At 47.8% G+C, this 69,230-nt stretch overlaps 1 protein-coding gene and 1 pseudogene across 2 annotated transcripts; one reads left to right on the top strand and one right to left on the bottom strand.

Annotated features, from left to right (window-relative positions):
• Positions 1-23,967: 23,967 nt before the first annotated feature.
• Positions 23,968-31,802, bottom strand: LOC103652895 (polyubiquitin). Of its 2 annotated transcripts, XM_020552478.3 has the most exons (3): positions 31,330-31,802; positions 28,835-28,883; positions 23,968-24,784 (listed from the first exon to the last, which is right to left on the bottom strand). In XM_020552478.3, the coding sequence occupies exon 3, from the start codon at positions 24,781-24,783 to the stop codon at positions 24,118-24,120; it is 666 nt and encodes a 221-aa protein (XP_020408067.1). In that variant the 5' UTR covers position 24,784; positions 28,835-28,883; positions 31,330-31,802; the 3' UTR covers positions 23,968-24,117. The 2 variants fall into 2 exon arrangements, with proteins under 2 accessions (XP_020408067.1, XP_008678105.1); XM_008679883.4 differs by lacking the exon at positions 28,835-28,883.
• Positions 25,444-26,364, top strand: LOC118476884 (callose synthase 11-like; annotated as a pseudogene).
• Positions 31,803-69,230: the final 37,428 nt, after the last annotated feature.

The raw sequence follows: 69,230 nt of genomic DNA, 5'->3' as shown, positions 1-69,230 counted from the left end.
TTTTATATATGGAGCTCGTGGCAATGGCAGCCCTGCAACACGACAATGGAGCTCGTAGTGCGCTCAGGCTCGCGCTTCTCTGCAACAATGCACTATTCCCCATGAGGGCTCCCGTCACTATTGCGTTCGCCGTCCGTTGCTAGAACCTTGAGCAATTGGAGGCTCGTTAATTTGTGTTCCATCGCAACGCACGGGCACATACCTAGCATTAGTATATAAATTGTGATGTCAGACTTATGGAAAATAAATAAATAATGATGTATCTGCCTTTGATGGAGTAATGCCCATATGTTGCAACCAGGTACTTAACCTTGAATACCTTGCTCTAGATGCCTATTTCAAACCATATATGGCTTTATCTAATTTGTGCGGATGATTAGGTGCATATTTGTCTTTATATCCATGTGGTTGTCTCATATAAACTTCATCTTTCAGAACACCATGAAAAAATGCATTCTGCACGTCTAGTTGTCTCAAGTGTCAACCTTTGGGACAACAATTGCTAGCGCAAGTCGAATAGTAGCAACTTTCACAAGATGACTAAAAGTCTCATCATAATCTATCCCATGCATTTGTTTGAACCCTTTCGCCACTAGTTGAGCTTTGTATTTATCAATACACATCTACTTTCCTTTTAGCTTTGTACACCCATATGCAGTTAATTATATTATTCCCTTTCTTTGGAAGTACCAGATGTCAGGTCATGTTATCTTTCAATGCTTGAAATTGAATATTCATAGTTTGTAGCCTTTTTTCATCTCCAATTACTTCATGCAGATGTTTTTGCTTCCCTATAGCTAAGAACAAACAATATCTATTGGTTCCATCAGTATAAGCCTTGGGTTTAGAAATACCAAATTGTAGCCTAGTCTTGGCTCGTGACATATGAGCTTGATATTGTTGTGTAGCAGGTGCAAAAGATCTATCTGAGAAGCCACCTCAATGATGCACACGATTTCGAATGTCCCCTCATTGGCTATCACATTATCGGTTAAGTTCGAGTGAGCATGCATTGGGTATTGTTCTGTATGGTCCCAGGTAGCATAAGATAAGATATTAAAGGTGCGACATGATATCCTTAGAGATCATTTCATCATGAGACTATTGTCCCGAGGTGGATTCTCCTTTGAATTGTTTGGTGCACTTCGTGTTATCCCACTAGAAGCAATATATATTTGCACTAGTGATTCTTGTTCTCTTCCTTCTATTTCATGCAGTTTAGTGTCACTTTTAATAAGATTAGTAGAAGTAGTCAAGCTAGGATTACTAGGTTCATTCCTTATACAAGATAAACTAGGTTGGAGATTTTGTGGAGGAGGGGAGTTTCCTTTCTAAGCCTAGCATCCTATCTGTCTGTCTCTACATGGCCTCCGCTTGTCGTGTTACTTTTCATGCTGCTCAACATCATGTCCCAGTTGATCGACTATCATCATTTGCTACTCAGTGGCTATCCTCTACTACTATATGGCAAGATATTATTGTGGTACCATATGCTCAAGGAGAGAATCTAGACGATTATCTATGGTGCTCGTCACTAGTGGTGGAGGAAGTACACAAGATCCACTAGCCTTAGAGTTGTGCTATCTTGATGGAGGTGTTGGAGGTGATAGTGGTGGCACTATATTATCCTCGCTGGAGCTATCATTTGTGGCATATTTATGATCAAATAGCTACTGAAGCTATAGCTAATCGATCTCTCGGATCACTTCATCTTACTCCTACTCTAGCCAAAATATCTCATAGACATATCTATTTCTCGGTGACTCAGATCATGGGCACCTAGATAGGCATCCACTTTCAATTGTGTCCTATAGACTTCATACCATTGGGTGGAGTTGTCAAGTGGCATAGCCATTATTGATGGTTAATCAACCATGAGAAGAGTTAAGATAGGTAGTGAGCATATGAAAGTTGATGGTGAGCCTTGATACCATTCAAGATAGTGTCCTCAATCTCAAAAATCATGAAGTCCACAATATCAAACTTCATATGGAAGATGAGGGAACCAACAAGCCACTATTGTATGTTGGTGAGAGTCTCCCCATATCTCATCCTCGGTAGAAGTGTCCTCCTCATAACTCATGAAGGATCCATGCAATTAGTGTTAAGTCTAGTAGAGCACAATGGGACCCCTCACCAAAATAACAGTCTTAACAAAGGTTCAACATGTGTAATAGGAGGCACATCACCACCATGATGGCAACTAGGTGGGTTAGCTATCCCAAAGAAAAGATTATGTTTATGCATCTCTATTGCTAGAAATCCAAATAGTTCATAGATATCTCTAGCATAAAGTTTATAATCTAAGTCCTCAAAACAAAATTTGGACCCCTCGTGGTTAGGGTCAAGTAGACCTAAACTAAAAAGGCCTTGTTTGTTTGTCCAAGATTCCACTCAGGAATCGTTCCAGCTGATCAAAGCTTATATAAATTACACAAGCAATCCGGCTAGGAATAGTTCTAGGCCACGGTTCCTAGGGAACCGAATGGACCCTAAGCAGATGAGCAAGTCCTAAAATATATTGCAAGTGCTTCTCTATCTCTAGGTCAAGATGGCGCGGGGGAGCGCGAAGTCTGCCACCCCCGACTCTAGGAAGCCTCCGCTGGGCGCGAAGTCTGCCGCCTCGGCCCCAGCAAGCCACTCCCTGCCGTGCCCACACAGGAGCAAAGGCCTCCATCCCCACCGCGTACTGCTGAGATGGAAGTGGTTGGGGCCGAGTTCTCCATGGATATTTCCATGGAGGACTATCTTATGCGGGGTCGCGATTTTCGACGGCCATACAGGGCGGGGACCTGTCGGTGAGTTTTTTAACGGGGTTTGGGTGTCTGACGTGACTATGGTGCAGGGTCGGAGACTGGGCAACTGGTTGTTGTCCCGGCGCCAGCGGCGGTTGGGTCGGTGGCCGTGGCAACTAGGGCGAAGGGGTCTTCGCAGGACCCATGGTCCAGGTTTTGCGCCAGCGGTGAAATTGTTTCGGCTGTCGCCGCTAAGGACGTGACTGGCTCAGTTGCGTAGCAGCTGAAGCATGTGAGTAATCTTTGAGCTCGGCAGTTTGCTCTTCTTATATGACTTCTAATTTGACAGTTTTTTATGCCAGGAGACCACCTTCGCTGAGCATATTGCGTTGGGAGCCTTGACCTCGGAGCTCGCTGCCGAAAGGCGATGACTCGAGGGGAGGATTGAGTGCCTCCGGACGCAGCACACTGAGGCTGCGCGAGACAAATCAGCCACGGAAAACAAAAGCCACAACTTGATGGAGAAGTTGTCGGCTGTGGAGGCCGAAAAAGAGGACCTCGGTCACCGACTGGCGGCGGAAAAGGAGGATGCGGACAGGGCCTGCGCGGAGGCCCAGGCTGCTCGTGTCGTGACCAACCTCGCTCTCCAACGTGCTGCTGAGGCAGAGTCGAGCCACAGGAGCCTACGTGGCTATCTGGACAAAGCGGAGGCCTCTACCCGCACAGGGGTCGACCGAGCACACACGTTGCTCGTGGACACGTACCGGCAGCTTGGTGCGCGTACCGCCCCCTTTGATGCGTCCGTTGAGGAGGTGGGCCTCCACATTCTCGGATGGTTGCAGGAGGAACTGGAGCTACTTCCGGCGATCGTGACGGGTCTCATGTCCTTCGCCTCGCTCATCACCTGTGATGGGGCCAGGAATGCCTTGTCCCGTGTGAGGGATGCAGGCACTTTGAAGTCTTGGACCGATCCGACGAAGACTTCGATCGCAGAATTTTCCAGGTCGAAGACGAGGTGCTAAAACGGTCTACTGGGGCGCTTTACGATAGGATGTGGGGCCCTCACGACCGTGATACCGTTCAGGAAAGGTCTGACCGGGCGATAGAGCAGGTGCGGATTGTTTTTTTGAATATGTATTTATATTTGGTGTCGTTTCTGTAGATGGCGAACGATGAAGGGGTCAATGACTTCGGAGGCCTAGAGAGCACGGTGCCCCTGGCGGAAGATGCGTGGGCGGGGATTGGGGAGCAACCGGCGTCGCCGACTGGTGCTGGCGAGGACCCTGTGGCATCCATCGCGCCGTCTGGTGAAGACACTTTGGCGGCAGCCGCGCGGGCTGCCGAAGACCCTGCAGCATCGGCTGCCCCTTCGTAGGTGGCGGGATAGAGTTAGGGGTGTTGGATGTAGGACTTTATTTTTGTGATACTGAAAGTCGGTTGCTGCGTAGGTTCTGACTTCTGGGCCTGCGCAAGCAACCCCTACTGATGATAGTAATTTTGTGGCGGCTGCAAGTGCGATGCCTGTTAATGAAAATTTGTCTGGTACGAAAACTGGGTCTTGGTCATCTGATGGGGGTGAGTTTGGGAGCCCGTTTTCGTGGATGGAGGAGTATTCGGTTGAGGATTTGGATTATTTTGCTGCGTTGCATGTGGCCACGGCGGAGTCCGTGCCGTGGATGGAAGCGCGTGGAGCGTCCGAGTCCCCGGCTGAGGCGAGGACCGGGGAGTCCCGCCGGCGAAGGGTGGTGGCGAAGCATAATGTTGGTGGTACGTCGCGAAGTAATAGGCGTCGTCGGATGGGATGGAACGAACCCGCCCTTGGCTATATCGGGATGGCCAATGAGATTTGTTGTCTTCGTCGATCGGGACATGCATTGGGGAGGGGGATCTGCGGAGTCTATTTGAGGGTGAGGAGTTGAGGATGATGCTGTTTAATTTTCGTGAAGCAGGCCTTATCCCGAAGGCTGAGACAATGTAGCGTTTATGCTGCCCTCGCTCTTGTATTGCGGTAGTGAGTGAAAACGCTGCCCTCCCCCAGCTCGCGATAAAGAGGGAGGGCAGCAGAATGCGGTAGGTATTTGTTTGTGCAAAGTGGCTGGTGGCCTTTTGTTGTGTGTATGTAAACTATGATATTGTTTGTTGTGAAATGAGAAGGGGACTTTGCTTGCTGCGGCGATATGTGGGTGCCGAAGACACGTGCTTGGTTGAATCCGTAGGTGTTCTGATCGACTCAGACAGCGGCGATTGTAACGTGCCCTTCGCCATTAGGGTGATTCTTGGCTTTCGGCGCACGTGTAGTGTATATCCGGCTGCACCCTTGGGCGGCTTTTTGCGCGGATGCCTGTTAGTGAAGGCTTCGAATCATGCGCTTGTTGCGCTTGTCCGGCTGCACCCGTAGGCGACTTTTGCACGGATGTCTTTTAGTAAAGACTTCGTGTTGCGCACTTGTTGTGCTTGTCCGGCTGCACCCTTAGGCGGCTTTTGCACGGATGTCTTTTTAGTAAATACTTCGGGTTGTGCACTTGTTGTGCTTGTCCGGCTGCACCCTTAGGCGGCTTTTGCACGGATTTGTCGCACGCGAGGGTAGTCTACGCTACCTTTCGTGGTGACCTCGTATATGTCGAATGTCGAAGGTCATTGTAGCGGTCTTTTTCGACACTTTTTGGTAATGATGCATGGAGTTTTTTGCGGGGTTTTTTTGTTGGTATATTACATGGCACCGCCTCGTTAAAAACCTCACCCCTCGGGAGGAAAAGGGTGCGGGCACGAATACATAGTTTGGAGAATTACAAAGGCGCTTGGGCCTTGGATCTTAAATAAAAAACTTGCAAAGACTATCGATGTTCCATGAGTGTTTTAGGTCTTCGCCGGATGATGTTGCTAGCCTGTAAGCACTGGGGGACGCCTTTGTCTTGACTATGTATGGTCCCTTCCCCTTCGGCTCGAGTTTGCCCTGGGACTCTGTCTGGGTGGTTCTTACGAGTACGAGGTCCTCTTCGCTGAATTCTCTTGGGACGACTGTGTTGTCGCGCCATGCTTTGGTGTGGACCTGGTACTTGTTGAGGGCCTGCAGAGCGAGAACGCGGTCTTCGTCGATGAGATCCTTGGAGGTTGGCTCGTCGACTTCGGGGACGACTAGCTTGTTTGTTCGGGGGGAACCGTGCTTTAATTCTTGCGGCGTCATTACTTCGGATCCATACATCAAGTGGAAGGGTGTGAACCCGGTTGCTCGACACTCTGTCATATTCAGGGCCCGTACGACTTCAGGTAATTGGTCGGCCCATTTGCCCTTTTTGTCGTCAAGGAGCCTTTTCTTGATGGCGTTGAAGATCTTGTCGTTGTCGCGTTCGATGACACCGTTGGATTGTGGGTGGTACACAAAGGCGAAGACAGGCTTGGTGTCGATGGAACTGCAGAATTCCCTGAAGTCTTGGCTGTCAAACTGTTTGCCGTTGTCGACGGTGAGTTCGGACGGGACTCCGAAGCGACAAACAATGTTTTGCCAGAAGAATTTTTGGGCGGTCTTTGATGTTATCATGGAGACTGCCCTGGCCTCAATCCACTTTGTGAAATATTCAACGGCGACGAAGGTGAACTTGAGGTTCCCTTGAGCTGTGGGCAGTGGTCCGACGATGTCCAGCCCCAATCGTTGAAGTGACCATGTGTGTGCGATGAGCTTGTTGAATTGTGAAGGGTTGCCTGAGCGAGGAGAGAACTTCTGGCATGCTTTGCATGACCTGGTGACTCGGTTGGCCGTGCAGATTATCGCGAGCCAGTAAAATCCCTGACGGATCACCTTGGCTGTGAGGGCTCTTGGTCCGAAGTGTGAACCGCAAGTTCCACTGTGGACTTCGCGGAGGATTTCTATGCCTTCGGTTTCGGTTATGCATTTGAGCATAGGCTAGTTGTTTCCCTTTTTGTACATCTGACCCTCGACTATTGCGAAGTCTCTGCTCCTGGGCTTCAGTCGTTTGGCCTCATTGCTGTCGGATGGATGATAGTGGCCTTGCATGTATAGTGTTATTGGGGCTCGCCAGTCTTCGGCCATGATGAGGTTGACAATTCGGTGGCCCTCGGCGTCCTGAGTTATTTGCAAACCTTCAGGGCTGTGGACGACTGGCGTGCCGATGACGTGGTAGAACACGTCGGAAAGCAGGCCGCCGCTTTGGCCAACGTGTCGGCCTCTTCGTTCTTGTTGCGGTCGACATGCTGTAGTGTGAAACCCTTGAACTGTTTCTCGAGGCTGTGGACGACGGTGAGATATTGCATGAGCACGGGCTCCTTTGCTGAGTACTCCTTTTCGATCTGGCCGGCGACGACCTTGGAGTCTGTCCTGATTATGCACGTGATGACACCGAGGGCTCATAACTTGCGAAGTCCCAGGATGACGGCTTCGTACTCTGCTATGTTGTTAGTGCACCTGTCAGACTCTAAAGCAAAGTTGAGGCACGTTGTATATCTGTACTTGACGCCGACAGGTGATGTGATAATTGCTGAGGCGCCTGCCCCCGCATGGCACCATGTGCCGTCGCAGTGGATGGTCCAGACTTTTTCTGAAGACTCCTCTTGTGGTCGCACAGGTCCTGTCTAGTCGACGATGAAGTTGGCCAGGACCTATGATTTAATCGATGTTCTGGGTTCGAAGGTGATGTGGTACCCGGATAACTCAGCTGTCCATTTGATAATTCTGACAGATGCCTTCGGGTTCCTAAACAATTCTCCCAGACCCCTGTCCGAGGTGACCTGTACTTTGAATGCCTCAAAGTAGTGTCAGAGCTTGCGCGGAGCCATGACAACTGCGTATGATATTTTCTCGAGTTCAGTCATGTTGCACTTAGAAGCCGTGAGGACGTTGGAGACATAGTACACTGGGCACTACCGATTTTTGCCCTCGCTGTTCCGCTGGGACTAGTGCTGCGCTGACTGCACATGGTGAGGCCGCGATGTAGAGAAGCAGCGGTAGCGAAGGGTTGGGACTTGTGAGGGTGGCCAGGTCGGACAAGTGTTGTTTGAGCGACTCAAAAGCCGCTGCTTGCTCTGGTCCCCAAGAGAAGTCTTTTGCACCATGCAATGTCTTGAGGAAGGGTAGACTCCGCTCTGTGGATTTAGAGGTGAATCTGTTCAGGGCGGCCAATCTGCCTGTTAGTCGCTGGACGTCCCTGGTGGACTGCGGGGGCGCCATGTTTAAGATTGCCTGTATTTTTGTGGGGTTGGCTTCGATCCCTTGGTGTGATACCAGGTAACCAAGTATTTTCCTCTGGTGAACTCCGAAGACACACTTCTCAGGGTTGAGCCGGAGCCGTGCATCGCGCATGTTGGCGAATGTTTCTGCGAGATCGACCAGGTGATCCTCTTTGTTTTTGCTGGCAACGACAATGTCGTCCATGTAGGTGAAAATGTTGCGGCCGACTTGGCTTTCGAGGACCCTCTTGGTGAGGCGAGAGAAGGTGGATCCGACATTCTTGAGTCCCTCTGGCATTCTTACGAAGCAGTATGTGCCGAAGGGTGTGATGAAGCTTGTGCTTGCCTTGTCCTGCTCTTTCATGTAAATCTGGTGGTACCCAGAGAAGCAATCAAGAAGTGACATGACTTCGTAGCCTGCTGCGCTATCGACTATTTTGTCGATCCGTGGCAAGGGGAAGTTATCCTTGGGACAAGCCTTATTGAGGCTTGTGAAGTCTATGCACATGCGCCACTTGCCGCTCTTCTTTTGCACCATGACCACGTTGGCGAGCCATGTGGTATAAGCGATTGGCTCAATGAATTTGGCTTCTAGCAGGCGGTGCACCTCGGCCTTGGCTGCTTCAGTTTTCTCATCAGACATTTTCCGCAGTCGCTGCTTTTTTGGGCGCACCGAAGAGTCGATGCCCAGGCTATGCTCGATGATGGAGCGGCTGACCCCGACCAGATCGAGGGCCGACCAAGAGAAGACATCATTGTTGGGTGAGAGACAGGAAATGAGCTTTTCCTCGTCTTGCGAGGTGAGGTCTTCGCTTGTTATGACTGTTTGCCTGGGCGTTACCGGGTCGAGGGGTATCGCCTTCGTTCCGTCGTTGCTTTGGAGCTGCGCTTTGACTTTTTCGTCTGCGGTCGAGCGACTGCTTTCGAAGTCTTCGCGCTTTGTCGTGAGGCAGTGTATGTTCTGCTGCCCTGGAACGAAGCCCTTTTCAATGTTGCGCGATGTTTGTTGGTTGCCATAGACAGTGATCACGCCTTGCAGGCCTGGGATTTTCATGCAGAGGTAGAGTCAGTGAATGGCCGCCTCAAACTTGTTGATTGAGCCCCGACCCATTGTGGCATTGTATGGATAGATCATGTCGACAATGTCGAAAGTGACCTGCTCACTTCGCGCATTGGGTGCTGTACCAAATGACAGGGGGAGCTCGATCTTGCCGACGGGGAAGGTGCCCTTGCCGCAGAAGCCGTAAAGAGGATTGTCTGCAGGTTTGAGTAGGTTGTGGCTTATTCCCATGCGATCGAAGGCGTGCAGGAAAATAATGACGACTTGACTGCTGTTGTCGACCAGCACTTTGTGTAAATCCTAGCCTCCTACACTGCAATTGATCACCAAGGCCTCTGCGTGAGGAGCGCTGCGTAAGTCGACGTCTCTGGCGTCGAAGGTGAGCGGTACATGGGACCACTTCGTCTGCACTACTGGGCTAGTGAGGGCGACATGGTTCACACTTCGGTAGTGGTCCTTTTTCTGCCGCTTTGTGTCGAAGTCCACGCTCGATCCCCCAGTGATCATATGGATAACTCCCCAAAATGGTGGTTCGGCGAAGTCCTCCTGTTTGGGTGCTTGTGGGTGGTGGTGGTGTGGTGGATTTTGGTGATGTGGAGGCGGGGTGGTAGGACTTGGACCTCTTGGTGCTGGTAAGCGTGGTTGGGTGGATGCTGGATTTGCTCATTGAGGTAGGGTTGTTGTTGATGGTATGTGTGCGCTACTACCCTCTGGTTGTCGGCCAGTTGTGCTCTAGACATTCTGTCTCTGGTGGCTTTGGTCTCCGAACAATCCCTTGTTGGGTGAGCGCAGTCTTCACCGTGAAACAAACAATAGAATCTGTGTGGCTCTTGTGTCCGTCCGCGGCCTCTTCCCCTTGTGTCGTTGTCGTGACCCTGGGGGTGGTATTCCTGACGATGGGTGGTTTCTCTGGCTGGCTGCTGGTTGGCAATGTTGTGCACCTGATGATGATTGCGGTTGTCCTGGCCGGAGTCTGGCTGCGCTGGCTGGGTCCAGGTTTTGCTAGGCTGCGGAGGGTCCTTGGGCTTCCACTGAGACTCGACCTTGCGTTGATGGAGCTCTTCGGACCTGGCGTACTTCTCAAATAATCGATATAGCTCTTGTAGATTCTTGGGTGGGTCCCTGATGCAATGACTGTACAGGACACCAGCCCGAAGATCGTTGATGGCGTAATAGATTGCGATGTAGTCGTCAACTGATGGCAGTTGCGATTTGAGCGTCAGAAATTTCCTGTAGTACTCGCGAAGGGTTTCCTTCTCTTGCTGCTTGCAGAGAGATAACTCGGCTAGGGCATCTGTGTCAGGTCGGTACCCTTGGAAGTTGAGCAGGAACTTGTCGTGAAGTCGTTTCCAGGATCAATGGACAGTGGCGGTAACCTGGTGTACCAAGTCAAGGTCGGGCCTTCGAGTGTGATGATGAAGGATTTGGCCATTGTGGCGTCGTCCCCTCCGGACGATGCGACGACTACCTAGTAGCTCATGATGTACTGAGCCGGGTCGATACTGCCATTGTATTTGGGGTAGGTGTCGGCCCTGTAGTTGGCGGGCCAGGGCGATGCTTGGAGTTGTAGAGCCAGGGGGCTTCACTCGTCGAGGTAGTTGATCCCCTAGAAAGCTGTGACTAGTGGGATGAAAGGGCTGCGCTGTGGTATGCATGGGTCTCCGGCCTGGACGTACTGCTGGAGAGGTGCTAGCGGTGCGGGCGGGCCACGCTGTAGGTTGTACTGGCCTTCGCCTTGCATGATCTCTTATTCGACCTCCTGGGCTCTCTACTCCTCGTCTTGTATCATCTGGCGCACCTTGTCTTGCATGGTGACTCGTTGACGCTTGGCTTCGAGGATTTCTTTCTGCTCCTGAAGGTAGGGGGTTTTGATGCGCAGAGCTCGTAGCTTTAGCTGGTCTTCGACTGAGATGCCGATGACTTCTTCGTCCTCTACGGTGTGTTCGCCCTCTGGTGGAGCGGAGCCTGGTGGGGGTGCCTGGGGCGCATCTTCGGAACTGCAATTGCGTACGGTGCCGTCGAGGAGGGTGGGGTGGTCTTCACGCTGCCTTTTGCTGTCCGCGAGGGCCTTGCCTTTCTTGTCCGCCAGAAGCGCTGCCTTCGTCGCATCGTCGATGGATGGGGCAGCCTTCGAATTAGCTCACTTTGGGGCCATCATGGGTTGTTTTTCGTAGCACGAACGGTGGGCGCCAAATGTTGGGAACCTTTCCGTCTGGGCAGGTTAATCCTACGGGGAAACAGAAAGAGTGTTTATAAGGTTTAGTATGGAATGCCAAAAGCTTTGCTCATCACTGTTGTAGGCACTGTACTAGGGTATTTATAGACACTCGAGTGGCCGCCTGTCCCTTGTCAAAGACATTTATGCCCTCGAGTACCCGGTTTATCCCTAGAATATTCCCACGAGGGGAGGTTACAGGCAGTCATTACGGTAAAGGCTATTACAGACACGACCCTTAACGCGCTTATCCTCGTGGGGCCCATTACCATGGGCCGAATCCCACATGGGCCTCCCGGGGCGGTGACGACGTGGGAGACCTGTAGACTTAGACAAAGCCTTCGTCTTGCAACCCGAGGGCGAAGGGGATCGTGCAGGTCTCCGTCCGGTCGGCGCCTTCGGCTTGTTCGGACGCGTTCTGTGGATGTGACCATCTGCGCGATGGGGAGGCAAAGTCATAGAGCGAAGGGTAGCGTGTTCGCCTTCGCCCCAACAGTTATCTCCTCGAGTAATTAAGCTCTATAAGATGACTCCTACATAGTAGTAGTAAAAAAGAACTCTAACTATGGTCTCTCTACTATAGAAGCCACTAGGAAATGGAAACATGCCTAAAGTGACAAACTCAACTGGTTGTGGCTCTATGAAGGTCCAATAATCATGGGTTGTCCTAGACCTGCTCTACCCTCAAACTAGTTTCTCCCATGGATAGGTTGTGGTGGCGGTGGTGAAATAGTCCTCTGTTGTGCCTGAGGTTATCCCTATGAAGGGTAAACGGGAACATGGGAGCATGTCAATGGTTGAAGTGGTATAGCAACTATTGGTGGTGCTTAGGTGGGAGGTGCATCTGAATCTATTCATATGGGACCACCACTCCCATGCATATCAGCTTGCTTTATGGTGGCTGTTATAGTGATTGCCTTCTACTAATCACGAATGAGTCATTGTTCTTCTTGTGTTGTTGTTCGCAAAATATAGCCTTGCTCTTATCGAGGCAAGGAGGTCATGATAGCTCCTTATTGTTGTCCTCACCTAAATAAGATAGTTTGAATCTCTTGGTCCTAGTCATACTACCAATATGACTGACTAATTGTAATGACTAAGCTAACAAACCACATAGACCCATTGCACTAACAATTGACACTCTAAACTATCTAATGATACTAAATTCCCCCTATCATACAAAACCACTCGAGGCTTGGCCTTGGTCCATACTTGCGGGATTGGCCCCAAGTTCAACAATCCTTAACACGCTTGATGAGAGTGGCAAAAGGGTATACATAAGCAATATATTCTAGTGAAAAGAAATTCCTATTTGGAGCAAAGCAATATGAGATAATAAAGGAGACATGAGTGAATTTCCTACCTTTAACACAACTAGCAAAATGCAAAAGCAAAGGATGCATGTCATGCAGACTAAATCACCAACTAGAAGTAGTGACAAATGAGAGTGAGCATCAAAAATGAGGAATTAAGATTAATAATAGTCAAACACTAGAAATCACCTCGATAGGGGGACACTATGATCAAATATAGAGAGATGAAGTAAAAATATGAACTTGGTGGAATTAAGGCTCAAAATGAGGTAGGAAATGTGTAGTGAGGTCTGGATAGACACAAACCCTAGCAGAATTAGGAACCTATGAAAAAGTATGAAAGAGTGAAGTTAGGATCTACCTTGAGGAACTTAGTGGAATGTGAGATTTGCATAGTGTAGATGCATAGGAGCTTGGAGGGAAAAACTCTATGTAGTAAAAGGTTTAGGGTTTTTGCACAGAACAAGGATATGGTTGTTGGACAACAGGGAGTTGTAGGGCAGTGTGGGCATGTGGGTATTGGTTGTGCCAGCACAGGACGACGAAGAAGCGATGGTGCACGGTGTGGCATAGATGCATAAACGGGTGGTCAAGTGGCCAATGATGAATGGTAGAGCATAAGTGTGGATGTAATAGTGAGTAGGCACTATGAGCTTAGGCACTGGCAGTGGCATAGAGGTGCTACAAAAGGGTGTGGACAAGCAGCAAAAAGCGAGCGCACAAACTTGGGGACTAGTGCATGGTGGCCAGAGATGAGATATAGGAATGATGGAGTGAGGGTGAGCACATCAGAGAGAAATGGTGGCATATGGTTGAGCAAGTGGGAGATTGAATAGAAAGCATGACAAACCAAAACCACACAATATAGGACAAAACACAATTTATCTAAGCATCTGACATGCGTGGGCAATCACTAGACACCGCATTGGATATGTGAACAATACAAGTTGTTCATGAAACCCTAGGCACCAGACATGTCCGGTGAAAGCACCGATTGTGTTTGGTGCACACTAGATGTGACCATGGTTTCAAAAAGAAACACAATACCAAGCCTTCATAGAATGTGTGCAGTAAGGCATCCGATGCTTTGTCTGGTGCACTAAATATGTAGAGAATTTCATTTTTTTGTCAATAGCTTTGCACCAAACCAAATCCCAATATATTTAAATTGCAAGTAAACATAGGTTAAAGTTGGTATTGGCACCCTCTCTTGAACCCTCAATTTTTTCCTTAGGCTAAATATTTTTTAAGAAAATAGGCAATGAGCGATGGACTTATGGTTATTTCAATAAGGGTTTTGGAGATACATTGAACATTAAATGCATAGAGGCTTCTTTCGGTCAGATTGTGCCTAGAGAAATACAAGGTCTACAAGAAGAATATGAGACCTCCATGGTTGCAAAAACCCTAAGCAAGTTGACATACATCCTCCAACCGATGTTCGTTCAAAGGGAAGGAGTAAAAGAATTAAGAAATCCAAAGAAGTACCTAAGCCACGTAAGCAAAAGAATGTCGATAATGAGACTAAGAAGCCACAAAAATGGATGAATGCCAACAATGAAACTATGGAGCCACATCATTTGATGATTATGTTGTGTTATCTTTATCGTTATTTTTCTCATCCTTTATGGACACTTTTAGTTTTGTGCCAAATCAATTATGTTAGCATTTTTGTGCTGCAATAATTCATGAGTTCATTTTGATACATTCTGCAACAATTCAGTTCCAAAAATGTCACTTCTGACAGGAGCATTTCCAGACACAATCAATTAATAGTTCACAAAGGGACTCATTTTTTACAAATCACACACAAACAATATGTACAAATATAGCCATTCAGTATACAAATCACACACAAACAATCTGTACAAATCTATCCATTCAAGCACATTTTTCTATTGTTCCTACAACAAAACTAAAAGGCACCATTCAGGCTCATTTTTCTATTGTTCCTATGACCAGAGGAAGGACATGTGGCCACTGAAGTTACTTCCTTAGTACTGATGTTCAGCTTGCAACAATTCCCTCAAGTTGATTTTGCTATTGAAATCATTATTCCTGACACACAAAATGCAGAACTGAAGCACAAGCACTACAAAAATGGTGCAAATACAGGCACACAAAAGGGCGAGTAGCCAATCCTCTAGGAAGACATCGTGCCGCTAGTGCTCGCGGTCCTAGGAACCGCCATCAGGTGGAGATCTAGTTGCTATGTCAAAGATGGAGAGGAGCCTGCAGTGAGGATTGAAGGCGGTGATTGTGGGAGGCGGTGGTCGAGGAAGGGCAACAGTGACGCTTGGGAGGCATGGATGAAGGGGAGGCAGTGCTTGGGAGGCGAGGATGAAGGGGAGGCATCCTTTTTGTTGCAGTGGAGGTGGCAACCAAGGGAACACGCCGGGGGCGTTGGCCAGGGAACATGAAGGGTTAGAAGTAGCACCGGTTTTTTCAGAAATAATGCAGGGAGCTTTAGGGGGAAGTGGGGTGTTTTTTTGATAAAGTTTGAGGTGGGAAGGGAAACCGTTGGATGATAGATTGAAGGCCCAAATGTTATATGTGCGCCAAGCCCCCATGTGCACAGGATACTTTGCCTTACAAAGGATATATTCAATTATAAGGGGCAGGTACTAGGACCAAGGTAGGGGTGGGGGAAGCAAGGGATATTACAACAATGCTAGAAACTAAGAAAGCCTAGATTTTGATTAGTGTAGCTCAATGCTTTATATTTTGGAATCTTTAGTGAGTGTCCAGAGAGGAGCTTCTAACTTTAGGATTCTAAATGAGTAGGACATTTGGAGAGTATTTGTCACACCCTAAAATCCCTAAGTTTCAGGATGTGAATAGGAAGAATAAATAATCCAATGATTTTTTGCATAATTTTAAAATTTTGCGAAGCTGTGCATGTGGATTCTAAATCATAGCGATTGACACATAGGGCCCACTTGTCGGAGTTGTCTACTACCTAAAATCTCTGAACTCAGGCATCATGATTTTTGGAAAGTCTAATATGAGGAGGACTCAAAAAGTACAAATATGACAAATATATTAATGTAATAGGAGAGACAAGTTAGAGTCCTGAACAGATAGGACAAAGTCCCAACATACAAGGCAGAGTCATAAGTAGATATGACATGATCGTCCTAATAGATAAAGAAGGCGCCCTTGTAATTATATAGAGTTGGATTTTCATACGACTAAGTTACCAGATTAGATCTATCATGTAACATGCTTGTAATCACCCTTGTAACCGCCCCTCTACTTAGACTATATAACGAGAGGCGGGGAGCCCACGTTAGCGCAGATCATAACATAACAGATCAATATCAACCAAAACACTAGACATAGCGCCTGTTTGGTTCAGCTTATTGCTGAGGAGCTTTATGAGAATCTGGTTGTGGGGAGAAACTGAATGTGGGGAGAATTTAAGTATTATGGAGATTACATATAGATAAATATAAAAGAGTTCATAGGGTTTAGGATGTAGAAAGTGATAGTTTCCTACTATTACAATGACTCGACCGATTCTGTGTTCACGTTGATTTTAAACGGTTTTGACTAAAGTGATACTCATAGAAGCGAGTTGAAAAGCTAAGGGTTTGACAATCTGCAGCAGCTTCTGTTGGCCAGAAGCTGAAAAAGCTGAAACAAACAGGGCCATAGGGTATTATCTCACGATGAGAGCTCAAACCAGTCTAAATCTTGTGTCTCTTGTACATTTTACCTTTGATTCTCGATCTTGTGTCCTACCCCCATAAAATTCACTATAGAGAAATCCCTAATAGAGGGATCAGAAGCCCAACCCTGTGAAGACTGCTTTAGAAGGCAAGTTCTATCCTTGATCACATTATTTTGACCTATATAATATTTACTAGTATGTTCTCACCTATGCATTGCATAGTTAGGTTAACTTGATGGAACCTATTAGGTGATACCTAGTTTTGTTTTCCCTATACCTTGTTTACACATGGTTTTAATTATGTTGGGTATACATGCTAGTGCTTTACTTGGTTTATAGGGGGTGTTATTACCCAGGAATCATGGATAATGTTTTATTGTTGATTCTTTTATATTATTGTGGTGTTTTAATTGTGGTACAATATCACTATATTTAATTAGAACATGGAGCGACAACCCAAGAAAAACAATACAACCAAAATTATGGCTCTAGTCTTGGTTGATTGATTAGGGAAGCTAGTTATGAATTAACCTTACCCAAAAGGGGCAAGAGTGGAGGCATTGCCCATGTTTAGATTAATTCTCAGACTGATTTTCTTTATGGTAGCTTATCAATAGAGGGAAGTCTCTACCACCTCACTCTGAAACTTTAGCGAGTTTTCTCATACTAGTGGATCTTTGTAAAGACCTCATAGCGAAATATTGCCAATACACATCGGAAGTGCTTAAGGGTCTAATCAACCTGATGCAATAAGGGATCATGACTCTCGATCATGAAAGTTCCCTTTGCCCGAGAACATGATATGGATGTCGCCTAGAGGGGGTGAATATGCTAATAAAAATTAACTCAAGACTTAGAACTTTTCTTACTCTACTTGTAGATGTGGATGCAGCAGAATCCAAATTAGTAGAGTAGTCAAAGTCGAATTAAGTTATTTGTCTCCAAAAATGTCCTACACTTCACAAACAACTTAGACCAAAAATAAGAGTAGAAGAAGTGCAAATAGGAATAAAGCATGAGACAAAGAACGAAAACAGAGTCGAGACAAGAGACACAACACATAGCACGCATGACACATTGATGTTTCACGTGGTTCGGCCAAGCCTGAAAGGCTTGCCTAGCCCACGTTGGAGTTAGCCAACTTGGCTTGGAGTCTATTTAAACTCTTCCTCTATTTGCTCAAATCTGTCACCAGGTGGCAGATCGAGGCTTCCACTATGTAGGGGCTGGCTACAATGGTACCGCGACTATTTGCAATCTTCTCAACAGCACTCTTGCAGAGTAACACCATTGCTTGCTCAAGATCTCGCCCACTCTATCTTGCAGCAACACCTCTCTACTCTCCCTTGGCTTATAACTGCGCCAACACACAAACTAGAGAGAAATACACAAGAGAGGGAGATGGGAATGATTTGCAATGAGTCTACAAAGTATTGATGCACTTAGGATCCTTGATGCACTGAATATGGCCACCTATGGGGTCCTTTAATAGCCCCAAAAGAGCCCATAGTTGTTGCCCCTTTCTTGTAGAAAATGCTAGAAAAACTACATTGTTCGTAGGGGCACCGAACCGTCCGGTGCACCACCGGACAGGGTCTACATGCCCCTAGTCCAGGATTTGATTGGCGCCTTCCTTCTACGCTGATAGGCACTGGACAGTCTAGTGCGCCACCGGACCGTCAGGTGTGCTAGCTAGTCATTGGCACCAGCAAGCCATTGGAAAGAGTTGTTGGAGGGGTTGTCCGATGCACCGAACAATTTACTCTTCATTGTCCTGTTCACCGGACAAGTTAGTGTTCATGGTCCGGTGCGCCAGCGAGCAGCACTCTAAATGTTTTTCCTCCATTTCTTCTCCATTTAACTTCAACTTTTGGGAGGACTTACCTATGACTTAGACAAACACATTTAGAGTATAATCCAATTGACTAAGTCATATAAAGTTACCTCTTTCCCATTCTTCTCCCAACTTTTCTGTTTCTCCTCAAACAGAGCCCGGAATGACACTATCTCTACAAAAAGAGTTATAGGGCAAACCAAAGTACTAAACATGTAGTAAAAGGTGTATGCAACATAGTTGAACATCCAAACCTTGCATACTTAACTTTTTCATCGTTTTATCCATTTTGTCCCATTTGAGGTTGATGTTGGACTCCAAACCATCAAGTTAACTTGATTTGATCTAGATTGTCGTCTATGAGCTCCAACACCCTACAAAGGTCACATAGAACATATACAAACAAAGGAACAACCCAAACTAAAGGTCAAAGTGAGCTTAGCTCTTTTGGGTTGCTTCAGGTTCTGACTTTGGCACTACTCCTCCTTCTAGTGACCTTGTTCATTTCTTGAGCTTGATCTTGAGCCTTGTGACTTACACCACATAAGCATAAGTATTACCTCATTGGTTGTAAGTCACTTCCTTAAGTCATGATCCTCGATGCACCATAGCTCTTCTCAACTCGATCAACCATGACTTTGCAAGTCTTCTTCTTCACCCCTCGCTTTGGGTACCTTAGCCTCCTTGACCTTCTCTCGTGCACTCGATACCTCAAAGCTCTCCTTGCCTCCATCCTTGGAGTGACCAGTTGTCTTTGAGTTATGCACACCAAGACTCACATAAGCAATTATCCTTCAACTTTACTTGTGATGTTCACAGTCCATTGTGAATTCAACTTATGTGGACCATATTTGGTTGATACACCAAACACATTTGGTGCTACTTCAAACTATCCAACTCGTTTGTTTTAATTGATTTTCAAGTTCAATTCTCTTAAACTTTTTGTAAGCTCTCTTGGGCTTACCTAACACTAGTGTTCGTAAGTGTGCACCACCACACCTTACTAGACTCTCCTAGATTCAAGTTACGTATCTCATGTGTCCCTTACAGTACAAGTAAAAGAAAATAAAGGTCTTATCCTTACTCTTAAGTGTCAAAATAAATCCATTGACACTTAAAATTAACTAATCCTTAACATTGTTGTCTATTTCTTTCAAAACCACCTATTGTCTTGATAAAAATGCATGAATACCTCATAAGCTCAATCATACATTAGTCACAATAATCTTACGTTGTTATTACACCAAAACTAAACTAAGGCCTATCCCACCTCTATCTTTGTTGGTTTACATGTTTGCACCAATGTATTGGATTAACATCCGATATATTCTAGATGCTTTTACGCATGGGAAATCTTTTATTGAAGTTGGAGATAGATCTGATTTAGTCACCATGCAATGAGCCACATGCATTAAAATGGGGAGAATTCTAGTTGTGTTCAGGTTTCATGGGGGTAGGTATCTATAACCATTCCTTGTTTCGGGGCATCTATCATGCGAAGCACTCAATTTGGTGGTGTTGCCATGTAATATTTTTTTATAATTACATCTTTGTACTAACTACTAATGTGATATAGAAGTTGTTCGCCTGCACTTATGCTTCCGCGGTTGTAGTTGTATCCATTGTAGCCCTGTTAGAGAGGAATATTATATGATAGCTGTGGAGCAGCTGTCTAGCCAGCAACCATACAAAATTTTACATAAGGATGGACCATAAGATTACTTTCGTGAGAAGTGTATGCAGAAATGGATCCCCAACGAGAGTATAGATTAAAAAAATGATTCCAATAATGTTCATAGATATAGGGTCATAGGGATGAGAAAATTCTTCTATATAAAGTCTTAATTGTGAGCAAGAAATTGGAGGGGTTCACTACCGGAATTGGGCTCTTTGTCGAGTGTTTGACGAGTGTGACACTCGGCAAAGAGAGCTCGGCGAACAGTACATCGGCAACATTTTCTTTGTCGAGTACTTTTTATCGGGCACTCGGCAAAGACTTTGCCGAGTGTCACTCGGTACTCGGCAAAGAAAAGCTACCGTCACGAAGACTGGTAACGGAGACGATGCCTTTGTCGAGTGTTCTAGGTGACACTCGACAAAGAGATTACCTCTTTGCCGAGTGTCCGCTAGCCTACACTCGCCAAAGGGGCCACCAGCGGGGCCCTTTGTCAGTTTCTTTGCCGAGTGTGCTAGGAGGCACTCGGAAAATCTTTGTCGAGTGCCAAAGTCACAACACTCGACAAAGAAGCTTTACCGGTGCCTAGATGTTTCTTCTCTGCCGAGTGCTATGACCCTGACACTCGATAAAGAGGTTCTTTGCCAAGTGTTACACTCGGCAAAGTAACCAGTATACACCTTTTTAATTTGTTTTTGCTATTCCATCCAAACAAACAAAAGATATCACATATACATCACAGATATCACATATACATCACAGATATCACAAACACCATAAATCAAACAAGTTCTCATAGCATTACCAACATGTTCGAACACAAACATAAGTATCCAACACTCAAGAAAATAAGTCTCAAGTATCTCACAAAGCATTACCAACATCTAACAAGTTCAGACCGAGTTATCTCACAAAGTATGAACAACACTAACAAAGATAATATCTCATCGAGGTGGGCGACTGGACTGGTGCGAGCTGGGCGATCCATGAGGGTTGTTGGATGCCGCCCCAGATTGTCCCTGCATAGAGAAGAGATTGCATGTGTTATACCAGATGAATATATATCATGAATAACTAGAACTTTGATACTCATAGGAGTATGGAACTAAGCAGGGTCAACTGTAGGGAACAATGGAGGTGGTGGAGCGAAACCCTGTGCGGTGCCAAGGCTCTGCATGTACTGGAACATTTCCGCCATCCTCGCCTCCATCTCCTGACATTCCCTCATCTCTATTTCTAGCTGGGTCTATAATATTCCAAGCCAATGTTATAGTAACTCAAAGAGAAGGTATATAACTCAAGGAACGACGAGTTACAGAAGCACTAACCTTGAGTTGTTGTATGTGATGATGTGAGCTGTCCTGCCAAGGTCGTATGGCTGGGCTCGAGCTCGTGCTCCTTGCTCACACCTGAGAAAGAGTGGGAGTGGACGACGAATCAATTACTCCATCGGCAATCCAGTACCGCCCATGTCTCTTGCCTCCTCCGACTCTCATGAGGACATCAGGGTCGATCTGCTCGGTCCTCGGATCGTATTCTAGCCCATGGACCTCCTGTGCCATGGTGGTGTAGTCATGAAGGCGTCTGTAGACGGCGGGGTTGCTGTATGCCTCGACCCCGTCATCCGGGTTGTAGGTGACGTCGGACGCCGCCTTGCCCTTGTGGGCCATAGCATAGGCCGAGAAGATGGAGCAAGGCTGGCCACCATGTGACGCCGGCTGTAAGAAAACCAATGAGATAGTTAGAAATAATATATAATCCAATGTTATATACCTAAATAAAAAAGAGGGTGTACCCATGCTTCTGCATATTGGCCTAGGTTGCGGCTGCCTTGGTGGTGGGAGAGATCTTGCGTCATCAGACGTCGTTCTCGACTAGCATTGTGCGCCTCGTCCCACTCAGACGAGCACCACCTATCCACCACCTACTCCCAGCATAGAGGATAGGCGACACAACAATATGGAATCATCTACAAAGTAAACATGTACACTACATATCAGAAGATAAAATTAAGGAAAAATTTTGTCACGAATATTAAAGTGTTGTATTTATCTGTAAGTACTGGTTCCTTGTCAATAACATGGTTCGTGTTTGCTGCTTGGTCACCTTCTCCCCAACCTTGGACACTCGACAAAGTATTTTTTATTTTTCTTACCAAACTTTTTTGTGTTATGTTGCTACACTATGTAGACCTACATGTACCATTTTGGCACAATTATAAAATTGTTTGTTATAACTATTAGATTTAGTTCTTTTATTTGAATTTACTCGGATAATTCATATTTGAACTGCAAGTCACTCGAAACATAGAAAATCATGCATGCAAAAATGATATCCATGTTAGGTAACACAAGTTACGTCTGATTTCAGGAGCAGACCGGAATCTTAGAGCACCATGCTCACTAAACATAACTGCGAACTTGTCATCCAATTGTTTAAAAATTATATAAAACACAAACAAAGTAAAAAAATCATGAAACTTGGCCACATGTCATGATATCATATGTAGAGGTTGTGATAAAAATTTGAGAATGTTTCGAAAAAGTTGTGACGCGGTATGTGTCAAAATAAATCCATTGACACTTAAAATTAACTGATCCTTAACATTGTTGTCTATTTCTTTCAAAACCGCCTATTGGTCTTGATAAAAAAATGCATGAATGCCTCATAAGCTCAATCATACATTTCTTTGTTGATTTACATGTTTGCACCAATGTATTGGTTAACATCTGATATGTTCCAGATGCTTTTACGCATGGGAAACCTTTTATTGAAGTTGGAGATAGAGCTGATTTAGTCACCAAGCCATGAGCCACATGCATTAAAATGGGGAGAATTCTAGTTGTGTTCAGGTTTTATGGGGGTAGGTATCTAGAACCATTCCATGTTCCGTCGCATCTATCATGCGAAGCACTCAATTTGGTGGTGTTGCCATGTAATATTTTTTATAATGACATATTTGTACTAACTACTAATGTGCTATGAAGTTGTTCGCCTGCACTTATGCTACCGCGGTTGTAGCTGTATCCGTTGTAGTCCTGTTAGAGAGGAATGTTATATGATAGCTATGGAGCAGCTGTCCAGCCAGCAACCATACATATTTTTTACACAGGGATGGACCCTAAGATGAGAGCGTATAGATAAAAAACGATTCCAATAATGTTCATAGAGATAGGGATGAGAAAATTCTTCTCTATAAAGTCTTATTTGTGAGCAAGGAAACTGGAGCAGGTTGAGGGCTTGTTTGGGAGAAGTGGATTGGAAGGTATTGAGGGCTAGTTTGGGAGAAGAGGGAAGAGGAGGTTAAAATCTCCTTCCTATCTATTTTCCTTGTTTTCAAACTGGCTCTGAGGTGACTAAAATTACTCACTATTCAAAATTGAATAGTAAATGATTAAAGAGTATTGTAGAGCCAAAAATAAATGAAGTAAAATCTTCTTACTATTTAAAATTAAATAGTAATAAGATTTTAGCCCTTCCAATGCTCTTGCTCTCGAATAAGCCCTAAATGTGGTAGGAACCTATCCCAAAGCTCCAGATAGATGGCTCTCCTGTGATTATTGTAATCATAACCTTGATTGTAATAATCCGATAATCTATAATCTTGATTATAATAACTAGCTCGTTCCAAATAAGTTCTAACATTACCGTATCCTTCTCGCCATGTGTTTTGAGGGGTATTCCCGTGCACAAACCAGTATCTAAATTCCAACCAGGGCTGCGTATCCCAAAGTTTGTCCAGAGGGCCATCCGCTCGAAGCCTCGAACGGTTAGGCGGTTCTGGCCGAACACGTTACCATGTATAGGAGGGGGGCTGCAAGAGCTAGGTTTCAATCCATTGACAGAGCCAGACGTACGTTTGATCGAACGAGGAGGCCTAGCTAGCTAACTGCCAAAGAGAGGCAGACTCCTACTAGCATGAGAGAAAATGTAAACAAGAGAAGAGATCGCATGGGATTTGATCGAGCTCGTGACCCGATTTAAATTTGAAACTGGCCTACAACTACAGTTCCTTATTTTGTTACGACAAATGATGAAAAGAATTCGATTCCAAGCCTGGAATTTCAATTTCAATTCAATAACGGTGAAGCTTCATGTTGCTCACAGAATGCAACAATAGATCCTGTATAAACCTACAAAATTAATTCAAGCGTGGTGTTAGGATTCTTGTTACTTGTGTATTTTTCTGAAATGAACTAAAGTGGACGTTTTTTTAGGGAAAAAAAAGAGTTACTATTTGAAAAAGAAAAGAAAGCAGCGTTTTATAGTAACTGCAGATCGTAGGAGACTGTTACCATATGATCTCAGGATAGTTTTACTCATAGACCAGCAGTACTGGAAAGAGGCTGCAGCAATACAATGCTGCTTTTACTGATAACACACACCAATGCACGAAAGAAAGATGACTGATGACCATGCAATACATCAACCTTAGCAGCCACACAAGCAGGGCATCATATGTAGGGTATCCCCATCCTCTATGCCATAGTATGCAAGGGTCTTGCTGCCCTCCAGCTTGATCCCATCAAATATTATCATTTGCTGTATGTGCCGAGTATGGGTCTTCTCATAGATCTTTAATTTGACATTATCGATCGTATCTGACCTCTTAACTTCAAGAGTGACTACCTTTCCCGAGAACATGTATATGGAGATATGCATAGTTCCTCTGAGAAGCATGTGGCGGAGGACAAGGAGGAGGGTAGACCCCTCGGAAATGTTGTTGTCCGCCAAGGTGCTGTTGTCCTCTAGCTGCTTGTTGTCAAATATGAGACACTGCTGACCCTTGGGAAAGCCCTCACTTTCTTTAATCCTTTCCTTGATGTTGTCGATAGTCTCTGAACTTTCAACCTCAAGAGTGATGGTTGTGCCTGCTAGTGTTTCCACTATAAAGATTTGCATCTTTTCTTTGAGGTCAAGCACAGATTTATGTTCGATGCCGTAGTCAGCCAGTGTACGATCGTCCTCGAGCTGCACTCCATCATAAACAAGGTATTGCTGTTCCTGAATCTTTGTCTTCACGGTATGCACGGTATCTGCTGGGTGTACCCTGAGGCATACTGTCCGACCGGTTGAGCTTTTCACAAAGATCTTCATCCTGCATGAGCATAACAAACATAACAGTAATCTTTATAAAAAAATGCACCAAACAACACAAAAACACACAAATTAATTTCCACTTGCAGAAGCAAGAACCCATTAGAAAACAGAAGGCAAGGATAGAAACCTACGACTGAATAAATACAATGCATGTATAGGTGATTTTAACAAGGTGTGGTGCAGTGCAGCTAATCCTAATCTCTACAACTATTATGACCGCACTGTAGACTGCCCCCGCCATCCACTTCGCATGCCGAAAACCCCCAACCACCGCCCCGCCGCCCCGATCGCCGCGATCCCCGCCTGCACGCCCGCATGCCGAAAACCCCAACCACCGCCTCGATCGCCGCGATCCCCGCCGCCCCGAACGCCACGATCCCCGCCTGCACGCCCGCATGCCGAAAACCCCAACTACCGCCCCGCCGCCCCGATCGATCCCCGCCGCCCCGAACGCCACGATCCCCGCCTGCACGTCCGCGTGCCGAAAACCCCAGCCAAGCCATCCCTCCGGCCGCGAACGTCGCGAACCCCGCGCGCGATTCGCAGCGGCAAAAGCTGAAGCAAACAAACGCAAACGGCTCATCCCATTCCCATCACATGATTCCCAACTCAGCGCCGCATCGCGTCACCGCAATCTCGCAGTCACCCCCCCCCCCCCCCCCAAATTCCCATGTACTCCTCTTGCTCCCGATAATGGCTTGATTTCTCAGTCCGCACTCGTCACTGAGGCTGGGCGCTGACGCCTTCCCCGTTTTTGCAGCTCCGCGACCGCTAGCCGTGAGGATGAGCCTCCTCCGCAACCGCCGCGCCGCCGCCACCGCGGCTGCAGCGGCGGCGGCGGGAGGAGGGGGGTACCCGGAGCCACCGGCTTACAACATCATCCCGATCCACGACATGGTGATGCAAGGGGAGCACCCGTCGCTAGTCGCTACGGTTCCCGGAGGTGCGCGCGGCCGTGGAGGCGCTGGCGCACGCGGCGGACCTGCCGCCGCTCGCCCGCGGCTGGGACGCCTTCCGTGCCGACCTCTTCGACTGGCTCGGCGCCACCTGCGGCTTCCAGCTCGACAACGTCCGTAACCAGCGGGAGCACCTCGTGCTCCTCCTCGCCAACGCGCAGCTCCGCGCAGGCGGCACCCTCCCCACCGACCACCCCGCCGACGTGCTGCACCACTCCATCGCGCGGGACATCCGGAGGAAGCTCCTCAAGAACTACAAGACCTGGTGCTCCTACCTCGGCAAGAGGCCGCACGTCCATGTGCCCAGCGGCGGACGCCGTGTCGCTCAGGGGGTCGGCCCTGACACACGCCGCGACCTACTGTACACCGCCCTCTACCTCCTCATCTGGGGCGAGGCGGCCAATTTGAGGTTCATGCCGGAGTGCCTCTGCTACATCTTCCACTACATGGCACTCGATCTCAACCATGTCATCGACCAGTCGATTGATATCGAGACTGGGCGACCATCAGTTCCTGCGGTGCACGGTGTGGATGCTTTCCTTGACAAGGTTGTGAAGCCGATATATGACGTGCTCGAGGCTGAGGTGAAGTTCAGCCGGAATGGGACCAAGCCACACTCGGCCTGGAGGAACTATGATGATGTGAATGAGTACTTCTGGAGCCGCAGAGTTTTCAGGCGGCTCCAGTGGCCCCTGTCACCAGCGAGGAGCTTCTTTATAAAGCCAGGAAACCCCGGGCGTATTGGCAAGACTGGTTTTGTTGAGCAGAGGTCGTTCTGGAATGTGTACCGCAGCTTTGATCGGGTATGGGTGATGCTCATTCTGTTCTTTCAAGCAGCAATGATCGTTGCATGGGATGGCCACACTCCGTGGTTTAGCCTACGCTACCGTGACATCCAGATCCGGGTGCTGTCTGTGTTCATCACCTGGGCTGCGCTGCGCATTGTGCAGGCAGTGCTTGATGCAGGCACACAATACAGCCTCGTGAGGACGGATACTATATTTCTCGCAGTACGGATGGTGCTCAAGGTGCTTGTTGCTGTTGGGTGGACTATCACATTCATTGTGCTCTATGTTCGAATGTGGAATCAGAGGTGGCATGACCGCAGGTGGTCTTTTTCTGCCAATTCCAGGGTGTTAAACTACCTTGAGGCAGCTGCTGTGTTTCTCATCCCACAGGTGCTTGCACTTGTGCTCTTCATCAGGATACTTCTCCTCCCCACTGCCGCCCGGGGTTTGTCGTGCGGTGCCCGTTTATTGGAGAACAGTGCCTGATCGCTCATCAGGTTGGAGAACGGGATGGGACACCGGACCGCGGAGGCCACCGGGAAGTACAAGCAATATCGAGTTCCTGTTCCTCACGAGGCGACGACCTCGCCTGACGGTGACGGCAACCCCAGCAGCTGGAGGACGAGTGGAGATGCGACGCGATGCCTCGTTGGAGACGCACCGTGGCGTGCTGACCTTCACCGCCTGCTGCCGCCGCGCCGTACCGTGATTAATGAAGCATGCTACTAATGATTTTGGGGGCACTGTCCGTCCGACTGTTCCCATGATACAGTTTTGGTAAATAAGACCCGTACATGTAGTACCTCTTTCACGTTCGTACACGGTCCTCCTACGTGCCTTCCTGACTTCCCAAGGATTTGGTGTCCCCAGAAATTGTACCACGCTAGCGACACACGATTTATTTTTTGTTATTAAGGGGCAGTGTACTAAATCCATTTTACATCTTGTCATCTACACGCGAAATCCATTTTTTCTATTGATGCACCTGGATACCAAGCTCACCTATTTTGGTTGGAGTTGGGGAGTTTTAGATAGGAGGAGCAGAGGGTGATCGAGGTGCAGATTAGGATGTGGCAGCAGGGGGTACAGGACAATGTAGAGCAGATGAAGGACAAGCAGACTGCAACTTTGGATGATGTACTAGCATCAGCACAAGTTGATTCGTGCAATACCGATGGTGCATCAACAATAGGCGTGTAGAACTACATATTTTCCATGTCTTCTTTTTTTCATGTATTATGTAGTTTGATGTTCAATCGTGTTGACCCTATTTGTTCTTTTGACAGTCGCAAGTAGTTCGTGAGGCAGCTATGCTCAGCACAAGTGTAAGATGAACAAGCACAAGCTCCGCAAGCTCCAGAAGCGACTTCGCCGCCACACATGAGAGCTCTCTCCTATCCAGTTCGAGGTGATAACATTGTGTTTAGTTTCTCGGATACGTCTTACCATTAGCTATTCTGTATCTAGATAAAAGCCTAATCCATAAAGAATACTTACGTTTACCAATTACTCCCATGTACCGATTGTTAAGGAGTGGAGTAGTACACGTCCTTCTAGGGTCTTTTCTTTCTTCTTTTTTGCGGTAAAATTCGCGTTGTCTATTCAGATGGAACTTACGAGATTGTCCGATACAAGCAAGGTGTGTGTCTGGTCATCTGAATCTGTTTTGACAACAAGGATCCACGTCTGAACTGGACAGGCGTGTGCCAGAACAACAATGAATCAATTTGCGTACTCCCGTTGCAACGCACGGGCACACACCTAGTACACAAATAAGTTGAGAAATCGTAAAATAATAACATTGGTCAAGCCTTTTTATGTACACTGAAGATATAGTAATTAGTGAAAATGCAGTCTCCTCTAACTGCACACAATTTCTACTGGAATACAGTAGGCTGCTAGTGCTAGGCGAAGGCCAAACCGCCGAAGCAAACGAAAAAACTCAAATATTACTGAAGCTAGCGCACACTTACACGCTGAATCGATTTTAATAATTAATTTTTTTTACCCAAGCAATTTACTAAAATTAACAGCAGATACTTTCGTCTCATTCATATTTATCCAATATGAAGAACAGTAGCCAAAAAGCCTACAACTGTTAAATTCTATGGCAAGGACAAACAAGCTTCGCTCATATTTAACAATTGTAAGCGATTCAAACTTGTTTCCCGGAAAGAAAAATGATGAGCAAATATATCGTATTATCGTTCAGATCAACCCTAGCAGTACCTGATATCGACAATATGCGTTTCACCTTAACCCCGCACCAGGAATTCGTAATATGAGAGTACTAGTAGTACGTACCTTGCTTAAAGCAGGTAGGCGTTCTTGCTTCCGGAGAGGCCAGGGAGATCTGAAGAAGTGAAAGAGGTGGACAGGGGAACAATGCAATTTTATAACCACCGCGCGCGACGTTCAAATCTCTCGTCCCAAGTAGTAGGTATCTGAAACGACACGGATGTCTCTTCTTCCGTGCATTAGTTAAAGCGGGCGACGTCTCCCATTCACAATAAGCATGTTAATTATCTAAGGCTATTAAGAGTCCAAAGTATTATATTCTAATATCCAATAAGACGAAGAGTATGATACACTTAGGGGCTAGGGACTATTTGAAACCACCCAGTTTTTAAGAAATGGTTTATAAAAACTGAGATGGTTCCAAATATATATATCAGTTTATGACTCGGTTTATATAAATTAGATTCACAGTTTCTTAAAAAACAAGAAGCTAACTGTACTTCTAGCTAAAAATTAAAAACGATTTCTTAAAAATTATGTTGTTTCTAAACAGAACCTTAAACCCCTCAATCAACAGCTCATGCAGCTTTATCAGAAAACCCCTTGACAAACTACCGGTGTATTTACGGTTTAATCATGATCTAAAGTCCTAGAGGGCTCGCTTGCACACACCTGCACCTAAGATCTACTTGCACATCACTCATTACCGCTAGAAAGATACCCCTCCACAATATATAATATCATACTTATATGTTTAAACTAGTTAATTAATGTGATATCGTGTTTATAAGAATGCACTTAAACATTTTTTTGTGCCATAACCTAAAATATCATACCAAAATAGTATCTTGAATCCTTGATTAAGATACAACTTGCCACATCAACAAAAAAAATTCTTATGTGGCATTTCATTAATGAGCATGACGCTATCCATTGAAAATAGCTTAACCCCTTCTACCATGTTATCGTGCTAAGAGCAAGGAGAATAATGTAGTCTACAACAGGCTTTATAATGTTACTATACCATATATAACCAATTAAGTTTAGTTATATGGTAACTCTCCCAAAATACAAGTTGTACATTTAATACTTAACTCACTCTTTAAGGCATGTACAACCCTGAGACAGTGGAACAGTCTTTTAAGTAGAAGAGACAACAAAAAAACTATATGGTACAGCCATGAGCCCCTGAATTATAAATGAAGTTAATAGACAATGCGTATGGAGAATCGTGTAGAGGCATACTTCTATCGTGAGAAGATATTCCATGGAATTTGATCGAGCTCGTGACCTCGACGATGGTGATGTCCATGGGTTTCGCTTCCCCTCTTGAAGGTGTCGTGTTCCTCATGTCTTTTAAGGGCAAAAAGCCAGTCCATCTCAGACATGTGACGGTGGCGTCTTCGACGTCACTCCCTTCCTAAAGGTGTCGATATTGAAGTTCGTCTTGGCCATGACGTCGCCTTCGGTTGATGATTTCGCTTCTTGACGTCCGGTCAGCGGGTAGAGTAAGGGACTTGCAACGTGAAGTCGGAGCTGCTACGGTAGAGGATGTGGTTCGGCAATGATGACATGTGATGAAGCCTCTTCTTTTTGGATTGAATTGTTTTGGAGGTTAGGCATAAGCCGGGAGTGGGCGGAGGATCAAGATTGGAAGTTGGAGATGCTCTTTTGTTTGAACTCGACGACAATGACCTGTTGTGACCTTTCTCTTCGGGCCGTCTGCCTATTTTCATTTGGATCTAGGGTGTGCCCTGGGAAGTCAAGGTTGTTGGATGCTTTGCAATCATGCTCGGCAACGATGTCTCATGGCAGTTTTGTGTGCTCTTCCGTGTTGCGTTGGTGGGTTAGCCTTTCGTGTGTCTAGTGTTGGCTCCACGTTGGGCAACCTTCTTGTACTACAATTTTTTCGTCTTAATTAAGCGCCAGAGCTTCGGTCTCTACTTCAAAAAAAGTTATTAGAAGCCAACATGGAGATTATTTGTTATGTAACATATAGATTTTTAAGTGTTTGAGTCATTTTTATATATTTAACCAAATTTATATAAAACATAAATACTTATGAAACTAGACCAGTGCATATGGTGTAGCAAATAATCTATTTTTGTGTCTACATTTTGACTTTTGTTTTCATAAATTTGATCATATCAAATTAAAAAAAAATCGACTTATGCTTTGTTTGGTTCCTAGAAATTGAGTGGAATTGAAAAGTAATCTAGTGATAAAATGAGAAGGCACATTGCTTGGCATGGAGAAGATTGATCCTACAGCCTCGTAGCTGCATCATGTGGAGATACGAGGAAGGTCGGTGGGTGTGCTTGGCTAGCAACGTGAAGTCCTACAGGCAAGGGCAAGCCGCACGCATGCGGAGTCCTATAGGCAAGGGCAAGCCACACGCATGGGGAGTCCTACAGGCAAGCCGCACGCAGTGGATCAAGACTGGGGCTGCCGCCTTCGGTGAATTGGGATGGCCAGATGGAACCCTAGCGACCCACATGGCCGGATGGAATTCTATTTTTGGATCCGAGAAGAAGGGAAGTATTAGAAGCGGGCCGACTCACCGTCCTGGCCACCGAGGCACTCGACGGCCTTGACGAACTGCCGATGCAGCTCCTCCGTCCACCACAGGCGGGCGTGCGGCGCTCGGCGCAGGCGAGCTTGCGGCGCTCGGGCGTGCGGCACTCGGTGCAGGCGGGCTTGCGGCGCTCCTCCGTCCACCGCAGACGAGTCCGAGGAGGAGGCGGCACGGGCGTGTAGCGCGGCGCTCGGGAGGAGACGACGCTCGGGTTGAAGAGAGGAATTTGTTTCCTCGTTTTAGGTTAGGAAAGTTTTGCAGGCTTCTAATTCCAGCCCAAGAAATGGATGGAAAGTTAGTTTCCAATTCTATAACTTGCCAAACAAGTCAGCCCAAGAATTAAATTCCAATTCAAACCAATTCCAATCAAACAAACGGACCCTTAGGTCCCGTTTGTTTCCTTTCATTTCAAGGAATTGGAATCTTACTAATAGAATAAGCTATTTTTTTAGAATGTGACATTCCACCACTTTCCAAAGTTATCATATAAGCCTATCTCAAATTCATGGGGTGAGAGATGGAAATTGATTCTATAGATTTACATACTATTTTTCCGATGTACAACTTATAGCACACTCATCTACTTGCTTCGCTATAACATAAATGTAGTATATAACTATCTCTCTCATATGATTTAGAATAATATACAAATATATTACATATATAAATATATAAACTTAATTAGTTTTGTCTAAATTATAATTATCAAAATGGAATTCAATTCCAACGAAACAAACGGGGCCTTAGAGTATTTTAATAAGAAAAGAGTTAAACTTGGACCTTACTGATCTAATACAGCCTTCATCTAGGAAACAAACAACCCCTTAGTTAGAAGGAATAGATAAAAAAATAAAGAATTTTTTGGTTCTATATAATAGTACGTATATAAAAACTAAATCCGTTTATAAATATATGTTGCTGTTTTTTCAAAACATTGACTACTTGTCTTATTAAAAAAGCGTATCTTATTAAAAAGCGTAGGTTATTATTTTATCATGATTTGTTTTATCAATTAAGGTTGTTTAAACGTGACTTGAAATTTTATATTTTTTGAATAATACTTTTGAATAAGCGAATGGTTAAAGTTTTGAAAAAAAACAACGACGTCATATATTTGTGAACTGAGAGTATTATTTTTGAAACCTTATAAGAAAGAAAAGAGTGAACGATACCTGAGTGAAAAACATGACATACTACAGTCTTTCATATAAAATCTAGTATAGTATTAGATATCTATCCAATGGATGACAGGTGTAAAGTAAACCTTTATATCCCAAACACATTCAGCGCTAGGAAATAGTCCTCGAATTTTCGGGTCGGTTTTTTCCCCTGATTTTAGAATTTCAGGTGTCTAAAAACAATATTCAAAATAGACTGTCTAGATGCTATGTCTAAAGTTTCGGGTACTCATTTTTTTTTGGGATCGGGTTTGAGTGGTCTGTTCTATCTTAATAATCCCTCCGTTTCGTTTTAGTTGTCGCTGAATAGTGTCGACAACTAAAAAGAAACGGAGGGAGTAGTAATCACCATGAACAATTTACTTCTAAACTAAACAATAGTTAGTCATTAGTGACATTGTCGGCGTTTCGACCCCGGGAGGTCCCTGGACCGACGAGTAAATTGTCGCTGCGTGCCCAAGCCCAGATGGGTTGGCGCGAGACGGGACACGAAGGGGAGAGAAAACCGCGGCTCCATGTTATCCTGCGTCAGAGTGGGTGCGCTTGCAGTAGGGGTTTACAAGCGTTCGTGAGAGAGAGAGAGGAAGAGAGAGTCCCGCGCGACCACCCTCTTCGTATGAGGGCCATGTCCCTTCCTTTTATAGATGCAAGGAGAGGGTCCAGGTGTACAATGTGGGTGTAGCAATATGCTAACGTATCCGGCAGAGAGGAGCCAGAGCCCTATGTACATGCCAACGTGGCTGTCGGAGAGGTGCTATAGCCCTGTGCATGCGATGTCGTGGCCGTCGAAGGAGCGCTTGAGCCCTGTAGAAGCACAGCTGTCGGGGCTGCTGGGACCTTGCTGACGTCTCCTTGCTTCCGTAGGGGGCTGAGAACCACCGTCGTCGTGGACGCACGCGGGGAGCCATCATTACTTGTTACCGGGGCGAGCCTGGATGGGACGCCGGTCTTGTTCCCCCGTAGCCTGAGCTAGCTAGGGGTAGGGTAATGATGCACCCCCTGCAGCGTGGTCGGTCCGAGCCCAAGGTCGGGCGAGGCGGAGACTCCTCCTGAGGCCGAGGCCGGGGTCGGGCGAGGATGCGATTCCGCCCGCGGTCGAGGTTGAGGCCGGGCCCTAGGGTCGGGCGAGGCGGAGACCACCTTCCGAGGTCGAGGTCGAGGCCGAGCCCTGGGGTCGGGCGAGGTGGAGACCACCTTCCGAGGTCGAGGTCGAGCCCTGGGGTCGGGCGAGGCGGAGTCCATCTTCTGAGGCCGAGGCGGGGGCCAAGCCCTGGGGTCGGGCGAGGCGGAGCTTCCTGTGGCGCCTGAGGCTGGACTCAGCTGCTGTCAGCCTCACCCTGGCGGGTGGCACAACAGTCGGAGCGGGGCAGGCAGCACTGCTTTCCTGTCAGGTTGGTCAGTGGGAGGGCGAAGTGACTGCGGTCACTTCGGCTCTGTCGACTGAGGACTGCGCGTCAGTATAAGGTGTCAGGCGATTCTTGCATTGAATGCTCCTGCGATACAGTCGGTTGGTGAGGCGATCTGGCCAAGGTTGCTTCACTGCGAAGCCTGCCCGAGCTGGGCCTCGGGCGAGTCGAGGGTGCGCCCGTTGCTTGAGGAGGTCCTCGGGCGAGGCGTGGATTCGTCTAGGAGTACTGTTCCTGCCCGAGGCTGGGCTCGGGCGAGGCGAGATCGCATCCCTTGAGTGGTCGAAGCTTTGACCTGAATCATGCCCATCAGTCTCTACGGCTTGCGCTGATGGTGATTACCAGCCGAGTTTAGGAGTGTTGGGGGTACCCCTAATTATGGTACCCAACAGTAGCCCCCGAGCCTCAAAGGGAGTGTTGGTACTCGCTTGGAGGCTTTGTCGCACTTTTTTGCAAGGGGACCGGCCTTTCTCGGTTATATTTTGTTCCGGTGGGTGCGCGCGAGCGCACCCGCCGGGTGTAGCCCCCGAGGCCTCGGAGGAGTGGTTTGACTCCTCTGAGGTCTTAATGCCTTTCGCGATGCCTTGGCCGGTCTGGTTGTTCCCTCATGCGATCTGATCGTTGCCCGGGTGCATGGTCAGGTTCCGAGTTTTCAGGCTGGTTTGTTGACGCTGTCAACGGTTTGGCCGGAGCCGGGTTTGCGAGAGCAGCCCCTGAGCCTGTGCACAGAGCGAGAGGACGATCAAGGACTGACTCAGCTTTTATCATACGTCCCTTCGTCGCCTTTCCGCAAGGAGGAGGGGGGAAGCGCCATGTTGCCCTCGGAGGGCGCTGAACATGGTGTCTCCAGTGAGTTGCTAACGGGTGATCCGAGTGGACGCCCGTGCCCCGTTCGATAAGGGTTGGCTAGTGGCCCAGAGGCGCGCTCCAAAAGTACCTGCAGGTGATTTGCCGGACCCGGTCCCGTTTGATAGGGTCCGAGGGCTCGATGCCTCCCTCTGATGGGATTCCGTTACAAAATCGCTCCTGCTGGTCTCGGAAATGTCCTAGGGTACCTCGGGAGCGTAGCCCGAGCCTCGGCCATGTATCGGACGTACCCAGAGTCATCCCTCGCTCTGCGTGCTCTAGGGTGACTGTCGAACCCTTCGAGGGGCCAGCCTTCGAACCCCTGATCAGTAGTGGGCGCGGAGCCCGAGTGCTCTGAGGCGGCTGTCGAACCTTTTCGAGGGGCCAGCCTTCGAACCTCTGATCAGTAATGAGCCTGAAGCCCGAGTGCTCTGGGGCGACTGTCGAACCCTTCTGAGGGGCCAGCCTTCAAACCCCTGATCAGTAGGAGGGCTCGGGGCCCGCTTCCTTCGCGGAGAAGGATCCCTTTCCCGGTCCCTGTAGCAAGAGAGAGAAAGGGGAAGAAGAAAAGGATACGAATTTAAACGATGTGGCGCACCTTTTTTTGACGTGGTCATCATGGCGGAGGTGAAGCGTCGCCCGCTTCGCCTGCCAAAGGTGTCGCTTGCCCTGCCGCGAAGTTAATGCGACGGGACGGGTGGTTCCCGGGGTAGCCGTTGTGCGGGCCGTTCGAGGGACGGAACACGGGCGCGTCGTCTTTACGCCGTGGGAGAGGGCTCTCCTGCTGCTCCAGGAGGGGACGCGAGCCTCCAGACGATTTGACTGCTGCTTCCGCCCGCCTGCTGCCGCCATCACTGTCGGCCCACTTTTGGCCATATCGACCGTCGTGCCTCCTCCCGCGGCTGACTGACCCATGACCGATGTGCTTGGTTGGCACTATTGGGCCATGCGCAGGGTTGCCTTGAGTCGCGTCACTGGCTCCACAGTCGAGAAGACGCGGCATTGGCGCAAGTGGCGGTGCAGTTTCTCGCACGTAGTAACCGGCGCGCCGGTTACATGACGTGTGGGCCTGGGCCTCCATGCTGGATGCGTCGAAGTCGAGGGGGTGCGCCCCCGTGGTGCGGTTGCTCGCCACCTGCATGGCGGTCCGCCCTTCCAACCGCCGGTTTCGGCGAGGATGGAGGAGTGCTTGTAACCGCGGGGCAGTTACACGCTCCGCGCGCGGCGGTTTGGCTTCTTCTGTTCTAGGCCAGCTTGCATGACGTGTGGGACCCAGCCCCCGTGTCGTAGGGGGAGGACCCTGGGGCACGTCAGTGAAGACTTAGTCCGCGACGCCTGAGGACGCGAGTGGGGAGAGCCGCCTTTAAAAAGGGATCGACCCCCCGGGTGGTAGCCATGCCTTCGCACTCTCCTCATGCATTGCATCCTTCCACCTTCCGAGTCCTCGGATGGGGAGCGCCCGCGTTGCCTTCGTCTCGTTGTTGGAGGAGCGCAGCCTTACGGAGGTGGGCACCCTTCAGCCATCGCTCGGCATCAAGGATTTTCATCAGGCAGCCCGACTGCATTCCCCCATCGATGGTCACCCAGTATGGTGACCACCAGCTCGATGGTGGGGAGAAGCAAGCCGGGCTGCGGCCTCTGCCCCGCCCTCAGCTTCAAGGATCTTCATCATCCTTGCTGGGGAGGAGGGCGAGGCGAGCCGGGGCCTGCCTTTGCGTGGGTTGGCGTCCCGCTTCTTCCTCCAGCATCTGGGGGTGGAAACTAGGGCTGGAAACGAGCCGAGCCGAGCCAGGCTCGGCTCGGCTCGGTGAGGCTCGGTGGAATAGCGAGCCGAGCCAGGCTCGGCTCGGTCACTTAGCGAGCTCGGTAATGAGGCTCGGCTCGGCTCGATATAGGCTCGCGAGCCGGCTCGGCTCGGCTCGCGAGCCGGTACACTCAAATACTCAACAACAGTAATTATAGTCATTAGCTCAAATTTGAAGCACAATATGTTCCATATAATAAAAAATTATGTCCCTGCACTCTAGTTCCTTGTGAATTGTGACCAAAATAGCACACTTACACACTGGTCAACGGAGATACGAGTAAGCAGTAGTTTGGACCGAGCCTCGAGCCGGCTCGCGAGCCTCACCGAGCCGGTTCGGCTCGGCTCGTTAGTGTAGCGAGCCGCAGAATTAGGCTCGGCTCGGGCTCGTTTAGGCTCGCGAGCCTCACCGAGCCGAGCCGAGCCTGATCGAGCCCGAGCCGGCTCGCGAGCCTCGAGCTTTTTTTCCAGCCCTAGTGGAAACCATCCTCCAGCTCTGCGGAGGAGGTGTCCTCCAGCCATGCGGGGGAAGGCGAACTGCTGCTGCCTCGCCAGGGTGTAGCATTCTGTCCTCTGTCCGGGCGACTGTGGTCGGCCGCACCGGAGGGTCTCACAACACGTCGTACGCCGCGAGGGCAGTACTCGTGTTCTGAGACGGTCCCGTTCTCGTTCTCGCGGCGAGGACGGGAGTGAGGACCTGTCGGTGCGCTTTGGGGTGGCCGATGCTTGCTGGTGCGGTGTTGGTAGGCAGGTGGATGCTGCCGTCGGTGCTGAGGTGGTGGCAGCCGGAGAAGGTTTCTCCGCTGACGAGATCATCGGTGCCACCCGCGGACTGACCTCTGGCTCTTCGGCCTTGATAGCTTGTCCTCGCCCCTCGAGTGGGGATGTGGGTGAGGGCCTTGTCGCAGCAGCATCTGCCCTGAGGTCATCGCTGCTGCTATTTGGCCGCCCAGAGCGGAGGTCGTTGTCGCTGATGCAGTGGTCGGTGGCGAGCCACCCGGAGTTTGTCGTCCCGCGGGCCCTCCGATGTGGAGGTTGTTCATACCCGCGGGAGTGGAACCGGAGTTCCGTTTGTAATGGCACCTTGAGTGCCGGTGAGTGTTCATTGTGGCTGTCGAGGCCTGAACATCCGGGTATTTTTAGTGTAATACCGGGTTTCTTCTTCATTTCGAGCACTTGGACTCGCCTGTCGGCTAGCTGAGCCGCTTAACCGAGTGTGAGTTGCCCTGTGCGGAAGGTGACGAGTGAGGTATCCGTATCCCAGAGACGTAGGAGTCCCTCGGCTCGGTCGGCCTTGCCGCTTAAGGCTTCCCTTGTTCAGTTAAGGAACCCTCGGCTGCTCTACGATGAGTGAAAGGGAATTAGACTTACACCTAGTTCCTAAATAATTTTGGTGGTTGAATTACCCAACACAAACAATTGGACTAACTAGTTTGCTCTAGTGTATAAGTTATACAGGTGTCAAAGGTTCACAACAAGCCAATTAAAAAGACCAAAGTTGGGTTCAAAATAGAGAGCAAAAGGCATCCCAAAAGGCTCCCTGGTCTGGCGCACCGGACTGTCCGGTGGCGCACCGGACAGTGTCCGGTGCACCAGGGGACTTCGCCCAGAACTCCTCAGCCTCGGGAAATTCTCAGAGCCGACGCGCTATAATTCACCGGACTGTCCGGTGTACACCGGATAGTGTCCGGTGCACCAAGAGATCGCGGCTCTGGAACTTGGCAGCCTCGGGAAATCACAACGGCTGCTCCGCTATAATTCACCGGACATGTCCGGTGTACACCGGACTGTCCGGTGCGACTGCGGAGCAACGGCTACTTCGCGCCAACAGTCACCTGCAGGCGCATTCAATGCGCGCCAGAAGCGCGCAGAAGTCAGACATGCCCATACTGGCGCACCGGACATTGAACAGTACATGTCCGGTGTGCACCGGACATCCAGGCGGGCCCAGAAGACAAAAGCTCCAACGGTCGAATCCCAACGGCATTGGTGACGTGGCTGGCGCACCGGACTGTCCGGTGCACCATACGACCGACAGCCTCCACCAACGGTCATGTTTGGTGGTTGGGGCTATAAATACCCCAACCACCCCACCATTCATTGCATCCAAGTTTTCCAACTTCCAACCACTATACAAGAGCTAGCATTCATTGCAAAGCACACCAAAAGAGATCAAATCCTCTCCCAACTCCACACAAAGCATTAGTGACTAGAGAGAGTGATTTGTAGTGTTCATTTGAGCTCTTGCGCTTGGATCGCTTCTTTTCTTTGGCATTCTTTCTTGTGATCAAACACTCATTTGTAATTGAGGCAAGAGACACCAATTGTGTGGTGGTCCTTGCGGGAAGTTTGATTCCCAAGTGATTTGAGAAGAGAAGCTCACTCGGTCCGAGGGACCGTTCGAGAGAGGGAAGGGTTGAAAGAAACCCGGCCTTTGTGGCCTCCTCAACGGGGAGTAGGTTTGAGAGAACCGAACCTCGGTAAAACAAATCCACGTGTCTCACGTCATTATTCGCTTGTGATTTGTTTTCACGCCCTCTCTCGGACTCGTTCTTATTTCTAACGCTAACTCGGCTTGTAGTTGTGTTTATATTTGTAAATTTCAGTTTCGCCCTATTCACCCCCCCTCTAGGCGACTATCAATTGGCATCAGAGCCCGGTGCTTCATTAGAGCCTAACCGCTCAAAGTGATGTCGGGAGATCACGCCAAGAAGGAGATGGAGACCGACGAAAAGCCCACTACAAGCCACGGGAGCACTTCATCGGAAGAGTCCCGCACCAAGAGGAAGGAGAAGAAAGACTCCTCCAAAGGGAAGGAGAAAAAGAAGGACTCCGCCAAGGGGAAGGAGAAGAAATCTTCTTCACACAAAGAAAAGAAGGAGAAGTCTTCCTCCCACAAGCCGCAACGGAGTGGGGACAAGAAAAAGAGGATGAGGAAAGTGGTCTACTACGAGACCGATTCTTCATCGACATCCACCTCCGGCTCCGACGCGGCGTCCGTCACTTCTAAACGCCAAGAGCATAAGAAGTATAGTAAGATTCCCCTACGCTACCCTCGCATTTCTAAACATACACCTTTACTTTCCGTCCCATTAGGCAAACCACCAACTTTTGATGGTGAAGATTATGCTAGGTGGAGTGATTTAATGCGATTTCATCTAACCTCACTCCACAAAAGTATATGGGATGTTGTTGAGTTTGGTGCACAGGTACCATCCGTAGGGGATGAAGATTATGATGAGGACGAGGTTGCCCAAATCGAGCACTTCAACTCTCAAGCAACAACAATACTCCTCGCTTCTCTAAGTAGAGAGGAGTATAACAAAGTACAAGGGTTGAAGAGCGCCAAGGAGGTTTGGGATGTGCTCAAAACCGCACACGAAGGAGATGAGCTTACAAAGATCACCAAGCGGGAGACGATCGAAGGGGAGCTCGGTCGGTTCCGGCTTCACAAAGGGGAGGAGCCACAAAATATGTACAACCGGCTCAAGACCTTGGTGAATCAAGTGCGCAACCTCGGGAGCAAGAAATGGGATGACCACAAAATGGTTAAGGTTATTTTAAGATCACTTATTTTTCTTAACCCTACTCAAGTTCAATTAATTCGTGGCAACCCTAGATATACACTAATGACTCCCGAGGAAGTAATCGGGAATTTTGTAAGTTTTGAGTGCATGATCGAAGGCTCGAGGAAGATCAACGAGCTTGATGATCCCTCCACGTCCGAAGCTCAACCCGTCGCATTCAAGGCGACGGAGGAGAAGAAGGAGGAGTCTACATCAAGTAGACAACCAATCGACGCCTCCAAGCTCGACAATGAGGAAATGACGCTCGTCCTTAAGAGCTTCCGCCAAATCCTCAAACAAAGGAGGGGGAAAGACTACAAACCCCGCTCCAAGAAGGTTTGCTACAAGTGTGGTAAGCCCGGTCACTTTATAGCTAAATGTCCTATTTCTAGTGACAGTGACAGGGGTGACGACAAGAAGAGGAGAAGAAAGGAGAAGAAGAGGTACTACAAGAAGAAGGGCGGCGATGCCCATGTTTGTCGGGAGTGGGACTCCGACGAAAGCTCTAGTGACTCCTCCGACGACGAGGACGCCGCCAATATCGCCGTCACCAAGGGACTCCTCTTCCCCAACGTCGGCCACAAGTGCCTCATGGCAAAGGACGGCAAGAAGAAGAAAGTTAAATCTAAATCCTCCACTAGATATGAGTCTTCTAGTGATGATAATGCTAGTGATGAGGAAGATAATTTGCGTACCCTTTTTGCCAACCTTAACATGGAACAAAAAGAAAAATTAAATGAATTAATTAGTGCTATTCATGAAAAGGATGACCTTTTGGATTCCCAAGAGGACTTCCTAATTAAGGAAAATAAGAAACATGTTAAGGTTAAGAATGCTTATGCTCTAGAGGTAGAAAAATGTGAGAAATTAACTAGTGAGCTAAGCACATGCCATGACACTATAGACAACCTTAAAAATGAGAATTCTAATTTATTAGCTAAGGTTGATTCTCATGTTTGTAATGTTTCAATTACCAATTCTAGAAATAATGATGATGATTTACTTGCTAGAATTGAAGAATTGAACATTTCTCTTGCTAGCCTTAGGATTGAAAATAAAAAATTGCTTGCTAAGGCTAAAGATTTTGATGTTTGCAATGCTACTATTTCCGACCTTAGAACTAAGAATGACATGTTACATGCTAAGGTTGTAGAATTAAAATCTTGCAAACCCTCTACATCTATCGTTGAGCATGTATCTATTTGTACTAGATGTAGAGATGTTGATATTAATGCTATTCATGATCACATGTCTTTAATTAAACAACAAAATGATCATATAGCAAAATTAGATGCTAAAATTGCCGAGCATAACTTAGAAAACGAAAAATTTAAATTTGCTAGAAGTATGCTCTATAATGGGAGACGCCCTGGCATCAAGGATGGCATTGGCTTCCAAAGGGGAGACAATGTCAAACTCAATGCCCCTCCTAAAAGATTGTCTAATTTTGTTAAGGGCAAGGCTCCCATGCCTCAGGATAACGAGGGTTACATTTTATACCCTGTCGGTTATCCCGAGGACAAAATAAGGAGAATTCATTCTAGGAAGTCTCACTCTGGCCCTAACCATGCTTTTATGTATAAGGGTGAGACATCTAGCTCTAGGCAACCAACCCGTGCTAAGTTGCCTAAGAAGAAAACTCCTAGTGCATCAAATGAACATAGTCTTTCATTTAAAACTTTTGATGCATCTTATGTGTTGACTAACAAATCCGGCAAAGTAGTTGCCAAATATGTTGGGGCAAGCACAAGGGGTCAAAGACTTGTGTTTGGGTACCCAAAGTTCTTGTGTCTAATGCCAAAGGACCCAAAACCATTTGGGTACCTAAAGTCAAGAACTAAACTTGTTTTGTAGGTTTATGCATCCGGGGGCTCAAGTTGGATACTAGACAGCGGGTGCACAAACCACATGACAGGGGAGAAGAAAATGTTCTCCTCCTATGAGAAAAACCAAGATCCCCAACGAGCTATCACATTCGGGGATGGAAATCAAGGTTTGGTCAAAGGTCTTGGTAAAATAGCTATATCTCCTGACCATTCTATTTCCAATGTTTTTCTTGTAGATTCATTAGATTACAATTTGCTTTCTGTATCTCAATTATGCAAAATGGGCTACAACTGTCTCTTTACTGATGTAGGTGTCACTGTCTTTAGAAGAAGTGATGATTCAATAGCATTTAAGGGTGTGTTGGAGGGTCAGTTATACTTAGTAGATTTTGATAGAGCTGAACTCGACACATGCTTAATTGCTAAGACTAACATGGGTTGGCTCTGGCATCGCCGACTAGCCCATGTTGGGATGAAGAATCTTCATAAGCTTCTAAAGGGAGAGCACATTTTAGGATTAACCAATGTTCATTTTGAGAAAGACAGGGTTTGTAGCGCATGCCAGGCAGGAAAGCAAGTTGGAGCCCATCATCCACACAAGAACATCATGACGACCGACAGGCCGCTTGAGCTACTCCACATGGATCTATTCGGCCCGATTGCTTACATAAGCATCGGCGGGAGTAAGTATTGTCTTGTAATAGTGGATGATTATTCTCGCTTCACTTGGGTGTTCTTTTTGCAGGAAAAATCTCAAACCCAAGAAACCTTAAAGGGATTCTTGAGACGAGCTCAAAACAAGTTCGGATTAAGGATCAAGAAAATTAGAAGCGACAACGGGACGGAGTTCAAGATCTCACAAATTGAAGGCTTCCTTGAGGAGGAGGGCATCAAGCATGAGCTCTCTTCTACCTACACCCCTCAACAAAATGGGGTAGTGGAGAGGAAGAATCGAACTCTATTGGACATGGCTAGAACCATGCTTGATGAGTACAAGACTTCGGAACGGTTTTGGGCGGAAGCGGTCAACACCGCTTGCTACGCCATCAACCGGTTGTATCTACACCGAATCCTCAAGAGGACATCATACGAACTCCTAACCGGTAAAAAGCCCAATATTTCATATTTTAGAGTATTTGGTAGCAAATGTTTTATTCTTGTTAAAAGAGGTAGAAAATCTAAATTTGCTCCTAAGACAGTAGAAGGCTTTTTACTAGGATATGATTCAAACACAAGGGCATATAGAGTCTTTAACAAGTCCACTGGACAAGTTGAAGTTTCTTGTGACGTTGTGTTTGATGAAACTAACGGCTCTCAAGTAGAGCAAGTTGATCTTGATGAGATAGGTAACGAAGAGGCTCCATGCATCGCGCTAAGGAACATGTCCATTGGGGATGTGTGTCCTAAAGAATCCGAAGAGCCTTCAAATGCACAAGATCAATCGTCCTCCTCCACGCAAGCATCTCCACCGACTCAAAATGAGGATGAAGCTCAAGTTGATGAAATAGAAGATCAAGCAAATGAGCCACCTCAAGATGATGGCAATGATCAAGGGGGAGATACAATTGAGGAAGACAAGGAGGATGAAGAGCAAAGGCCGCCACACCCAAGAGTCCACCAAGCAATCCAACGACATCACCCCGTCGACACCATCCTCGGCGACATTCATAAGGGGGTAACTACTAGATCTCGAGTTGCACATTTTTGTGAGCATTACTCTTTTGTTTCCTCTATTGAGCCACACAGGGTAGAGGAAGCACTTCAAGATTCGGATTGGGTGGTGGCGATGCAAGAGGAGCTCAACAACTTCACTAGGAATGAGGTATGGCATTTAGTTCCACGTCCTAATCAAAATGTTGTAGGAACCAAATGGGTCTTCCGCAACAAGCAAGATGAGCATGGTGTGGTGACAAGGAACAAAGCTCGACTTGTGGCCAAGGGATACTCCCAAGTCGAAGGTTTGGATTTCGGTGAAACCTATGCACCAGTAGCTAGGCTTGAATCAATTCGTATATTATTAGCCTATGCTACTTACCATGGCTTTAAGCTTTATCAAATGGACGTGAAAAGTGCCTTCCTCAATGGACCAATCAAGGAAGAGGTCTATGTTGAGCAACCTCTCGACTTTGAAGATAGTGAGTACCCTAACCATGTCTATAAACTCTCTAAGGCGCTTTATGGGCTCAAGCAAGCCCCAAGAGCATGGTATGAATGCCTTAGGGATTTTCTCATCACTAATGAATTCAAAGTCGGAAAGGCCGATCCTACTCTATTCACTAAAACTATTGAAAATGACTTGTTTGTATGCCAAATTTATGTTGATGATATTATATTTGGGTCTACTAACGAGTCTACATGTGAAGAATTTAGTAGGATCATGACACAAAAATTCGAGATGTCTATGATGGGGGAGTTGAAATACTTCTTGGGATTTCAAGTGAAGCAACTCCAAGAGGGCACCTTCATTAGCCAAACGAAGTATACTCAAGACATTCTAAACAAGTTTGGGATGAAGGATGCCAAGCCCATCAAGACACCCATGGGAACCAATGGGCATCTCGACCTTGACACGGGAGGTAAGTCCGTGGATCAAAAGGTATACCGGTCGATGATAGGTTCTTTACTCTATTTATGTGCATCTCGACCGGATATTATGCTTTCCGTATGCATGTGTGCAAGATTCCAAGCCGACCCTAAGGAAGCTCACCTTACGGCCGTAAAACGAATCTTGAGATATTTGGCTTATACTCCTAAATTTGGGCTTTGGTATCCTAGGGGATCCATATTTGATTTGATTGGTTATTCGGATGCCGATTGGGCAGGGTGTAAAATCAATAGGAAGAGCACATCGGGGACTTGCCAGTTCTTGGGAAGATCCTTGGTGTCTTGGGCTTCAAAGAAGCAAAATTCGGTCGCTCTTTCCACCGCCGAAGCCGAGTACATTGCCGCAGGCCATTGTTGCGCGCAATTGCTTTGGATGAGGCAAACCCTGCGGGACTACGGTTACAAATTAACCAAAGTCCCTTTGCTATGTGATAATGAGAGTGCAATCAAGATGGCGGACAATCCCGTCGAACATAGCCGCACTAAACACATAGCCATTCGGTATCATTTTCTTAGGGATCACCAACAAAAGGGAGATATCGAGATTTCTTACATTAACACTAAAGATCAATTAGCCGATATCTTTACCAAGCCTCTTGATGAACAATCTTTTAACAAACTTAGGCATGAGCTCAATATTCTTGATTCGCGCAATTTCTTTTGCTAGATTGCACACATAGCTCATTTATATACCTTTGATCATGTTCTTTTATATGCTATGACTAATATGTTTTTCAAGTCTATTTCAAACCAAGTCATAGGTGTATAATTGAAAGGGAATTGGAGTCTTCGGCGAAGACAAAGGCTTCCACTCCGTAACTCATCCTTCGCCGTCCCTCCAAGCCACTCTCCATTCTTGGGGGAGAAACCATGAGCACCAAGCAAAAGGACTCCATCTTTGGTATAATCTTATCTCATTTGTTTTTGACCAAAGAGGGAGAAAGTAATTCAAAGGGCTCTAATGATTCCGTTTTTGGCGATTCATGCCAAAGGGGGAGAAAGTATGAGCCCAAAGCAAATGGACCGCACCACCACCAATTTCAAAAACTTAGTTTTTCAAAGAGTATTTTCAATTGGTATCCTATTGTGTTCAAAAGGGGGAGAAAGTAATATTTCAAAAATGATATATCAAAACCCTCTTGAACACTAAGAGGAGGATCTCATTTAGGGGGAGTTTTTGTTTAGTCAAAGGAAAAGCATTTGAAACAGGGGGAGAAAATTTCAAATCTTGTAAATGCTTTGCCAAATCTTATTCACTTACCTTTGACTATTTACAAAAGAATTTGCAAAAACAAAACATGTGGTGCAAGCGTGGTCCAAAATGTTAAATAAGAAAGAAACGATCCATGCATATCTTGTAAGTATTTATATTTGCTCAATTCCAAGCAACCTTTGCACTTAAATTATGCAAACTAGTTCAATTATGCACTTCTATATTTGCTTTGGTTTGTGTTGGCATCAATCACCAAAAAGGGGGAGATTGAAAGGGAATTAGACTTACACCTAGTTCCTAAATAATTTTGGTGGTTGAATTACCCAACACAAACAATTGGACTAACTAGTTTGCTCTAGTGTATAAGTTATATAGGTGTCAAAGGTTCACAACAAGCCAATTAAAAAGACCAAAGTTGGGTTCAAAATAGAGAGCAAAAGGCATCCCAAAAGGCTCCCTGGTCTGGCGCACCGGACTGTCCGGTGGCGCACCGGACAGTGTCCGGTGCACCAGGGGACTTCGCCCAGAACTCCTCAGCCTCGGGAAATTCTCAGAGCCGACGCGCTATAATTCACCGGACTGTCCGGTGTACACCGGACAGTGTCCGGTGCACCAAGAGATCGCGGCTCTGGAACTTGGCAGCCTCGGGAAATCACAACGGCTGCTCCGCTATAATTCACCGGACATGTCCGGTGTACACCGGACTGTCCGGTGCGACTGCGGAGCAACGGCTACTTCGCGCCAACGGTCACCTGCAGGCGCATTCAATGCGCGCCAGAAGCGCGCAGAAGTCAGACACGCCCATACTGGCGCACCGGACATTGAACAGTACATGTCCGGTGTGCACCGGACATCCAGGCGGGCCCAGAAGACAGAAGCTCCAACGGTCGAATCCCAACGTCATTGGTGACGTGGCTGGCGCACCGGACATGTCCGGTGTGCACCGGACTGTCCGGTGCACCATACGACCGACAGCCTCCACCAACGGTCATGTTTGGTGGTTGGGGCTATAAATACCCCAACCACCCCACCATTCATTGCATCCAAGTTTTCCAACTTCCAACCACTATACAAGAGCTAGCATTCATTGCAAAGCACACCAAAAGAGATCAAATCGTCTCCCAACTCCACACAAAGCATTAGTGACTAGAGAGAGTGATTTGTAGTGTTCATTTGATCTCTTGCGCTTGGATCGCTTCTTTTCTTTGGCATTCTTTCTTGTGATCAAACACTCATTTGTAATTGAGGCAAGAGACACCAATTGTGTGGTGGTCCTTGCGAGAAGTTTGATTCCCAAGTGATTTGAGAAGAGAAGCTCACTCGGTCCGAGGGACCGTTCGAGAGAGGGAAGGGTTGAAAGAAACCCGGCCTTTGTGGCCTCCTCAACGGGGAGTAGGTTTGAGAGAACCGAACCTCGGTAAAACAAATCCACGTGTCTCACGTCATTATTCGCTTGCGATTTGTTTTCACACCCTCTCTCGGACTCGTTCTTATTTCTAACGCTAACCCGGCTTGTAGTTGTGTTTATATTTGTAAATTTCAGTTTCGCCCTATTCACCCCCCCTCTAGGCGACTATCAATGAGCCGGAGCCGGAGGCAGCGGTGTCAACATGGACAGAGGCGGAGTCGGCTCGAGAAGAAGCTTCGTCGGCCCGAGAGCACGTGGCCTCCCTGGCCGAGGAGGTGCAGCAGCGGCAGCTAGAGCTTGGCCAGGTCGTCCGCTAGTCGGGCTGATGTCCTCGGGGGACAGCTGGCTGAGGCTACGGAGCGGTCGGTCGAGGCGTTTGCCCGGGCCGGGACCCTTACGGAGACCTTGGCTATGATGGCCCGAGCTTGGTGTTGGCCTCCTCCTTCGAGGTGGAGATCCTTTCACCCGCGTCGCCGTCCGAGGCCGGGCCAGATTCCTCCGAAGGTGGGGACAACGCTGAGGGTGCTGTTGCTCCCTCTGTTGAGGTCCGAACCTGCAGGGAGAGTTTGTCTGTAGTGTGCGTATGTTTTTCGCGGCCGCCGAGGCCCAAACATATCATTGTCATGTTGTAAAGCTGCGTTTCCTTTCCTCTTGTTTTGAGTATCAGTACTTGTTCGTTGGTAGCAGAATCGTTTATCCGAGCGAGAGTTACTTTTCACGGAAGGTGATGAGTGAGGTATCCATATCCCTGAGGCATAGGAGTCCCTCGGCTCGGTCGACCTCACCGCTTACGTGCACTCTTACTCGTTCGTGGGATTCTGTTATCGATATAGTCGAGAAGGCACGAAAATCGTTCTGACAGAAAAGTTTTCGAGCGTTAAGACTTGTTCGGTCAGCAAAATCGCTTATCCGAGCGTGAGTTACTTATCGCGGAAGGTGATGAGTGAGGTATCCGTATCCCGGAGGCGTAGGAGTTCCTCGGCTCGGTCGGTCTTGCCGCTTACGTGTACTCTGTCGTTTTCAGGATCCCGCTATCGAAGCAGTCGAAAAGCGCGAAAAGATGTTCTGGCAGAAAGACTTTTTCCGAGGAAAATTTTGACACAGAGGGGGTTCCCCCCTTCTAGCCCCCGAGGGAGGGTTGGGCTTTGCCGAGGCAAGGCTGACCCTTCCTTGACAGTTAGACTTTATTTGTGTATGTATAGAAAACGAGGTATATGAATGACTTGAAAACATCTTAAGGGTAAAAGCGACGTAGTTGTCGGATGTTCCAAGCGTTGCTATAGACCTCGCCTTGATTGTTGGCCAGCTTGTATGTTCCGGGCTTCAAAACCTTGGCGATGATGAAGGGCCCCTCCCAGGGAGGAGTAAGCTTGTGGCGCCCTCGGGCGTCTTGCCGCAGCCGAAGCACCAAGTCTCCTACTTGGAGGTCTCGGGGCCGAACCCCTCGAGCGTGGTAGCGTCGCAGAGACTGTTGGTACCACGCCGAGTGTAGCAAGGCCACGTCCCGAGCCTCTTCCAGCTGCTCCAGCGAGTCTTCTCGGTTGGTCTGGTTGCTTTGGTCGTCGTACGCCCTTGTACTCGGGGAACCGTATTCTAAGTCTGTGGGCAAGACAGCCTCGGCCCCATAGACTAGAAAGAACGGTGAGAAACCTGTGGCCCGGCTTGGCGTCGTCCTCAGACTCCAGACCACCGAGGATAGTTCCTTCATCCACCGCTTGTCGAACTTGTTGAGGTCGTTGTAGATCCTTGGCTTAAGTCCCTGCAGAATCATGCCGTTGGCACGTTCCACCTGCCCATTCGTCATGGGGTGAGCCACGGCGGCCCAGTCCACCTGGATGTGGTGGCCCTCGCAGAAGTCCAGGAACTTCCTGCCAGTGAACTGGGTGCCATTGTTGGTGATGATGGAGTTTGGGACCCCGAAGCGATGGATGATGTTGGTGAAGAACGTCACCGCCTGCTTGGACCTGATGCTGGTTAGGGGTCGGACCTCGATCCACTTGGAGAATTTGTTGATGGCGACCAGCAGGTGCAAGAAGCCCCCAGGTGCCTTCTGCAAGGGACTGACGAGGTCCAGACCCCACACAGCAAACGGTCAAGTGATGAGTATTGTCTGCAGGGCCTGAGCGGGCAGGTGCGTTTGTCTTGCGTAGAACTGACACCCCTGGCAGGAGAGTACAATCCTAGTGGCGTCGGTCACCACAGTCGGACAGTAGAAACCTTGTCGGAAGGCGTTCCCAACGAGGGCTTGAGGTGCTGCGTGGTGACCGCAAGCCCCCGAGTGTATCTCTTGCAAGAGCTCTTGTCCTTCAGCGATGGATATGCATCGTTGGAGAATGCCTGAGGGGCTGTGGTGGTAGAGCTCCTTTTTATCGCCCAGTAAGACGACCGACTTGGCGTGCCGCGCTAGTCACCGAGCTTCGGTTTTGTCGAGGGGGAGCTCTCCTCGGTGGAGATATTGCAGGTACGGGGTCTGCCAGTTTCGATTAGGCGTGACCCCATCCCGCTCTCCCTCGACACGCAGTGCCTCACCCTCGGCGGCCGAGGGTGCCTCGGGCTGGGCCGAGGCCTCCCCGGGCTCGGGCGTGTCGTCGGTCTTGACGGAGGGTTGATGTATGTCTCTGGAGAAGACATCCGGGGAACCGTTGTCCGCCCCAAGGCTATCTTAGCCAGCTCATCCGTAGTCTCGTTGTACCGTCGGGCGACGTGGTTGAGCTCGAGTCCGTAGAACTTGTCTTCCAGGCGCCGAACCTCGTCGCAGTAGGCCTCCATCTTCCGGTCGCGGCAGTGGGAGTTCTTCATGACTTGGTCGATGACAAGCTGCGAGTCGCCACGAGCGTCGAGGCGCCGAACCCCTAGCTTGATGGCGATGCGCAACCCGTTAACCAGAGCCTCGTACTCGGCTACGTTGTTTGACGCCGGGAAATGGAGGCGCATCACGTAGCGGAGGTGCTTCCCGAGGGGTGAGATGAAGAGCAGGCCTGCACCTGCTCCTGTTTTCATCAACGACCCATCGAAGTACATGGTCCAGAGTTCCAGTTGGATCAGAGCTGTTGGTAGCTGGGTGTCGACCCATTCAGCCACGAAGTATGCCAAGACTTGGTACTTGATGGCCTTCCGAGGAGCGAACAAGATTATCTCGCCCATGATCTCCACCGCCCACTTTGCTATCCTACCCGAGGCCTCTCGGCACTGGATGATCTCCCCCAGGGGGAAGGATGACACCACAGTCACCGGATGAGACTCGAAGTAGTGTCGCAACTTTTGCCGTGTCAGAATTACTGCGTATAGTAGCTTCTAAATTTGCGGGTAGCGGGTCTTGGTCTCGGATAGCACTTCGCTGATGAAGTAGACCGACCTCTGGACGAGCAGTGCATGCCCTTCTTCTCGTCTCTCGACTATGATCGCGACGCTGACCACCTGAGTGGTTGCGGCTACGTAGATCAAGAGGGCTTCTCCTGCAGCAGGGGGCACCAAGATGGGCGCACTTGTAAGGAGTGCCTTTAAGTTTCCGAGGGCTTCCTCGGCCTCGGGGGTCCAAGAGAAGCGCTCGGTCTTCCTTAAGAGGCGATACAAGGGTAGGCCTCTTTCGCTGAGGCGCGAGATGAAGCGGCTCAGAGCCGCAAGGCATCCCATGACACTTTGTACTCCTTTCAAGTCTTTGATAGGCCCCATGTTGGTGATGGTCGTGATTTTCTCCGGGTTGGCCTCGATGCCCCGCTCGGAGACGATGAACCCCAGGAGCATGCCTCGGGGGACTCCGAAGACACACTTCTCGGGGTTGAGTTTCACGCCCTTCGCCCTCAGACACTTGAACGTCGTTTCAAGGTCAGAGAGGAGGTCGGAGGCTTTTCTCGTCTTGACTACGAAGTGTCACACCCGTTTCCAGGGGGCGGAGCCGGGCGCATAGCATATGTGTGCCAGGATCTATTTCCACACATATGTTGACGTCACAAGTGTAAAATATCAAAAGAACAATGCATAAAAGCGTAAATAACGATTATATTAACATATTACACTTCGAACAGACATAATGTCTTAACCTTTATTCATCAAAGTACAGCGAATATGGACATCCATCCACAGGAAGATGACCGGGGGTATCACTAGACTAGCATCCATGGAGTTCAGCATCATATCTTCATCTGCAACTTCTGATCAAAATTAAGCAAGGGTGAGCTCACTTATGGTCGGGGCTCAGCAAGTGGGGGAAAAACTAATGCAGGTATAACAAGGTGAGGCTGAGGTTGAGCAGTAAGCATTTTAGTTGGTCAACATTTTATTAACAACACCTGTCTTACTAATAAGTGTGAATCCCAAGTATTCCCATTAAGCAAAAGTATGAGAGTATTTCAAAAACACTTAATTGAAACCACTTAAGCAAAACCATTGGCAGATCAACGGATCTCGATTTATTTCCATCTTCAAGTTCAATTATCATGTGAGGAGTCCAGGCTGCTCATAACCGTGAGCACGGCTGATATATCAGTTTTACACTCTGCAGAGGTGGCACATCTTTACCCATGAGTCGCGATTCCCTTCTAGCCCGGGTTAGCTAGACCCGTATTCACTTCCAAGGTGAATGGCCAGGGTCTCACTACGAGGCTTCTCCCTAGAGTCCTCATTACGCAAATGCTGGAAATGGTCAAACTGCATAAGGCACACCTACCGTAACCAACTTATAGTACAGACTACAGGGTAAAGCTTTGGGAACTATGCCCGTATCCAATCTGCTTGAGCCGGAACTATAAGAGCTTGCCAGATGCCCCCGTTCCTGTCGACCACGACCAGCACCCAACATAAGACTTCCCTAGTTATTTAGCCAAGACCAGAGCCATGATAGTTCTCATGGTAGCACTGTTTTCCCGGGTGGTCACTCCATGTTCCAATTAATATGCAATAATCTTGTTTAACCATCGGGTTAACAACAATAATGTAAACTTACCATTTGGAACATTAATATCATAAGCGGGAGTGACTGCATAAAGTTAAGTTGTAGCAATAGCATAGCTACGAAGGTAAAGTATAATTCCCAGGTTTGATCAAGGAATAGGGTTGGAAAGGTTATCTAAATAGGTAACCCGTCAAATTATGCACATATATCCAAAATAGTAAACTTTATTAAATGTATTGTTTCGGATCAAACAGAGTATGCAGAGGGAGAAGTCCACTTGCCTTGCTTATTGAAAACTTGAGGTTCTTCCGCGTATAGGAATAGCACTTGATTCTCAACTATTAGATCAATCACTGAATATCACACAAACAAACAAGAAGAAACAAACACCACTCAATAACATACAATATTCACCATACGTAAAGCTAAAAGAGAGCCTAACGAAAAGAGCGTTCGCTTTTAAAGAACATCACAAGTAATGGTTATAATAAGAGGGTATTCTTTTCAAAAATGTGTGATCTATATTTTATAAAACAAGACATGAGCTTAAAAATTATCTTAATTAAAATATGCAAATATTAGGTTCGCCAATTTAATCTTTTATAAAACGTCATACGCGATACATCTAAGATTAAGGGTTTATAAGATGATAAAATATGTTATAACAATGTTAAATCTTTTTAACCTTTTAGAAAAGATATATGTTATATATCTAAGGTTAATGAGTTATGAAACACATTATTAAACATTAATTGATGAGAAGCTAATATATAAGCCTAAACATGTTTTTATATGGAATGAAACAAATAATTATCTTTGCCCTTATTAAGAAAACACAAAGCCATATTCAAAGTTTATTTTACCCTTTAGGAAAAACTAAATGATTTATATAACATGGACTAAATGTGATAAAATAATTAATCAAACTTATATAACTAGTTATGGATAAATTGACTATCGGTTTGATTAATAAATTGTGATAAAGGATAATTAATCTATTAATTATCTTTAATTCTATTGTAGGAACAAATGATCTAATTCATTAGAAAGGAAAGCATGTATAAACTATCATTTTAGTTTATAAAAGCAATGACCCTTGTTATCTTTTAATTAAGAAAATAAATAATCTATTAATTGGACATATATGTATCTTCTATTTTTAATAAGAAACATATGGTCTACATATTCTTTTAAGTTTTTATTTAACACGACTATTCTTAAATATCTATAACGAACCTTGTTAAATATGATATCTATTAAAAAGGTCATTTTTAAATTAAACACAAATTATCTATCTTATTAGTAAGAAAGCTATGTTTAACAACATAACTATCAATTTCTTTATTAGAAAAGTATAAGCGCCTAGTTAAGTCATTATAAATTCTACTCTTTCGATTTCTCCTTTCTTTTCTAATTAGAATTTATACGTATAACTAAAAATTGTTTATAATTCTTCTAACAATAATATTCTAAGAATTAATTGTAAATTAATAAATGGACTTTTAATAGCATAATCATGGTTATTATGACATAGATAATTATCTTACTAATTCTAAGTAATTAAGTGTCATACTTATGAATACATTTATTATGAATAGTAAAATATATATTTTCATCTCACCGAAAATATGTGGCTTAATTCCTATTTCAATTTCTTATATCCATAAGTTTACACTTAAAATACTACTAACAATTATTGTTCCACACACACTAAAGCGAAATTCAATTTGTAAACGTTTTCTAGTATGAAATCACGGAAGTAGTGAATAGTGACCGTACTCATTTTTAAAATTATAAAATCATACGCATATTCAAAGTAGTGTCGCGGGGTTCAATTTTGGTTATACGTATACATCGAAATATCTAAAATCATACATGAATCGCCAGGTCGCACAATATTACAACGATAATTCACAAATTCATAAATTAATTCACACATGATTTAGACAATAAAGTAACGGGTTGAGATTGTCTTCAACCTTGGGTTAATGGACGACGGCGAACGAGCTCGAGCGTGCGATGGCGAAGGCTTGGCACGGCGGGATCGGCGAGGCTTGGACGGGGTTCGGGCACGTCTCCGGTGAGGCCGATGCGCAGAACAGAAACCAGCAGGGCGCGTGGGCGACGAGCGGCAATGGCACAATGATGGCGCAACAAGAATCTCGGCAAGAAAACTCGGCGTTCGACGGCAAGCCGCACTGAGTAGAGCAAATTGCGCACCAGCGAGGGATACGACACGGAGTGGGGAAACAGAGAGGAGGTGAAGGGGGTCTCAGTGAGCTGTTTCGTCGGCGGCGAGGGCGCTAGAAATGGTACGACAGCGAGCAAACAGGGAACGGGCGCTATGTACATGGCTAGCATGCAAGGAGAGCCGGGAGGATGATTGGAGATGAGGGCGCAGCACTGTGATTTATAGGGCGAGGGAGAGGGATTCGTGGGTGACGAATTGATGCGTCCGTTGAAGTTGTGTAATAACTGAGAAATTGAAACGTCATTAACGGGGTGAGCTCGGGAAACTGACGATTGTGGAAGGGAAGTCATCGGTGCAGCGTTTTGCGAAGGGGAACGGGCGATATTGAAGCTTCATTAACGAAGGAACGGACGGCGCGGGCGTCGCTTGGGCTTCGGTCGATCGAGTGTGGCGGCTGGTTGCTGGCGCGGCTGCGTCCTGGCGCTTGGTGTCGCGGTCGGGGACTGGCGTCGCGGTCGCTGCACGGCCTCTGGCTTGGGCGCGGCGTCGGGTGGAGTCGCTGCTCGGTCCTGGCGCGGGCGGGTCAGCGCTCGGCTTCGGTCGGCTGTGCGGGGCGCGACGGGGGGCTCCATCGGTGCGGACAGAGTCGCGCGCTAGGCGTCGCTTGGCTGGGGCCTTGCTCGGGGAAGGCGCGGCGTCGGTCTCGGGCAGGGGAGAGAGAGAAGAGGGGGAGAGAAACAGCCGTTGACGGCGATGGCGCATTCTACCGAGCAGCAGGCGAGCGAAAAGAGAAGAACGACCATCTGCTAGAGGAAGAAGGCCATACTGACGGATGGGACCAGCTACAGAGAAGAGAGAGTGACGTGTGGGCCTGTAGTGAAGGAAATGAAGGAAAAAAAAAGAAGTGCGGCTCGAGGCTAAGCTGGCCGCTCGGCCAACAATTTTTTTTTATTTTTCTTGTCTTTCGTTCTTTTTCTTATACTTAGAATATATAAATATATATATAAATAATTCGAAAATTATAAATAATATTAACTTAATTGAAATACCCATTAAAAATAGCTTATTTTATGGTTAACTCTATTAATTAAATAGAATGGACTTTTTTTTTAAAAAAAAGAAGAAGATATAAATCAAATAAAATGAATTCTTTTGCAACGCACAAAAAAAATTAACGTCTCAAAGTACATATTTTCCTATACATATTTTTAACAATTCATTACTTCTATAAAATGAGGATTTCTTTCTCACAAAATTAAATCCAAAATTGGATTTGCAAATCAAACAAAAATTATGATTCGGTATGAATACATCAACCACTTAGTAAAATTTTATCTACTCAAGAAATTGTTCCATTTAATTATATCACCCTTTTCGTTATTTGGAAACACAAACTTTTTTTCTTTCTATTGGAAATTAATAGTTCAAATAGGGTTGTTTGCATTTGATAGATTTAGGGTGTTACAAAATCTACCCCTCTAAAAAGAATCTCGTCCTCGAGATTAGGGAAGGCTAGCAAGAAAACAATGGTGATATAGGGTTACTCGTAGGTTCTTGGTTCACACTTTAACTCTTCTAAATATAAGGAACTTATTGTTTCTTCACTTCGCATTGAATGCTAATCAAGCGATCTTCATCATCGTACTTATAACGGGTTGGTCTTCTCGATTATTGTTTGGGTCTTGCTTGGCATCTTTCTTCTCTAGTCGGTCCAGACGCTTCTTAGGGCATTCGCGAATAATATGTTCTTCATTCTTGCAGTAGAAACACGCACCTCTTGCTTTGAGTTCTTTGCGAGTCAACTTTGCTTGCCCAACAGGTGATGAGGGATGATTGGGTGTCTGTATCCCATATAGCTGAGTCTGGATTGATTCTTCTGTTTGGGTACGCATGTGTTTCGGGGCTTTTGCTTGTGGTTGAGGTGGACTACTCATGTTCTTCTTTTTGTAGCTGGGCATCCTTGTGATGTTTCCTTTTTGGAATACCTGACAATTCATCGTCTGATAGTGCATCTGCTATTAGTTGTTCTTGGGGAGACATTTGTCTATTTATGCCAGAAAATAAAATCTGGTTCTTCTGTTTTGTAGTTTCACTTTCGTTTGCATTGACTTGGCTACAAGGAATTCCATAGTACTCACAACAACAACATGTTCCATGGTCACTTGTCTGTTGGTTTGGTTGTGCATCCTTTTGTGTCTTGAATGTCTGTTCATCAGCTGTTTTATTTATAGTGTTGTTTTGACTTGTCAACACACCACATTCTTTGCACTTGGTGACATCACTTGTAGTTGACATTCCAAGGTCTGACATCTGTATGGGTATGGAAGAATGGAAGGGACGAAAGGGTTGAGCAAAGACAGATTATAGAGAGCAGATAAAACCCATCTATCTAAGGTTTTACCTAGCTAACTGATGCCATTGTGGACAAAAGTCACACAATACACCAACAATCATTTCAAAGAAGCAAATCAAACATGAACACAAAGGACAATGAATTCAAACATACGAGCACAACATAATCCAGTTCTACTCATTCGACCAAAATAAAAGATGAGACAAGGTTTTGGAATAAGAAGGATATTATAACATCAAGGAGTTGGGTAAGAATTATCAAGGAGTTAGACCAGACATTTTTTTGGTGACCAAGAGTGAAATAAGATAACCATGAACTATTAAAGTGAGGATAAATGATACAACCAAGGATATAAAGTGAGTTAGGGAGAAATCTTTATCAATGAGACAAAATAGGTAATCATTATCAAGGAGAAGTAGGAAGGCAAAGTTTTAATATATCAAGGTAGATATTGCGCAATGGTGGCAATACAATGGCACGAAAGAAAAGTATAAGAATTCAATAGGGAGAAGGCATTATCAAGGAGAAAAGTAGAGAGACAAAAGTTTAATATATCAAGGTAGATATTGTCCAAGGATGACAATGGCAAGAACACAAAAGTATAAGAAGTCAATTGTTATATAGCAATATTAGGGATTAGAAAACCACTTAAAATATAATGTAATATCGTCATTACCGATCTAGTCGAAAATCTTAATACTAAAGAACAATCCTATCAACCTAGCCAAGAAGTCAAATAATAGATCCAGGGGATCCATCACAAAACTTCTTGCAGAGTGGGGATAAGATAGAGAATAGGGCATTGTCGATAGCTTCGAGAGGGTTTCTTCTGGCAAACTTCGCTTCAAGTTCCGCAATCCTAGCTTGATCATCTTACAATGCTTCTGAGTAGAGTCTTCTGATAGACCAAAATCAGACTAGAAGAGTTGAAAATAAAAGAGACGAGTTTCGATATAAAGTAAGTTTTTATGGAGGAAAATATATCAAGCTTTGAAAGACTGACTGGGCTTTCCATTTCTAACTAATCCAGCGACCTACGGTCACATTGCTTTGATACCACTTCTGTCACACCCGTTTCCCATTGATTCTATCACTAGGAGATCAGCTGAAAAATCTATCCTGTTGATTTTAATACTTACTTTTGGACATATGTAGTTCACTAACACTTTCCTTTCAGGTGTACTGATGGTCTTTCTTGATCTTAAGGGGCACTTAAAGATACCATACTTTGTTGCAAACTGGGCACTGATAAAAGAATGTGTTGTACGAGGATCATACAACACGGTGGCGACGATTGAGTGAATGACTAGTGTTCCAAAAATTACTGCATCATCATATGGAATAGTTCCTGTCACTGCATAACTTATCTTTCTTGTGGTCTCTTTCCGTTGTTTATTCTTTGTTGATGCATGGGTTTGAGGGTGTTGTCTTTTCTTTTGGACCTTATTGATCTCCACATCCTTCTTAGGACAACCATTAACAAGATGACCGGTATCACCACAGCCAAAGCAAGCACGACTTGATAAGTTACATGGTGGAGTTGTCATTACTGTGTTGGTAGAATCGGGTGCATAGCATATGTGTGCCAGGATCTATTTCCACACATATGTTGACGTCACAAGTGTAAAATATCAAAAGAACAATGCATAAAAGCGTAAATAACGATTATATTAACATATTACACTTCGAACAGACATAATGTCTTAACCTTTATTCATCAAAGTACAGCGAATATGGACATCCATCCACAGGAAGATGACCGGGGGTATCACTAGACTAGCATCCATGGAGTTCAGCATCATATCTTCATCTGCAACTTCTGATCAAAATTAAGCAAGGGTGAGCTCACTTATGGTCGGGGCTCAGCAAGTGGGGGAAAAACTAATGCAGGTATAACAAGGTGAGGCTGAGGTTGAGCAGTAAGCATTTTAGTTGGTCAACATTTTATTAACAACACCTGTCTTACTAATAAGTGTGAATCCCAAGTATTCCCATTAAGCAAAAGTATGAGAGTATTTCAAAAACACTTAATTGAAACCACTTAAGCAAAACCATTGGCAGATCAACGGATCTCGATTTATTTCCATCTTCAAGTTCAATTATCATGTGAGGAGTCCAGGCTGCTCATAACCGTGAGCACGGCTGATATATCAGTTTTACACTCTGCAGAGGTGGCACATCTTTACCCATGAGTCGCGATTCCCTTCTAGCCCGGGTTAGCTAGACCCGTATTCACTTCCAAGGTGAATGGCCAGGGTCTCACTACGAGGCTTCTCCCTAGAGTCCTCATTACGCAAATGCTGGAAATGGTCAAACTGCATAAGGCACACCTACCGTAACCAACTTATAGTACAGACTACAGGGTAAAGCTTTGGGAACTATGCCCGTATCCAATCTGCCTGAGCCGGAACTATAAGAGCTTGCCAGATGCCCCCGTTCCTGTCGACCACGACCAGCACCCAACATAAGACTTCCCTAGTTATTTAGCCAAGACCAGAGCCATGATAGTTCTCATGGTAGCACTGTTTTCCCGGGTGGTCACTCCATGTTCCAATTAATATGCAATAATCTTGTTTAACCATCGGGTTAACAACAATAATGTAAACTTACCATTTGGAACATTAATATCATAAGCGGGAGTGACTGCATAAAGTTAAGTTGTAGCAATAGCATAGCTACGAAGGTAAAGTATAATTCCCAGGTTTGATCAAGGAATAGGGTTGGAAAGGTTATCTAAATAGGTAACCCGTCAAATTATGCACATATATCCAAAATAGTAAACTTTATTAAATGTATTGTTTCGGATCAAACAGAGTATGCAGAGGGAGAAGTCCACTTGCCTTGCTTATTGAAAACTTGAGGTTCTTCCGCGTATAGGAATAGCACTTGATTCTCAACTATTAGATCAATCACTGAATATCACACAAACAAACAAGAAGAAACAAACACCACTCAATAACATACAATATTCACCATACGTAAAGCTAAAAGAGAGCCTAACGAAAAGAGCGTTCGCTTTTAAAGAACATCACAAGTAATGGTTATAATAAGAGGGTATTCTTTTCAAAAATGTGTGATCTATATTTTATAAAACAAGACATGAGCTTAAAAATTATCTTAATTAAAATATGCAAATATTAGGTTCGCCAATTTAATCTTTTATAAAACGTCATACGCGATACATCTAAGATTAAGGGTTTATAAGATGATAAAATATGTTATAACAATGTTAAATCTTTTTAACCTTTTAGAAAAGATATATGTTATATATCTAAGGTTAATGAGTTATGAAACACATTATTAAACATTAATTGATGAGAAGCTAATATATAAGCCTAAACATGTTTTTATATGGAATGAAACAAATAATTATCTTTGCCCTTATTAAGAAAACACAAAGCCATATTCAAAGTTTATTTTACCCTTTAGGAAAAACTAAATGATTTATATAACATGGACTAAATGTGATAAAATAATTAATCAAACTTATATAACTAGTTATGGATAAATTGACTATCGGTTTGATTAATAAATTGTGATAAAGGATAATTAATCTATTAATTATCTTTAATTCTATTGTAGGAACAAATGATCTAATTCATTAGAAAGGAAAGCATGTATAAACTATCATTTTAGTTTATAAAAGCAATGACCCTTGTTATCTTTTAATTAAGAAAATAAATAATCTATTAATTGGACATATATGTATCTTCTATTTTTAATAAGAAACATATGGTCTACATATTCTTTTAAGTTTTTATTTAACACGACTATTCTTAAATATCTATAACGAACCTTGTTAAATATGATATCTATTAAAAAGGTCATTTTTAAATTAAACACAAATTATCTATCTTATTAGTAAGAAAGCTATGTTTAACAACATAACTATCAATTTCTTTATTAGAAAAGTATAAGCGCCTAGTTAAGTCATTATAAATTCTACTCTTTCGATTTCTCCTTTCTTTTCTAATTAGAATTTATACGTATAACTAAAAATTGTTTATAATTCTTCTAACAATAATATTCTAAGAATTAATTGTAAATTAATAAATGGACTTTTAATAGCATAATCATGGTTATTATGACATAGATAATTATCTTACTAATTCTAAGTAATTAAGTGTCATACTTATGAATACATTTATTATGAATAGTAAAATATATATTTTCATCTCACCGAAAATATGTGGCTTAATTCCTATTTCAATTTCTTATATCCATAAGTTTACACTTAAAATACTACTAACAATTATTGTTCCACACACACTAAAGCGAAATTCAATTTGTAAACGTTTTCTAGTATGAAATCACGGAAGTAGTGAATAGTGACCGTACTCATTTTTAAAATTATAAAATCATACGCATATTCAAAGTAGTGTCGCGGGGTTCAATTTTGGTTATACGTATACATCGAAATATCTAAAATCATACATGAATCGCCAGGTCGCACAATATTACAACGATAATTCACAAATTCATAAATTAATTCACACATGATTTAGACAATAAAGTAACGGGTTGAGATTGTCTTCAATGGGTTAATGGACGACGGCGAACGAGCTCGAGCGTGCGATGGCGAAGGCTTGGCACGGCGGGATCGGCGAGGCTTGGACGGGGTTCGGGCACGTCTCCGGTGAGGCCGATGCGCAGAACAGAAACCAGCAGGGCGCGTGGGCGACGAGCGGCAATGGCACAATGATGGCGCAACAAGAATCTCGGCAAGAAAACTCGGCGTTCGACGGCAAGCCGCACTGAGTAGAGCAAATTGCGCACCAGCGAGGGATACGACACGGAGTGGGGAAACAGAGAGGAGGTGAAGGGGGTCTCAGTGAGCTGTTTCGTCGGCGGCGAGGGCGCTAGAAATGGTACGACAGCGAGCAAACAGGGAACGGGCGCTATGTACATGGCTAGCATGCAAGGAGAGCCGGGAGGATGATTGGAGATGAGGGCGCAGCACTGTGATTTATAGGGCGAGGGAGAGGGATTCGTGGGTGACGAATTGATGCGTCCGTTGAAGTTGTGTAATAACTGAGAAATTGAAACGTCATTAACGGGGTGAGCTCGGGAAACTGACGATTGTGGAAGGGAAGTCATCGGTGCAGCGTTTTGCGAAGGGGAACGGGCGATATTGAAGCTTCATTAACGAAGGAACGGACGGCGCGGGCGTCGCTTGGGCTTCGGTCGATCGAGTGTGGCGGCTGGTTGCTGGCGCGGCTGCGTCCTGGCGCTTGGTGTCGCGGTCGGGGACTGGCGTCGCGGTCGCTGCACGGCCTCTGGCTTGGGCGCGGCGTCGGGTGGAGTCGCTGCTCGGTCCTGGCGCGGGCGGGTCAGCGCTCGGCTTCGGTCGGCTGTGCGGGGCGCGACGGGGGGCTCCATCGGTGCGGACAGAGTCGCGCGCTAGGCGTCGCTTGGCTGGGGCCTTGCTCGGGGAAGGCGCGGCGTCGGTCTCGGGCAGGGGAGAGAGAGAAGAGGGGGAGAGAAACAGCCGTTGACGGCGATGGCGCATTCTACCGAGCAGCAGGCGAGCGAAAAGAGAAGAACGACCATCTGCTAGAGGAAGAAGGCCATACTGACGGATGGGACCAGCTACAGAGAAGAGAGAGTGACGTGTGGGCCTGTAGTGAAGGAAATGAAGGAAAAAAAAGAAGTGCGGCTCGAGGCTAAGCTGGCCGCTCGGCCAACAATTTTTTTTTATTTTTCTTGTCTTTCGTTCTTTTTCTTATACTTAGAATATATAAATATATATATAAATAATTCGAAAATTATAAATAATATTAACTTAATTGAAATACCCATTAAAAATAGCTTATTTTATGGTTAACTCTATTAATTAAATAGAATGGACTTTTTTTTAAAAAAAAGAAGAAGATATAAATCAAATAAAATGAATTCTTTTGCAACGCACAAAAAAAATTAACGTCTCAAAGTACATATTTTCCTATACATATTTTTAACAATTCATTACTTCTATAAAATGAGGATTTCTTTCTCACAAAATTAAATCCAAAATTGGATTTGCAAATCAAACAAAAATTATGATTCGGTATGAATACATCAACCACTTAGTAAAATTTTATCTACTCAAGAAATTGTTCCATTTAATTATATCACCCTTTTCGTTATTTGGAAACACAAACTTTTTTTCTTTCTATTGGAAATTAATAGTTCAAATAGGGTTGTTTGCATTTGATAGATTTAGGGTGTTACACGAAGACATCGACGTAAGCCTCGACCGTTTGGCCGATGTGCTCTCCGAACACGTGGTTCATGCACCTTTGGTATGTCGCGCCTGCGTTCCTCAAACCAAATGGCATAGTAGTATAGCTGTCGGGGACCATAATTAGGGGTACCCTCAAGACGCCTAATTCTCAGCTGGTAACCCCCATCAGCATAAAGCTGCAGAGGCCTGATGGGTGCGATTAAGTCAGGGATCAGTCCATACGAGCGACTCGATCACGCCTCGCCCGAGCCTAGCCTCGGGCAAGGGCAGCCGACCCCGAGGGGTTTCCGTCTCGCCCGAGGCCCCCCCTTTTAACGGCGGACACATCTCTGGCTCGCCCGAGGCCTTGCCTTCGCTAAGAAGCAGCCCTGACTAAATCGCCGTGCCGATCGACCGAGTCGCAGGAGCATTTAACGCAAAGGTGGCCTGACACCTTTATCCTAACACACGCCCTCCGGCAGAGCCAAAGTGACCGCCGTCACTTCGCCGCTCCACTGACTGGTCTGACAGAAGGACAGCGCCGCCTGCGCCACTCCGACTGCAGTGCCACTTGACAGAGTGAGACTGACAGGCAGTCAGGCCTTGCCAAAGGCGCCATAGGAAGCTCCGCCTGACCCAGGGCTCGGACTCGGGCTCAGCCCCGGAAGACGGCGAACTCCGCTCCGCCCGACCCAGGGCTCGGACTCGGGCTAAAGCCCCGGAAGACGGCGAACTCCGCTCCGCCCGACCCAGGGCTCGGACTCGGGCTAAAGCCCCGGAAGACGGCAAACTCCGCTCCGCCCGACCCAGGGCTCGGACTCGGGCTAAGGCCCCGGAAGACGGCGAACTCCGCTCCGCCCGACCCAGGGCTCGGACACGGGCTAAGGCTCCGGAAGACGGCGAACTCCGCTCCGCCCGACCCAGGGCTCGGACACGGGCTAAGGCCCCGGAAGACGGCGAACTCTGCTCCGCCCGACCCAGGGCTCGGACTCGGGCTCAGCCCCAGAAGACGACGAACTCCGCTTCGCCCGACCCCAGGGCTCGGACTCCGCCCTGGCCTCTGCCGAACAACCTCCACCTCGCCCGACCCAAGAGCTCGGGCTCGGCCTCAGCCATGGAAGACAGACTCGACCTCGGCTTCGGAGGAGCCTCCACGTCGCCCGACCTAGGGCACAGGCCCGCCACATCCACAGGAAGCGCCATCATCACTCTACCTCGAGCCGACTCGGGCCACAGAGAACAAGACCGGTGTCCCATCTGGCTAGCTCCGCCAGATAGGCAATGATGGCGCCCCGCTAGCCCTGTGACGACGGCGGCTCTCAGCTCCCTTACGGAAGCAGGGGGACGTCAGCAAGGACTCAACCGCTCCGACAGCTGTCCCTCCGCCAGGCTCCATTGCTCCTCCGACAGCCACGACATCACACCAGCAGGGTGCCAAGATCTCTCCGGCTGCCACATTGGCATGTACTTAGGGCGCTAGCTCTCCCCCGCTAGACACGTAGCACTCTGCTACACCCCCATTGTACACCTGGATCCTCTCCTTACGCCTATAAAAGGAAGGACCAGGGCCTTCTTAGAGGAGGTTGGCCGCGCGGGGACGAGGATGGGGCAGGCGCTCTCTTGGGGCCGCTCGCTTCCCTCACCCGCGTGGACGCTTGTAACCCCCTACTGCAAGCGCACCCGACCTGGGCGCGGGATGAACACGAAGGCCGCGGGATTTCCACCTCTCTCACGCCCGTCTCCGGCCACCTCGCTTCCCCCCTTCACGCTCGCCCACGCGCTCGACCCATCTGGGCTGGGGCACGCGGCACACTCACTCGTCGGCCTTAGGGACCCCCCGGTCTCGAGACGCCGACAGTTGGCGCGCCAGGTAGGGGCACACTGCGTGTTGACGAGCAGTTTCCCGTCAAGCTCCAGATGGGCAGTCTCCAACAACCTCTCCAACCCGAGACGGTGCTCCGTTTCGGGAGTCTTGAGTTCATGTCCCTCGACGGCAGCTACGACATGATACTCCTTCCACCGCCGTGCGACGACGACAATGGCGGCCGACAACCCGCCCGCCGGCGGCGGAATCGACGACATCTTCCCCGCATGGTGGAAGAACGACATTCGAGCTTGCCCCGTCCTCTCCCCCGCCAACGGAGGAGGAGGCGGGGCAACCAATGCCAAGCGGGAGGCCGCGCTTCGTCGGCTGTCGAGCGAATCGACGTCCCCAGCGCCCCAACGGGGGGCGCGTCGGGCGTCGACTTCGCGTTTGAGACGAAGGCGAGAGCCGTCCCCCCGCGACACGCCAATCCCGAGCAAGTGGACGACGCCAGCGCGCTCGCGGAGGGCCTGCAGGACGTCGCCCTCGTACCTAAGACAACGGCGCAATCAGTCCCCGACGTGACTATGTCGCTCCTCGTCGATCAAAAGGTACTGACTGATACCCATCCTACGTCATTTCGACTCGGCCTCAACCCGCCTAGCGACCTCGCTTTGGCGGGCGCTCTCGTTGAGGCGAGTGCAACCCCTCTGGGGTTTCGTATGCGGTCGCCTTGGGACCGATTGACGGACGTCTCGACCTACAGACCCTCTGGGTCCGAGGAAGATGACGATCCCATCATCTGTCGGGATTTCTCTGGGTTTGGCAACCCTAGTGCCATGCGAGACTTTATGACCGCATGTGACTACTGCCTCTCCGACTGTTCCGGCGGTAGCCGTAGCCTTGACGACGAGGACTGCGGCCCGAGCCGCGAATGTTTCCACGTCGAGCTAGGGGATCCCTCCAAAGGCAACCACCTCGGCATGCCGGAGGACGGTGATCTCCCTAGGCCGGTGCCTCGCGCCGACATCCCGCGGGAGCTAGCTGTGGTCCCCGTTCTGGCGGGGGGTCACGACCCACAGCTCGAGCAAGTCCGCGAGGCGCAGGCCAGGCTCGACGAGGGAGCAGGAGCGCTCGAGTCGATCCGCCGGGACGTCGGGCAGGTATGGGCGGGCCAGCCCCCGGCCGGAGAAACACGTCACCTGCCCCGGGGTTTCCAGCACCGCGTCGCCAACGACGTCAGGGTCAGGCCGCCACCCGCATCTAGCGAGGTCGGTCAGAACCTGGCAGCCGCGGCGATGCTCCTCCGCGCGATGCCGGAGCCGTCAACCACCGAGGGTCGGCGAATCCAGGGAGAGCTCAAGAATCTTCTGGAAGGCGCTGCGGCCCGACGGGCCGAGAGCTCTGCCTCCCGAAGGCATGGATACCCCTCGGAACCTCATGCCGCGACTTCCCGATTCATGCGGGAAGCCTCGGTCTACACCGGGCGCACGCGCAACACCGCGCCTGCGGCCCCGGGCCACCTCGGCAACGAGCACCATCGTCGCGACCGTCGGGCTCACCTCGACGAAAGGGTGCGCCGAGGCTACCACCCCAGGCGTGGGGTACGCTATGACAGCGGGGAGGATCGGAGTCCCTCGCCCGAACCACCCGGTCCGCAGGCCTTCAGTCGGGCCATCCGACGGGCGCCGTTCCCGGCCCGGTTCCGACCCCCGACTACTATCACGAAGTACTCGGGGGAAACGAGACTGGAACTGTGGCTCGCAGACTACCGCCTGGCCTGCCAACTGGGTGGAACGGACGACGACAACCTCATCATCCGCAACCTCCCCCTGTTCCTCTCCGACACTGCTCGCGCCTGGTTGGAGCACCTGCCTCCGGGGCAGATCTCCAACTGGGATGATTTGGTCCAAGCCTTCGCCGGCAATTTCCAGGGCACGTACGTGCGCCCCGGGAATTCATGGGACCTCCGGAGCTGCCGGCAACAGCCGAGAGAGTCTCTTCGGGACTACATCCGGCGATTCTCGAAGCAGCGCACCGAGCTGCCCAACATCACCGACTCAGATGTCATCGGCGCGTTCCTTGCCGGCACCACCTGCCGCGACCTGGTGAGCAAGTTGGGTCGCAAGACCCCCACCAGGGCGAGCGAGCTGATGGACATCGCCACCAAGTTCGCCTCTGGCCAGGAGGCGGTCGAGGCCATCTTCCGAAAGGACAAGCAGCCCCAGGGCCGCCCGTCGGAAGAGGCCCCCGAGGCGTCTACTCCGCGCGGCGCCAAAAAGAAAGGCAAGAAGAAGTCGCAAGCAAAACGCGACGCCGCCGACGCGGACCTTGTCGCCGCCGCCGAGTACAAGAACCCTCGGAAGCCCCCCGGAGGTGCTAACCTCTTCGACAAGATGCTCAAGGAGCCGTGCCCCTACCATCAGGGGCCCGTCAAGCACACCCTCGAGGAGTGTGTCATGCTTCGGCGCCACTTCCACAAGGCCGGGCCACCCGCAGAGGGTGGCAGGGCCCGCGACGACGACAAAAGGGAAGACCACCAAGCAGGAGAGTTCCCTGAGGTCCGCGACTGCTTCATGATCTACGGAGGGCATGCGGCGAATGCCTCGGCTCGGCATCGCAAGCAAGAGCGCCGGGAGGTCTGCTCGGTGAAGGTGGCGGCGCCAGTCTACCTGGACTGGTCCGACAAGCCCATCACCTTCGACCAAGCTGACCACCCCGACCACGTGCCGAGCCCGGGGAAATACCCGCTCGTCGTCGACCCCATCGTCGGCGACGTCAGGCTCACCAAGGTCCTGATGGATGGGGGCAGCTGCCTCAACATCATCTACGCCGAGACCCTTAGGCTCCTGCGCGTCGATCTGTCCTCCGTCCGATCAGGCGCTGTGCCCTTCCACGGGATCATTCCTGGGAAGCGCGTCCAGCCCCTCGGACGACTCGACCTTCCCGTCTGCTTCGGAACGCCCTCCAACTTCCGAAGGGAGATTTTGACGTTCGAGGTGGTCGGGTTCCGAGGAACCTACCATGTGGTGCTGGGGAGGCCATGCTACGCGAAGTTCATGGCCGTCCCCAACTACACCTACCTGAAGCTCAAGATGCCGGGCCCCAACGGGGTCATCACCGTCGGCCCCACGTACAAACACGCGTTCGAATGCGACGTGGAGTGCGTGGAGTACGCCGAGGCCCTCGCCGAGTCCGAGGCCCTCATCGCCGACCTGGAGAACCTCTCCAAAGAGGTGCCAGATGTGAAGCGTCATGCCGGCAACTTCGAGCCAGCGGAGACGGTTAAGGTTGTCCCACTCGACCCCAGTGGCGACGCCTCCAAGCAGATCCGGATCGGTTCCGGGCTCGACCCCAAATAGGAAGCAGTGCTCGTCGACTTTCTCCGCGCAAACGCCGACGTCTTTGCGTGGAGTCCCTCGGACATGCCCGGCATACCGAGGGATGTCGCCGAGCACTCGCTGGATATTCGGGCCGGAGCCCGACCCGTCAGGCAGCCTCTGCGCCGATTCGACGAGGAGAAGCGCAGAGTGATAGGCGAGGAGATCCACAAGCTAATGGCAGCAGGGTTCATCAAAGAGGTATTCCATCCCGAATGGCTTGCCAACCCTGTGCTTGTGAGAAAGAAAGGGGGGAAATGGCGGATGTGTGTAGACTACACTGGTCTCAACAAAGCATGTCTGAAGGTTCCCTACCCTCTACCTCGCATCGATCAAATCGTGGATTCCACTGCTGGGTGCGAAACCCTGTCCTTCCTCGATGCCTACTCAGGGTATCACCAAATCCGGATGAAAGAGTCCGACCAGCTCGCGACTTCTTTCATCACGCCCTTCGGCATGTACTGCTATGTCACCATGCCGTTCGGTTTGAGGAATGCGGGCGCGACGTACCAGCGGTGCATGAACCATGTGTTCGGTGAACACATCGGTCGCACAGTCGAGGCCTACGTCGATGACATCATAGTCAAGACAAGGAAGGCTTCCAACCTCCTCTCCGACCTTGAAGTGACATTCCGGTGTCTCAAAGCGAAAGGCGTCAAGCTCAATCCCGAAAAGTGTGTCTTCGGGGTGCCCCGAGGCATGCTCTTGGGGTTCATCGTCTCCGAGCGGGGCATCGAAGCCAACCCGGAGAAGATCGCAGCCATCACCAACATGGGGCCCATCAAGGACTTAAAAGGTGTACAGAGGGTCATGGGATGTCTCGCGGCCCTGAGCCGGTTCATCTCACGCCTCGGCGAAAGAGGTCTGCCTCTGTACCGCCTGTTAAGGAAGGCCGAGTGCTTCACTTGGACCCCTGAGGCCGAGGAAGCTCTCGGGGACCTGAAGGCGCTCCTCACCAAGGCGCCTAACTTGGTACCCCCAGCTGATGGAGAAGCCCTCTTGGTCTACGTCGCCGCGACCACTCAGGTGGTTAGCGCCGCGATTGTGGTCGAGAGGCAAGAAGAGGGGCATGCATTGCCCGTTCAGAGGCCAGTTTACTTCGTCAGCGAGGTACTGTCCAAAACCAAGATCCGCTACCCACAAGTACAGAAGCTGCTGTACGCAGTGATCCTGACGAGGCAGAAGTTGCGACACTACTTCGAGTCTCACCCGGTA

This window comes from Zea mays, chromosome 4 (genome assembly GCF_902167145.1).
Source record: "Zea mays cultivar B73 chromosome 4, Zm-B73-REFERENCE-NAM-5.0, whole genome shotgun sequence".
Classification (NCBI taxonomy): Eukaryota; Viridiplantae; Streptophyta; class Magnoliopsida; order Poales; family Poaceae; genus Zea; species Zea mays.
The sequence above is the reverse complement of the archived record's forward strand: the minus strand, read 5'-3'. Positions and strand labels throughout refer to the sequence as shown.

Excerpts from the sequence above, each read along its gene's own strand:
- LOC103652895 (XM_020552478.3), bottom strand. The coding sequence starts at position 24,783 with ATGAAGATCTTTGTGAAAAGCTCAACCGGTCGGACAGTATGCCTCAGG.